This window comes from Dermacentor albipictus, chromosome 6, assembly GCF_038994185.2.
Source record: "Dermacentor albipictus isolate Rhodes 1998 colony chromosome 6, USDA_Dalb.pri_finalv2, whole genome shotgun sequence".
In the NCBI taxonomy this organism is placed as follows: Eukaryota; Metazoa; Arthropoda; class Arachnida; order Ixodida; family Ixodidae; genus Dermacentor; species Dermacentor albipictus.
Genome location: NC_091826.1, coordinates 92,333,395 through 92,405,483, shown reverse-complemented (window position 1 = coordinate 92,405,483; position 72,089 = coordinate 92,333,395). Strand labels below are relative to the sequence as shown.

The window sequence follows — 72,089 nt, the reverse complement described above, 5'->3', positions numbered from 1 at the left end:
TGCGACGCCAAGAAGAACGCAGCCGCCATAGCGCATCTGCAGAAGATTGCTGACGCCATTGTGGACCTCAGCTCTTCACCTGATAAACCAAACGGTGCTCACGCAACGAAGGCCGCTAAGGCAGTCGTTGCAGTATTCCTGCTGAACTGGATAATTGGCTACCTTTATTAACAGTCTTGTGAGCGACACCATCCCACATTCATTGACCGCGGTCCCTTTTTATTCTTATCAGCCATTAAACCTTCTACATGAGAAACGTATTCGTGCCAGTACTTGCGATATTCGTGAACTGAAGTGACGCTACTGTTGGCTAAAAACCGAATACTAGCTTCTTACTCCCCTCAATTGATGATTATGATGATGATGCTTGTGTATATCCGCTCTTTTGAAACTCTGCGGGGACAAATAATCCCATAACCCGCTTCATTTACTCAGTTTCTTTTTGCGTCTGTCACAATCTAGCTTTCTGCCAATCTAGTCTATAGTTTTGTATATAAAAGCTATTTGACTATGTTGCACCATTACTTACGCTTGAAATGACTGTGGTTTTATCATGACGATGATGATTTATTGGCATCCTCTTTGAAGCAAGGGGGTGCGACCCACTGTCACCTAGGCTGCTTGAGTTATTCTGGTATTCTGTGCCTGCTGTTTATTATGGCAATTTGTATACGTCTCCTTAATCTTTCTCTTTCTCAAAACCTTTAAACCTACCTTGTACCGCTTTGCCCGTATCGATCGGATCGACCGGATCGACCGTATCGACTGGATCCGCATTTGTTATCTGTACCGCCCCCCTCACGCAATACTCCTTCTGGAGCCTGTGAGGTATATGAAATAAATAAATAAATAAATATGAATCTTGCCAGCTTCTTTCCCTAATACTCTAAACGTGTTTTGCTTATCTCGACTGGTGACCAATTGATGCTTCTGTCCACGTTAAACCCAAGCACTTCTGCAACATTCACGTTACCTACGAGTCTCACCGGCTGAACACCTCCGCACTCCATTAGGATGTGCTCAGTGGTCTCCCAATTTTAGCTGCAGCAGTAACATGCCTCATCTTCTTTGGAGTATTTGTTGTGGTATGTTTTGGCACTTAAGCAACCATCTCGGGCCTCAATAGTAAGGCACTACCGTACCGTACAAATTTTCCCTTCGATTTTTTTTTCATTCTTTGCATCCAATTGATTGTCCCTGTTTCTCTCGCGTTAGTTTCTTTCCTGATGACTCCTGGTTGCCTATTTGCGCTTTAAATTACCCTGTATAGATGTCAGGAAAGTTGACACCCAAGTATACTTAGGTGTCAACTTTCCTGACCTCTTCCTCCCTTCTGTGTCCATGTTTCTGAGGTACAGATATTTGTGCAACTTCACCGTCAAGAATGTAGACAGCACCATCACCCCTCGGCAAAAGTAGTCCCTATGCTTCATTATCTCCTGTGGCCCGTGGCGTAACGTATTGTCACGTGGTAGTGACGGTGAAGAAAGAAGCAGTACGGTGGAATACAAAACTAGCTTTTATTGGGCGAACCTGTGCCCACAAAACAGGCTACACTTATAGCACAACGAAAGCGGCGAACACAGTCGGCGATCGTCGAAAATCTGATCTGCGGGTCAAGCGGGTCGGCTATTATAGAGCAGTCGTCGAATGATCCGCACTAATCGTTCGGACCTGCGTGCCTTCCACAAAGTTCTACACCATTCGCGCCAGGTGATGAAATCAGATAACATAAGTCTCGGCGACAAGAGACAGCGGATAGAAGCATCGATAACTTTCCAGAAACTTCGTATACATGCAGGCGCGTCCCATGCTGTGCGATTACATTTCTTAGGCGGCGAAACGTGGTTGCCCGATAAAGATAAGTACACGTGTCAATATCCAGCAGTCGAGGGGCGCTGCTGTGGTAGAATTTCCGGATTAAACGAATAGCTTTGAGTAGAGGATCACTTGAGAACACGGGCGCAACCACGTAGAAATCATGTGTGATATTCGGTTTCACCTCGATAGAATAAATTGACTTTCCGTGGAAACTTAACCAAGTAATTAAATTTTTTTGCACGGATTTTACGTGCCAAACCCACCATCTGATTAGGTGGAACGCCGTAGTGGGGGACTCCGGAATAGTTCTCACCAACTGGGGTTCAATAACGTGCACCCAATGCACGGTACGGCAGCGCTTTCGCATATCGCACCCATGAGAATGCGGCCCCAGTGGCCGGGATTTGATGCAGGCACCTGGTACTCAGCCGTGCAATAGCAGACACTGAGCAACCACGGCTGATAGCAACAGAATTTCTGTAACCTTTCTAAGAAACCGCCATCGTCTTAAAAGAAGCACTGATTCATAGGTGCGTGTACGCACCAATGGCTGTTTACCGACTACCATTCTCACTACACGTAAGACAATGTGAGAGTTTATTAACCCCTTGTTGGAATAATCTATTCATCTCCGTGAAACGGTAGTAAGCGCAACGATAGCAGACACCTGGAGTAGCCTCGTGCGACATAGGCACTGTAAACCACGTGTTGCCCTGGTCTGGTCAAGGGGGCAGTATTTGCTGGTTCATTTTTTTCATAGTTGCCCCTGTCATCAAACTGGCAGCCCAGCGCGGGCTGTGCCACCAGCTTGCGAGTGTTGCTGAAATTGAGCGAGCTTGCTCTAAACGCGTATGCGAAGTAAGATTCCGGGCTATACGTCGACTCACTTGGTTTTTAGCCGAAACTGGAGCCTGCTAAAGCACTTTACATTAGGCGAGGCACATATAAGTTGCCCTATATTGTCCAGCATACATTTCTTGCCGTATTTGAACACTGTCAATCCTGGCTCAAATTTGTATCGAAGAAGCAGAAGGTATGGATTATGTATGCCTTCACTGTTTTCTTTATGTGAGGCCGATGGGACTGGCGTGTAACTAGGAGAAAGTGGTGGTAAAATTGTAGTCAAAGCTGGCGGCCCGAAATGCCAAATACCTGTAACATATTCCTAATATCAAATATTCCACGAGAAATAAAATGAAACCTTCGGCGACCGTCCGCAGTGCGCAAATGTTCAAGTCGAATTTGGAATCGTTCAGGAGCGACATTTCACTTCATGACACCCCGGGAACAGTCTTACTTTAGGAAAACATTACAGTGTAGTAAATGACGCTCGTGGAATTGATGAGGTTACTGAGAAGAATGCAGAACCTAACCGACGCATTCACATGACATTTATACGCTACTAAAGAAGCCTGAAATTCTTGAAATACCAGCGGGCATGAACGAGAAGAACGGAGCTTAAACGAGAGGCCCGATATTTATTAATGATATCATGAGAAGCCAACAAACAAAGACACCGAGGAAAACATAGCAGAAATTACTTATACTTGCTAATCGAATGAAAAAAATGATAAATTAAGGGGCAACGAAAGTGGATGAAAAAAGAACTTGTCGCTGGTGGGGAACGACCCCACGTCTTCACATTACGCATGCGATGCTCTATATAACCAATTGAGGTGTACTGACCAGTCGCCTTCACCCAGGAAGATCACGTACTCATGACGCCCGCGGCAGAAAGAACGTTCCACATCCGCCGCCAAGGCTTGTGAGTGGTGGCGCTGGCTAAGACTCCCAAGGTTACTTCTAGTAGTAACACATAAATACCCCTGAAAGTGGATCGGGAAACCGCGCTGTGATAGCTCAGTTGGTTAGAGCGTCCCACGCGTAACGTGAAGACGTGGGATCGTTCGCCACCTGCGGCAAGTTGGTTTTTCATTAATTTTCATTGCCATTAATTTATCATTTCTTTAATTCTATCAGTAAGTATAAGTAAGTTACCCTATGTTTTCCTTGGTTTTTTTGTTTGTGGGCTTGTTATGACAAATTTAATGAAGATTGGGCTCCTCGGCTAGCCCCCTTTCTTCTCGTTCTTACCTAACCAGGGTAACGAATCCGGCAACATTGATGCCTTCAGGTAGCATGTGCAGGTTTATTGACCAGCTGCCTTCACACAGAAAGTAGTCCTGATGCCTTCAGCAGAAAGGATGTTCCACATCCGCCGCCAAGGTCTGTGAGTGGTGACGCTGGCTAACACTGCCAAGATTAATTATAGTAGCCGGCACGAAGGCACTTTGCAGAAATTACGCAAAAAAATAATAAACGTGTACACCGCTGAAGACATACCGTAGAGAGGTGTACCATGATCGTAGCTTAATTAATCGTACGCGAAAATAAATAGAATGATGGCTTATGTGTGTTTTGTTCCGTAGAAAAGTTATTTTCGTGAATATACACGTACGTACGCAGTCACCACCCATTGTTATTATTCTTTCTTGCATAATAATGAGAGCTGTGCGTGGGCGGTAATGGCACTGGTTTCCTAGGTACACTTGATTGTGGCACAAGATACATTTCGTGAAAAGGGACAGGAAAAGGAGGCAGTAAAGCGCCAAACTACCACCTCTTTAATAAAAGCCTCAAAAACGCATGGACAAAAAAAGAAAGACAGCTTCCGCTAGTGCGCCCACTTAATGTAGCAGCCATTTTATGTGACACCTTTTTATTCTACTTTGACAACGCACGACAATTTGGTTTTACTTCATCTTAGCCTAACTTTCTTAATGTCTTTAGATACATTGATGATTTTTTAGTTGTTACCTTTTGCCATGCCATGAAATGGTTGAGCAGTTTTCGACGTTTCTAGAGCAAACACAAAAGGACTTACTTTTACTAATGAACTTCCGAAGGACAGTTCATTGCAGTTTTTAGACTTTAACCTAACACTTTTGAGTGATCATGTTTTCTGTGAGTACCTCCCTCGAAGTAAAAAACAATTGTTACAGTATGACTCACCGCACTCTAAGATTGGGAAGCGTGGAATCGCCTTACTTTGAACTGGAACCGGCTCTGTGCAAGTCATGTGTGCATATGATGCAGGCGAGTTTTTCGCAATCAACTTGAGGGACTCTTAAGAGCAAGCTACCCTCAGTGTGTGTTAAATTCTGTGATTGAGTCCTTGCTGCACAAGCTGAAAGCTAATACTGCAAGTGTGAAAGCGCACTCGAAAAGAAAGGGTGCGTGTTAAGCCAGAGGTATTCCCTCATGCGCACCGTCTGAGCCATAATCTCGAGAAGGTGGCTACCAGATATGGCATTCCGGTTGTCTTTTCGACTCCCAATATGTTGCTAAATTGTAGCCCCGGATCACACGCGATGAACCGCGGGGCTTTCAGAAGCAGCACGCCAAACCTTACAGGGACTGTGTTGATGGCGTGGTCTACGAGATACCCCTACATTGCGGCAAGTCCTGCGTTGAACAAAGGGGTTGTTGTATTAATGACAGAATGAGGGAGCTTGCTAATAGTATTGGTAATCGTGATAATTCGCATCTTCCTGCGATCTGTAAAGCCTGTCGTTGTACGCCATGCTTTGAGCAAGTATTGTAACTTGGCAAAAGTAGATATAGAACTGCAAGGGAGTTGTTAGAAGCTTTTTATAATAAAAGGGTCTGATTGTATCCGCAATACATCTATCCTATTGTGTTCTGCGGAAATGTGCGTTCTTCACAACGTGTAATCATGAACATGTTGTTCTGTGTCATACCTTGGCTCTCTGCGCACGCGCGGAAGTTGTCTTTTTTTTTCTATATGTTTTTTGAGGTTTTCATTAAAACAGTTGGTAGTCTGGCACTTCACTATCCTCCTTTTGAGTCCCTTTTCGCGAAATTTATTTCATGCCGCAATCAAGTATGCCTAGGAAATCTAATACCAACTTACCCAAATAAGAAGTCTTTCCGGAATGCTATATACTGGTGCTCATCCTTGAGTGTATCACCTTCCATAATTTACCTTTATGCTCTTAGCACACTTGACATGTCACCACAATACTAATAACACATATATAGCATATTTTACGTTATTTACAGCCAATACGTTTAGACCACTACACAACCTTGTCGCAAATACTTTGTTATTGACTGCACCATCTCCACATCATACCATTTTTCGACGGTCTTTCCCGAACATTAGCCCTTCCGCCACAAAACCCCACACAACATCAACGGAAAAAGAACACTGTCTCAGAAATGTTTTTCCTCACGGAACATCTATGTGGCAAAATGGAATCGGTACTGGAATTTATGATCGGCAATTTTAATCTAAAGAAGACTTTACCGCACAATATAGTGTTCCCCTTGGTAATGTGGCGGTAGCATAAAACCACTGGTTCCGTACTCAAGCATAACTTTTAATCTTCATCGCCCACTGGTTTTGTGCCTACCGCAAAAGCGAATTTTGCTACAAGTGAATGTGTTCACTGAAGAGAATTTCATTCCTGTACTGACACTGCTTTCGATTCAGGCCACGGTTATACCAGCACATGCACTCTCGCACGCACGCTTATCGAGGTACTCGGAGATGGTGCTGCAATGAGAGTGCATGGCTTAATCAATCGCCACATCTCTCCTGCTCCCTGCGTCTTGCGAGAAAATAAACGGCTCTCCTCAGCGCTTGCCATGTATGTATGGAAGCTGCACCAATATAATGCAAAGGGCCACGCCTTGACGCGATCTGATGGAACTAGACTACAAGCGTGTGGAAGTGAAATATACCAAGGACGGGCGGATTTTGAGAAACGTGCTCCAACGGATGCGTAAGTGACATCTTCACGGCAAAATAATACCCCCACCATCAGTTTCTTGGCGCAGCCAACGAAATCGTTTGCAGGGCATTTTAGGGCGTTGCAGATCACATCACAGCATGGCGGTTCCTCTCCTGACTTGACATACAGGGGCTACTTAACTTCTCATGACATTCGTGCTTGCGCTAGGTAAGATACATTTCGTTAGGGCACCGTAGTTACGCGATAGGGCACTGACAACTATGCTAAAATCTTCCTCGCTGAACGGCCGCATCAGTACGAATAAGCCGCACCGCATACCTGCCAACCTGCGAACTGAAAAATTCGTAAAATTCTGCGCACACAGCCAGAAAGAGGTGAGGAGAAAGAGAGAGGGGGCTAGTTGTAGAAAGTTTTTATTTTTCCCTAAAGCTTCCTCTGAAGACACGCCTTTTGAGGAACACAGACGCACTTCAATGCCAATGATTTACCTTTACGCGCTGCGCGCAGGCTTCATGAACCTTGCAACTACACAGAATGACAAGCAATAGCTCGCTTTCAGGTCAAGGTTGCCTTTTCGGCACAATTGCTGCTGCCAATTTTGCCTGCCTAAGGAACTTATATGTGTAAGCTTGCTCTACTCAAGGACCCAGTGCTTGGCACTCTTTGGCCGCGCTTGGCATTTGCGCTATCATGCACCACATATCATGATCATCTAGGACCCAGTGGCGTACGTCCTCTCACCATCAGAAGACTTCCAAAGAAAAGTTCGCAGAGCGGTCAAATATTTTTGCGAACAGAGCGTAAATTTTCCGTAAGCTTACTCAATATTCCTAAACTCGTAAAAGGAGGCAAATTTGTAAACTCTACAATGAATGCGGCAGGGCTCGCAGGTTTGCGCGACGGTGCCTCATAGCTTGGTGACGTCTTGCTCGGAAATTCGCAGCAGGATTTCACCTTCTGCTTCAACCGCCTGATATTTCCAACACTACTAAAAGCAAGCGCACATCTTCAGTGGCCCCTTATTTGGTGCCGTTCACCGGCCAATTCACAGTCCTTTAGTCAGAGAAATAGACAGGACTGAAGTGAACGATCTTGTAGTGGAGATTTCTGCTTACGCGTACAGAAGTGTTCGTACTACTAAATGCGCATACGCGCATAATTTTGTAAATGTGCGGAATATTGGAGGTAGCAGTGCAAGAGAACGCAACACGCAAGAACGAGGGCATTTGTGCTCTGACAGGAGAGAAAGCGTTTTAATTTCTTTCTATCAAACGCTCCACCATTTATTTCTGAAGTATAATGAGCACCAAAATTCCTATGCATTTCAGTAATATGCGGAAACATAAGAGGAAACGAATTCCCGAATTTAACACCGAATGAACCAGTATTTCTCCTCCCCGCCTTATACCAGGTTTGTGTGCTCACCCTTCCGACATTAGTGGATGAGGTGCCCATCGCTGCTTGAGCCTTTGCCCGGTGTTCTTTCATGCTGGTAGACACTGCCTCCTCCCGCGGAAAAGCTTTGTGGTCATAAAAAAAGCTAATCAGAAAGGGTCTAGTACCCATAGAACATGAGATTTAAGGCCTGCAGGCCGATCATATAATGATAGAAATTATTCCTAACAGAACGCAAAAGAATAGCATCTTTATACTTAACATATACAGTAGCCCATCCAAAAGACAGCAGCGTTTTCTCTCCCTGCTCAAAAAGGCAGCCGAACTCGCCGGCCTGAACCCGCTAATAGTGGGTGGGGAATTCAACGCGCCGTGCCATCCCGGGCGATATGGCCAAACCACAACCAAGGGCAAACAGTTATGGCAGGACTCGCAAGACTTGGAATACACGCTCATCACGGATTCCAACGCCCCAACGCGTATGGGCAATTCGGTTGCAAGAGATACCACACCGGACTTAACAATGATCAGAAACATCGAGAGGGTTACCTGGAGAAACACCCTAGAAGACCTAGGTAGCGACCACATGATCATCGAGATCACGATCCCCCGAGCGGGAACCACCCTACCAGTCAAAAGCTTCAAATGGACGCGCTGGGACAAGTTCCGCAAGCACCGGGATATCAGGCAAGACGACGAGCCAATCGGTGACATTGACAGATGGATCGTGGACCTGACCAGAGATGTCGGAGAAGCTACGCAAATCATCACTCCCGATTTCCTGACGGAGAAGATGGACAGTCGCCTGGCCCACCTCTGGGAAGCCAAGAAATCCATATAAACTCGATGGTAAGGCCAGCGATTCAATCGAAAGCTGAGAAAAAAATAGCCGACTTAAACAAACAAATCGAACAGCACTGCAAAACCTTGAGCAAGCAACAGTGGGACGAAGTCTGCAATGCCGCGGATGGCCAACTCCGCAACGGAAGTACGTGGCGACTGCTGAGGCACCTACTGGGTGAAACCCAATGCAAATCCAAGCAAAGAGCCAACGTGCAGAGACTTCAGCACAAAGAAAAAGGGGCGGTGAGCGAGAAGCAAATCGTCATGAAACTGCGACAAGTACCTCCCGCAACGACCGATGGTCGAGCACGGCCAGTGCACTGGCAGTCCTATTCCCAAGTTAGATGAAGACTTCAGTGAGGCGGAAATCAGAACGGCACTCTAAGGACTCAACAGCAAGTCAGCCCCAGGACCGGACAGGGCTAACAACAAAAAGCTCAAAAACCTGGGCGACAAATCCGTCACCAAACTCACGGCCTATATGAACGAGTGCTGGAGAGAAAGCCGCATCCCGGAGCAGTGGAAGAGGTCCAAGGCTATCCTTATACCCCAGCACAGAAAGCCGTCGAGTTTGGAGAACCTACGCCCAATCTCTCTCACGTCGTGCGTGGGTAAGGTCTTGGAACACGCCTTCCTGAACCGTATCAACAGCCATCTAGAAGAGACGGAAGCCTACCCCCACACCATGATAGGCTTCCGATCCTGCCTGTCCACGCAGGAAGTCATGTTACAACTAAAGAACCTGATCCTTGACGACAAGACAAGAAACACCAGAGCCATCCTAGGACTAGACCTGGAAAAAGCATTGGACAACGTCGCTCACGAGTCGATCCTTAAAAAAGTGTGTAATCTGAACCTGGGGGAAAGGGCGTACAACTACGTAAGGGACTTTCTGAACGATCGCAAAGCCACCCTGACGGTTGGCGACCTCGAGTCCGAAGAACGAACCCAGGGAAGTGCAGGTACCCCCCAGGGCTCAGTTGTATCTCCGCTCCTTTTCAACGTAGTCATGCTGGGTCTCCCCAGCAAGCTACGGGAAATCGAAGGAATCCACCACGCTATATACGCAGACGATATAACGATTTGGGCAGACCGCGGCAGTGACGGGCAAATTGAACACGCACTAGAAACGGCCATTCACAAAGTGGAAGAGTATCTCCAAGGAACGAGCCTAAAATGCTCCCCGAGCAAGTCCAAACTACTTCTTTACCGGCCCACGCGCAGAGGCATGCCACCAAAGAGCTACACAGGACCCCGGGAGTACGAGTAAATCGGCCTATACACCCAAGGCGAAAACGCAATCTCCAAAGTAAACAAGATCAAAATCCTCGGAATGATCATTGAGGCCAACGGAACTAACGGCGAAACCGTGACGAAGATCGAAGGCAAAGTCACCAGCGCCACGAGTCTCATAAAGAGAATAACCAATAGAAACGCGGGCATGAAGGAAAAAAATTTCATTTGACTGATCCACTCATTCGTTGTCACCAACGTCGCCTATGTAGCCGCCTACCACAACTGGTACGTCGCGGAAAAGAACAAGATCCACATGCTCATAAGGAAAACGTACAAGATAGCCCTGCGCCTCCGGGAATCGACGAGCACCGAGCTCCTGGCTCAGCTGGGCATATACAACACCCTAGAAGAAATAGCCGAAGCACAACGCATCTCGCAGGCTGAACGCCTGTCGACCACCCCGATGGGAAGTTCCATTATAAACACGCTCGGCATAACGTACCACAACCAGCACGGCCAGAAAATGCAAATCGCCAACAAAATCAAAGAGACCATTACTGTGGCAACCATTCCAAGAAATGTGCACCCCGATTACAACCGAGGTAGAAGAAAGGCAAGAGCCGAGGCTCTGCTCAGTTCATTCGTCAGGGAGAGAAACGGGTGCTTTGTCGACGCAGCCGAATATGCGAATGGCCAACAATACACCGCCGTAGTCATAGACGCAGAGTAAAAAATCAGAACCACATGCAGTGTATGCACCAAACACTCGGAAATAGCGGAGGAAGTAGCGATTGCGCTGGCCCTCACAGAACAGGAATGCGAAGTCGTACTAAGTGACTCACATACGGCAGTAAAGAATTATGCCAAAGGTCGAATTTCCAAGGAAGCCCTGTCCATTCTGGCCAAAGCGGGCAGATCCAAAACCGCGAGCTCGAGGATCATATGGTTCCCCGCGCACATCACCACGGAAGGCGACGCGCTCCCGAACCTAAACGAGACGGCGCACCAGACGGTGCGAGACATGACCCGCCGCGCCGAACAGGGCAACGCCTCTCGCACGACAGTGAACGCTTCTCGAGCAGAACCGGACAGGCTCAGCAGATACAACGACATACCCAGTGCATATTTGAACGCCAGAAGGATATACCCACCCCCGAGTACCAAATTGAACAGGAGGCAGGCCGTCGCCTGGTGACAACTCCAGACGAACACCTTCCCCAATCCATTCCGTCTGAAACGTATCTTCCCAGATAAGCATCAGGACGACACGTGTAAATTGTGCCAGGAAGGACCAGCAATACTCAAACACATGCTGTGGGAGTGCAATGTAGTTATAGGAGGGATGGCAGTTACTCCGGAGACACTGTCGGTGATGTGGGCCGCCGCTCTGTGCAGCTCAGACCTCGGAATCCAGATGTGGGCAGTCCAGCAAGCCCGTGAGGCGGCGTTGAGGTAGGGCCTTGACGTTCTCCCGTGGTGGACCTGAGCCCGGGTTGCGTTAAACCTTGCCGGACGTACAAGAAAGTTGTATCCATCCATCCATAAACAAAGCTAATTTGAATGTTTATAGTATATTTATGTACCTACTTCCTCTTTATAATATTGGAATGCAAAAAGCACCCACGCTTATATTTGACTTCAGTAAGGTGGGTGATTTATCAGAAGGAAACAATCTTGTGTCATCAGCAGAAAAAAGTAGCACATAAAGATAACCATTTGGGGAGGCACTTAATATGTGCGAGGAAGAAAATGGGCTTCTTTTTGAACGAATGCCTTTTTTTTAAAGAGGGTGAAATTGGGGTACTTAAAATTTGAAGGTATAGACTGATTTTGTAGCTTCTTGGCCAAGGCTTGCTGTCTATTTGTATCTATGCTTTATTCGTCTTCAATGTAGGTAGAGTGGAACTGCTCAACATTGCTCCCAGTAGGGCAATATTAGACGATACTAGTGCCTGTATTGCCTTTATCTAGTGCCTTTATCTAAATTCCCTCAAGAATATAGCTGTTTCATTTATTTTGTCGTCGTACTCACGCGATGCTAGGGCAACACGCTTGTAACCAAAGTCTGCATGGCCCACCTAGAAGTACGAAGCAATGTTCGCAGGTTTTGGCATTTTTTGACAACTTCCACCATTCCGAACCTCCTGAATTGTCTCATAACTTAGCAGTCCGCCTTACCTCCAGACATACCAGCAACCAGAGGCCAGTGTACTCACCACATGTTCGCGATTGTTTCAACATCATTCAGAGAGTAGTTAAGCCGTTCTACTTTACTGGGGAGAAATTTTCAGTTATAGTAGTCCTGTATGAGTAGGTTGACACCTGGCTAGGACTGGACTTGTAGTACAGGCGCATCAGTAAGCAGGAATTGTTCTCGCAGTTTATTCGAAGCATGTCTTTGTTGAAGCATGGGAAGGTCATTGAAAGTAAGCCTTACTAAAAGACGATATGGGAAACCTGCCAGTGTGCATCTCCAAATACGCTCTCTGACATGACCGAGATGGAAACGCTCGGGATGGAATCGTAATTGAACTATCGAAACGCAGATCAGTGACATCATTCCTGCCATCGCCTGAGGTTTCAAAACGCTGGTATCCACTTTAACTGGATTACTAGCAGGAGTGCGGCCACCTTCTTTAAAAAGTATATTACGGGAAAGCCTCCTTATAAACTTTTGCATATCCTCTAAACCACGTTTAATTTGTGCTTTCTATGAGCGTGATCCTCACTTTCCTGTAAACCTTTAAAGGAAACGTGGATATTCCCGAATCCAGAAATCCTCAATTGTTTGCGTACTGTAACCATATGGTTCGCGTCGCCAAGCTAAAACGCTAGTTGGAGAGGGCGAAGTCCGTCCAGCCAAGCGGGCACGTTTTGTTGAGGGACAACTTAAAAGAACTTATGGATGCAGAAAGATCGTGCTGTGTTGTGATAGTTGATGGACACGGCAGTTTTTCAAGACGCGTTGTGAGACAATACAGTGCTGCAAAGCCTACGATGAGCGTAGTGGCTGCAGCTTCGTTAGTACGAGGCGAGAACTGGTGGCATTTTTTGATGCTCGCTTGCAGCCTCCATGCGAGTTGTCTTCGACTCAGTTGTGCTTAGCTGCCTTCGAGCGAGTTCTCCGCGAATAAGCTCCACGTTAAAAACCTGGAGCGTACGCTCGTCCAGGTCCTTTCATACAATATGCGCCATAATTGCAACATTAGTCAAGGCTTAAGGGCAAAACGGCTCACCGCCAATGTGACTTGAGCCATTCCAAGCAGCATGAACACTATCACGTCGAGAGGGTCACAGTCGACTGCCCCAGATGTCATTGCGGGGTTTCAACGGGGCTCTAGGCTTAAGAATAATGAAGAAAAGGTTTTATGGAATAGACATGCTTGATATTTGCAGAGAACCGGCTTCGCACAAAAGCTTCCACGCGCCGTTAAAGTCGACTGCCCCGTCGCGCGCGGGCTTTCCACCTGGATTTAGCAAGAAAATATGTCGCCGCCCGAGAAAAATATGGTTTCTTAAAGAGAAAATTTGGCCAGTTTGTATGCATTCATAATGGTAACAGCGGGAACAAAATGACGACGGAGTAAAAGGACACAGGACGAGCACAGTACTGTGTCTTTTTACTCCGTCATCGTTTTGTTAGCGCTGTGTTCATTATGAAAAATATGGTTGTCGGAGATTAGCGTTCTTTAACTTGCACCCAGTGCAAGGTACTCAAATTGCTTTGTTATTCGACCCCATCGACATTCGAATCCGCGAGTCTGTAGTTAGCAGCGTGATGCCAAAGCCGCTAGGCCACCACATCGCGGAATAGTAACGGTGCCTGTATGCATCAAACACGACACCAGTATTCCTCCAATGGGCCAGTTTGTGTCCATATCGTGTTGTTGCTTTGTTGATGAAGTAGAACATTATATCGGGAATGCGAGTGTATCACTAGTAATATGACTTTGTTCGTACACACTGTCGTAAGCGATCAGTGTTTGTGAACCTTTATATTAAACATTTCCAACTTCCGTGTTCTGACGCCAAAGACCATTTAATAGGACCATGTTCATTCGACAACACGCCTCTAATGGCTGGTTGTGGCAGGGATATATTTTCCATTCATTCTGCCTTTTAAGTGTAGTAGCGGTTATGACCTGTAAAACTTGGCAATAATCAACGTGTAGTTCAGTTAAGCCAAGACTCGCTCAAAAAACGTATACAAGAAAGTCAAGGACAAAAGAAATGTTTTTATTGAAATGCAAGTAACGAAGCATCACGTGATGTTTCGGGGTATTCTTTGGCACAAGGCAAAATGCAGCTCTAGTGTATCGCCGCATGTCTCGTCCAAAGTATTCGTTCAATAAAAACTACCGCTCATTCACGAATACTTTGAGCAAATTGCACACATTGCAATGTTGCAGAATTTTTTGTCGCTTAAAAATTGTGTTTTCACTCCTTGAGCGGCATGATTAACCGAAGTGGTCTTCCGAGATACCGATATTGAAACAATCAATGATGTTGCGAGTAAGGAACCACGCACCGCTTCGGAGTTTGGAGGCTGTTTGGCAGCTAGGCATGCCAGTTTGACCGGAATTTCGCTGCATGCGGGTTATGGTCATTTTCCGCTTTATAATTCCAGTGGTTACTGTATGTGTGGACGAGATACCATTCAGAGGTATTGTTATCGCGCACGTAGCCTTTCTTAAAGTCCGTCCATGCACTCAAAGAGAATGTGAATTGCATAGACCACAGATTTACAGCAAATGAAATTTTAGAAAGAATGCAAAGAGCCTGTTCAATGGCATCTATAGCAAATCGCTCGCGTGGCATAACTTCTAGCTTTTTGTACTTAAAAAATATCAGCAAACAACGGCAGAGCGGCTGGAAAGCCACAAAAACAAAAGCAGACAAAACAAAGAAAACCCAATTTCTGCGGTTCATGCTGCTTTGGATATTCAGTGCATTTAATAACTCCAAAACATTGTACGACATAACAGAACTATAGGTGATGATGATGTTAGATCTTAATAGAAGAATGTATTCACTCCTAACATTAAATAGGTCAAGCTCTATGAATTGGGCGTTGTATACAGTCGTCAAACGATGACAAGGGGTGACTCGAGGAACCTAATGACAGCGATGTTGCAGCGCCACTGGTAGAGTTTACGTCCGGTATATCGCTAAACCATGGCGTCTGTGGCATGGCATCGTGTGGTAAAGAAACATTGCTGGAATGGGCACACTGCTGAGGGGTGTATTCAATGTTTTATTGTTTTTTTTTTGTAAATGGCAGTAATGCTAAGTTTGACAGCACGCAACCGCGCATACCAGTGCTGGGACAACATCGAACTGACTTGCTAGGCTGGTTATTTTAAAAACGAGAGGCTTTGGAGGTCACGTCACAAGCTCCCGTCGCCGCGGCAGCTTGGGCAACAGTAATCTTTGCCGGGGAACGTATCCGGGGAGCATTACATGTTCCGCGTTGTTATTGGGAGCGCCTTATTATCAATTATGTGGTTCGGATGATTGTATTGTACTTGTTTTCCATTGGAACGTACGCTGCTTTGTGTGTCGTATGTGGAATTTCAAAGAATGTATACACAGTTCGCTTCGCATTGCTCACTGCTTGAATCTCTTGCCTTACGGGGCACGAGCCACGGCTCCTGGCTCTGTACTGCCGACAGGATCGGCCCACATTTTTTCTCACGGACCCAAACACGAAAAATGCCGACGAACTAGAGGCTAACACCTTCGCTCTTAGGGAGGACCGTATTGATAGGGCGACATCGACAATAATTACGCGAGTTTGTTTGTACGTCTTGCCATGTCCGTCGACTTTTTACGAATGCTAATATTAAAGATTTAGAAGGCTCGTTTTTGACACCAAGGACCATTTGAGGAGGCCGCTTCGAAAGAAACACGACCTAACTTTTAAGTGCTCTTCGTGGTAGTGATACTTATTACATTAATTCCGGCCTATTTATAGTTTCGATGTTTATTGAAGAACCTGCAAAAGCTAGCATTTAATAACACAGCCGAATTGAGCGAACATGCAGCCGAAGAAATCATACGCGCAACAAACAGAAATACAGGCTGCTTTATTTAAATACAAATAAAATAGACTCGCATCGGAGGTTTTGTGGCATTGCTTGATGCGACATAATATATTGCACGAGTATTCAACCCTATGTGGTGTGCTATGCCCAAATAAACCTCAGTAGAAATTCCTGTAAAACAAAATGTACCCCCACACACCTTTTGCATTGTTTTTAGATGACTGTCTACATCAGACAGTAGCACTTTCTGGCATCGTAAGTATTTTCTCATATACATCAATCCAATCAGGATAAGAGGGACGAGCGGCTCCTTGAGGGGCTCCAGCCTGGACCACGTAGAGCCTACTGAGAACTGCCGGACTAAATGATACCATCTCAATAGATCGCCGTGTAAGAGAAAAGAGAAGTATTTTGAGTTCCACGTCACTCCCCGCTTCGCGGACTTTGGAGCGGTTATCGCAGTTAGGTTTGCTAATGAGCGGCACCTTACAGTCGGCGAGATCCGCTTAAGTACAGAGCATTCGGTGTTTCGCGTGCTAACCCTTGGACTAGTTCCTCACGTGGGAACTTTTTTTTTTCACTTCGCTGCTGATATCATATGCGTATTCGCCATCGTAGCCCGTTTCCTTCGCAAACCAAAAGAAACTCTGCTTTAGCGCACGTCTGCTATATTTCTTTAAAATAAAGAATTCATTCAATCACATCTTTCTTTGGAAAACAGACATTTTAAGTTTTAACTGTCCTTCTACATAAACAAAAAAAATGCAACAAAGGCACTAAATTCGAGGTCTACAGAAATAAGTTTAGATAAACGGAAGCAACAACTAAGTTCTTGCCTTTGTTCAATTACGTAATTACGGCGTGGCACACTAGGCACTTACCCATCCAGAAATATCTTTGTTAATATGTGGCCTACCCATCCCTCTCTCCACCCCTCAACCTCTTTGTACACAGCAAAGTGGGTGCCTCCCCTCCATCCCCTAAAGAAGTTTCCGGCTACTCCACTGTTGTAGTTGTGGTTTTGGAGTTGCAGCGAATTTTTATCCCACCGGAACATCTCGCAAAATCAGTTTTCAGAAGTGCTTGAAGTAATGGGAAATTGGGGTAAATAATAATAATAAACTCTCCGATTATTCTTGGAAAACATAATACATTCATCAGGCCTTACAAAGCCACATTGGGCTTGAATGGCAGAACGTGACAGGCTCTATACAAACTGTTACAATATCAATGGTGCAAAAAAAACCTAAGATGAAGGAAAAGAAATACCAAAAGCGAATAAATGTGTACATATAGACGGATACGCACATAATACACATCTGCACTGCATGTACATATATGCACACATACATGTTTTAGAAGTACATCTATCGCGTACAATTATCACCGCGCCACATGATTACTTTGCATGGAACAATAAAAAAATTGGTGCATGGTTATAAACAACAAAACGAGTTAAAGAACTGGAAATGTTCCAATGAAACATTTGCAGAAACAAGGGGCGGAATAACGTAAAACTATTCCAATTCTGCTATCAGCCCTCCGCGATTGGTCAAAAGCATTTTTGGACCTCCCCAACTTCACCTGTCTGTCACGCGACGTCACGAAAACGGCGACAGCCCCCCATCTGGCATGACGTGTCCACACTGATTATGCATGATTTCACCGAATAAAAGAAAAATAGTTACTTATGATTCGATGCGTTTTCGCCATTAGCCCTCGGCCATCGGTCAAAAGTTTTCGGGCTGCACCCACTTCACCTGCCTTTTACGTGACGTCACAAAGCCGCTAGAGCTCACCGCGCCAAAGGGACGTGTACACGATAAAGATGCATCAATATGCTGAACAAAACTGAATTTTCTTCTGAATAGCCGCAGGCTGCTCCGTTCCGAAAGGAATAAAAGAAGGCTGTCGCCCATCCCTCAGACACTGGCTACTCGCACCCGTCGGAGAGCATGGGTTCATTTGCGTACAACAAAACTTTTCGCGTGGCTGTGTAGCATTTTCGAGCGCTTTGGGCACGTTTATGACCTCGGTCTGCCAACTCTTCTTTGCTGAGGATCCGTTTTAGCGCCATTCTTAAGCTTCTGTTGCATGCCGCCGCGATTGTCGACGAGCCACCACAAGCTAAGTAAGGGAAAGCGGACCAATCGCAGACGCCGGCACCATCTCTTTCATGCGGTTGTCGATTTTCAGTGCAGTGGCTCGGCCCTATCGAATCCCTCTCCACTTGAGCGTGCGGCTGGCCTCTTGTGAGCAAATTAGATAATCCAAGTCGCTCAGTGCAGGCAATGTTATTCATTTATCAAGCAAAGAAAGGTAACCTCCTATGAACTAGGAGAGCGTTTGATTTGTCTTTTCAGACAACCTTGCGGGTGACCGCGTGATGCTTGCCTTGACGGTTTCGCAAATTTGACATCAGGAGATTATAATAAAGATACATTGGAATAGCTTTACGTTATAGGGACCAAGTTTTCTGATCAAGTTTTTAACCAAAGCCACTCTATAGGCCTAATGCTGATGAAAGTAAGTGAGATCTATTTTTTTATGCGGTATGGCGACTCAATTCCGCACCTATCAGTGCTTTCTTGAGCTTATATTTGGTGTGGACTGCAGTATGTTACAAGGTAAATAATCAAACAACGCCGGAACATAGCAGTCGGGCATTCTTTTGCGGTATTTTGTTGCGCATCGAGGTATTTCATAACGCACTTTTGGTCTAAGGCAACGGGGAGTTACATGAGGTACTTTAAAGCAAATGTCCCATAAATTTCTCAGGGCAATTGTATGCAGCCAAACCGAAGGAATATCAGGCATTTATAGTACCTTGAAATATGTCGGTGTTGCCCTCAAGACAAGTCATTACCTACAACTTTTAAAATGTAGTGCATTAGTGAGTTAATTCTTTTTTTGGGAACGAAGAGCGCAATGACCGTAGGCAGTAACCCAACTTTGCCTCTAGATCCTTTCTTATAGAGTGGTATAATGATTCCCGTTTTCATTCTGAGTGAAATAACGCCACGTGACAAGATGTGGTTAATAATTGCTATCAATACGGCTTTCATGTAGCTATAGTTTTTTCGAAGCTCAGTGACGGAGATGCCATTGGTACCTACCGACTTAATGAGTTTAAGACTAAAAAGAATTGTTTTTAGGCCACAATCAGTCAGAAGCTGTTGATAAGCCGAGTACAGGTTACTTGTTTTTAATGTACATGAAACCAGATGTGATTTGGGGAAACCTGATATTCTAGAAATGAAATCATTATAATCATTTGCTATAAACTGGTCATCAGATAAACATTGAGAAAGAAAGTAGTTATCGTTACGTAGTTTATCACCAGCACCTCTGAAGTCATTTATTATGAGCAGATTTCACGGCTATCAAACCGGGAATCCCTAAAATTGTTGCGAGCGTGGTTACGTTTAGTGCGGCGAATAGCTTCATTAACTTTGTTTCTGCAAAGTTTAAGTTTTAAACGAATTGTGTTGTAATTAGAAGCTTGACGACACAGACTCCAACGCACATCTTTTTCCTTTATAGCAGCAAGGATTTCTGCTGACAGCCAACCATCCCTAGCGCTGCACTTTTAAAGTCATCGAAAAGAGGAACGAATTTTCCATAAATTTCACACGGCGGCATGGCTGATAGAAAACTGTGCCAATCATATTGTTGATCTAGCCTATCAGACAACCTTCGATCAGTTAATGCAATTTCTGTCATGAGGCAGCTACGAGGCAGCTACTACAAACAGTTCAAAGGAACTCCTATGGGGGCCTCAATTTCCGTTGCCATGGCTAACTTGACTATGGAGAGCATCGAGGAGAGAGCTTTAAATACTTTTTTCCCGAAACCAAAAGTCTTCCTCAGGTACGTGGATGATTGTTTTTGCATCGTGAAGACGAGCCAAGTCGAAAACTTGCAGAAACACTTAAACTCCATAGACCCGGATATACAGTTCACATATGAGCGCGAACAGAACGGATCACTCCCATTCTTAGATGTACAAGTTACACGAAAAGACGGCATTCTAAAATTTTCAGTCTACCGAAAACCAACCCACACAGGCCGCTATCTTCATTTCCAATCCGACCATCCGGCAAACCACAAGGCGTCTGTTGTAAATTCTTTATTCAAACGAGCCGAAACTCATTCCTCATCGGAATCGGATCTAAAGAAAGAAAAGAGAACGGTTCTCAACGAACTTAAGAGGAATGGCTACACAGATGACTTCATTCGAAAGACAACCAGACAACAAAAAAGAAGAAACAAAATGCGGGACCTTCAGCCGTTTACTTCTCCCCAACCCCAGAAGCGAGTGTCCATCCCGTACATCAGAGGTACCAGCGAAGCGCTCAGCCGAATATTAAAAAAAGAAGGCCTCAAAGTGGCGCACAAACCAATAAACACTTTCAATATCCTCCTCCCTAAACCAAAAGATCGTCCACCAAAAGAAAAAGCTCAAGGCGTCGTCTACAAAATCAGTTGTGCTGACTGTCCGGCGTCGTACATCGGGGAAACCAAAAATCTAAAAGAAAGGATCAGACAACACGAGAACGACGTCAGGACATTCAACCGTATTCGCAGCGCCGTCGCGGAACACTCTGAAGTCGCCGACCACAAAATTGCTTTCAAGGAAACTGAAATCCTTCAAACAGAAACGAACTGGCGAAAGAGACTACTACTGGAGTCATGGCACATTCAGAATACGGAGAATAACATAAACCGTGTGAAGGGCAACCTACCCTCGGTCTATGTCCATGGCCTTGGCGACATGACGAAAAGAAGAAAAGGACGCACAGCCAGATAGACTCCCGCTCGTTTCACCAACACAGAACGTCGGCACGACCCTGTAACCTCCCCCCCCCCCCCGCGGCCCATCAAGGGCACCCTCGTGAGCACTCCACCCAGCACCGGTCATCGCAGCTCCTTGGAAGCGGTCAACAACACAAACCCCCCTTTCCTTTTGTTCCCCCCCACCTTTCCGTCTGTGGAGTGTCTCCCCACCTCCCGTGTTCCCCCCCCCCCTCCTTTCTTCAAAAAAGACGCTTTAAAAGAGGCACACCGCCACCCCCCGAAGAACAACCCCCTGAAGAAGGAGCCGAATGGGCTCCGAAACGTCGGGCTAATAAAATTCAGTTATTTGGTTGGAGTCAGTCTCAAGTTCTAAGGTGCTAGAAGCAATGGCGACAGATGACTGTGCTAGAGAAGTGCAACCGAAGTAGTCCAGTTGATGCAGTTGATCCAGTTGATGCAAGAAACCGTAGGGTTCTCAAGCAAAAATTCTTCGCGCGTAGCACTATGTATCGTTCTTTTTAGGCCCAATTTTAAAACAGTGTCAAGGTAATCACCCACAAGTGCCCTTGTAGGACAGAGAATGTATATTTATTTTGCCTAACAGGCACACATCTTCATCATGTTCATTCAAACACCGCGCATAAACACGCGGTTCTTTCTGAAATACATTGCCTACTAGAATGCACTGGGCTAGACGGCATATATGCCAGATAGGGTGATCAGGAGGAGAAGCAAGGGACCGAGGGGCAGCCTTACGGCAGCACCGCTTTGCAATGCTGGTGTTAGGGTAGGGTTGCCGTCAGTATCATTAACCTTGATTGTCGTAGTCCAAGCAGATGATACGGCCTGGAGCATGGACGCACTGTTATCCCAAAAGAGTTCCGTCAAGGCCAGTCCGTACGAATTGATAATGTGGTCCTTGGCGTAGTGGTGTTCTCCCTTCGAGCAGGATGACAGAACGTCACGGAGGCAGCGACGCAGGGTCGATGCAGCCCTGCAGTTATAAAGGAAAGCAATAGGCACGCCATCGTGTCGTGAGGAGCCTTGGACTTTGTAAACGACGTTATTGAAGTTGGGAAAGCAATGGCGAAAACTGCTATCTCAGATGAAAGGTGCCAATTATTAGAGGCAGTATAGACATGTCGTTAGCGGCATAAGCTCGACCCAGCGTTCAATACGAAAACAATGACATACAGTTAAGTAATTTAAATATGTTCTCCATGGCGGCAGGTTCAAGAAATTAGCCGCTAGCCAACGCTGCGTTCGCTGAATGTGATGCCACAATTGTAAACCACGGCACCACCGAACTTAGTGCAATTGGATTCGATGACCATCGAAGCCTGCTGCTGCTATCGTGGGAAGCGACGTCCTTTGCAGGTTCCCGGCTGCAGAATGCTCGCAGTTGAATTGTTCTTGGCTTCTTCGGTACCGCCCTACGCACCCTTGCGGATGCATGCAAATATAGTATCGTACAGTACTGCAAGAAAATGCAGTGGAATGACCATCAAAACATTTATTTAGGTTTACACCATTTGCTCACCTGCTAATTGTTCAAGATGCGCTTACGCCCACCAAATGTGACCAGAAAAAAGCATTTGGCGCATTTTAGAAGCATATACGTCATTCAATTCACGAATGCATCGCAACTAAAGATCAACCGCTTCATTGTACTATCGAAATCATAGAGGCTTTTGGAATTTGCATTCAAGGCCACAACTACAATCAAAGACTACATTTTAAGCCTAGATGAATCGAAGGACATGCCGTTATCCTGCGGAACAAGATGTAGCCTGTTCGTTTCTCGGTCATGGGAACCGCAGTGCAACCAAGTCAAATACGAAAACGTTTGTACACTTTGAGTAATTTACAAGGCAAGTAATCCCAAGTGATGAAAGAATATCCCAGAACGCCTCGCTGCGCCGTCTCCGAAGATGTATTATTACGCTGAGACGTTAAACCTGAAAAAATATTTCCATTTTGAAAAAGTTCTACTGGCGCAGAGAGGAGGAATGTGTTTAGTTTTGAAAGCGTGGTGTATCTTTGGTTTTAAAGACGTATGCGATAACGGAGCCTTGGGATAAATAGAATGACAAAAAAAACATTTCGGGAACAAGTCATTTCACAATGACTACAGATATTAAGGCGAGTAACATTCGCGCAAGGTAGCAACCCATTGCATTGCTGAAGACACCTTTGTTTAGAAAATTCAGTGCTCATTCAGACATTTCCATTCGTTCGCCTGTATGTGACATGCACTATCTCTCAAATCAGCCCATGTCGCTGAAACTCGGTCACCAGGGTCGGCCGTTACCATGACCGCAAGATTACGACTGTATGACGACGACGCAATAAAAACGACGAAACCAAAAATAAGGAATCACGTGGATGGACCAAAGAAGGCGGTGTAACAGCAATGGCATGGCAACAATGGGATGATTCTGAAATGATGGCCATAGTATAACAACGGCAGTGTGACGGCGATGTTATGAGGGCTATAAGATGATGACGATGGAATGATGCCAATTGCATGACGACGGTGGTATCCCGACGATGGATGACAAAGAAAGCATTACTACCACTGTAAGACACGACTCAGTGGCGGCGATAGTATAATGATGGAGGCATAATCACGATAGAATCATAGCCACATCATTACGAAGGAGTGATAAGGAAGCAATTACATCATTGGAATGATCTAGGCTGTATGACAACGGCAGCATGACGAGACTGGCGTGCCGTTTCTGAAAATTTATTTATTTACCTGGTTATTCCTTCATTTACACTAGCACGGAACCACTGCTCCAACTGGGGCAACACAACATGGCAACCAAAAAGTGAGGCAAAGTGAAACGGCCAAATTAGTTGGCGCTCACTCATAAGGGGTGGCACCGACATCTGACTAGAAGCGGGAATACATCCCCTCTTCATGCCAGCAGAGAAGTCGCAACTATGCACAAATGCCAAGAGGGCAAAACAGTTGATCCAATCGCAAGAAACATGCACCCGACCCACAACGAAGGGCAGAGAAAAGCGACAGTGAAGGCTATTCTCAACAACATCAAACGTTACGAAACGCAAGTCCTCTTCATTGACGCGGCCAAATATTGGAATCGAGGCTCCTACGCCATCTCCGTGGTGGACGCCCGTGGCTCACTCGTCAACGCAGCCACGGTGGTTACCAACCTCACTCATGAAGTAGAAGAAATGGCCATCACGGTGGCCTTTCGAAGCTGCAAAGGAGCCTCCGTCATTTACTAGGACTCAAAAACAGCCATCACCCGCTCGTGTCATACCACGAAATTACTTCAAGCCATAGGTTAGGACGAAGAATTTTTCCTCCTCCTCACCCAAAGCTCAAAAATCACAGGCCGATACTTTCAGACAGTTGCAGACTAGAACATACAGCACACCAACAACACTAAGCAGGATGAATATAGACCTTTCTACTGACTGCCCACATTGCGGCCACGTATACAACTTCGAACACATGCTTTGGATGTGCCCTGACAACGCGGACACTGACTTTCCTGACCAGTCCTCCTGGGACTCAGCGCTCAGGAGCACAGAGCTCATCGCTCAGCTCAAGGCTATCAAGAGGGCCCGGGCCATCGCCGGAGGACTCTGTCTACCGGCCCGAGCGGAGCCGCCGGATTGATTTAATTCTTTCTCCTCAGGACCTAAATGAAGCTCGCACAATCTCACTCAGGGCAAAACAGACACACACAGACACGCATACACGCAAATTGCTTATTCAAAGCTTATCTTTAGACATAACATGGCTATATTATGCAATATTAAAAGTGGAATTGAAAAATGTTAGTTTATTTTATGCCTTGAGATGGAATTAAAAAGGCTGTATATTTCAAGAGAAACATTTCATTGAGTGAAAAACTTCATCAATGTTGCCTTGGCGCCGAAGTGAACATATACATATTAAAATAGTGAGAATAAATTTATAACTTGATACGTTTACTTGGAAGCCGTGTTCCAGAAGACTAATACGCTGTATACTTGTAGTGAAAGGGTTTCGTTGAGCTACCAGCTTGTCAGGTCTACCCGTCTATCAATTCTCCCTTTTTGCAATCTTCCTTCGCTCCATCAGACGGCTGTAAGGTGTTTTAATGAGATAACACTGATGTTTCATATGGCCAGGTTTAACACTGAATCAACCAAGTTCAATTTCAGTTTCGCACAGGAGACAAAACTGTGCGGCTTGCATTGTTAAAGTGGCAGACAGAACAAAGAGCAGTAAAACTCTAGCATTGACAGGCTCACGTACATATCCCTCGAAGCCTTTTGCCAAATCAGGCAATTTATGCAATTCATGGCACTTTCTTTCAATGCAGCGAATTTTTCAGCAGCTTGTCTGGGGACATGGCTCTCGTGACGTCATTGTTTAGGTGGTCGTTTAGGAGGAATCCCTTGTTTTTATATGTCTGTTGTCGCACAGCTAAAACTTTGTTAAAGATGCACCACTACTTCACTGGGTGGAGTGCAGGTGATGCTGTGGGTTGTGACTTTACTACCGCCAGGTTAGTTTAGATGAATTGTATTTTAGTTGCAAATCAGAATACAATACATAGCTGAAAAAGCAACGTGGGCCACTGGCAACTGTGAACATAACCTGACGGATAAGACTCATCTGGCACCCCATTAGAAAGCTTTCAGCATAGCGTTGGCGAGACATTGTAAAATATATATCTTTCACAATGTACTTTTGTAGGAGAAAACAACAATACCAATGTCACGTCTTTTTACTCTGAGACATAATAGCAAAAAAATGTGAAATCGAAAATTGTTATTTTCGGTTTCCTCAAGCTTGGTGTAGCCTACAAATTAGCCTGTTACTTTTGTACCCAACAATGTAGAAGCGTCCTTGTCATAGGGAGACCTATGCATAAAGTTGCATAAAAGATAAAAAAGAGATGCCTATTTTAAAGCAAATCGGTATTGAAAACGTGATTGCAGCTCAAATTTTTTTTTAAATAAAGATTTCTTTTCGAAAGTTATTTACATTTCTTGGGTACCAAAAAAAGAAATAACTGCACAAAATGTGAAGGCAACATTACGCATTATTCTTGCCTTCGCATTGTTCCTTTAAAGGAACAAACGGTAAATTTCGTGTCAATCCACTCGTCTTTTTTTCTTCCTGCTCTCTTACAATTTAGGACAGACAAAAAACCTCAACGCTCTTTTTTAGCCAGGGTCAAACAGTACGTTTCACGGAAACCTTTCACTGTCAGTGTATTGGACACTTTACCTATCATACGGGAGCGTTCAGAGGAGCATTCGTGACCTGCATTGATTGCTCAATTTTAATTAGCACCTTTTCACCTCGACAAACTATTCGTCCTGCCTCCCCACTAACAAATTTCCTAATTTCGCCCTTGCAACAGAAAATACGGAAAAAAATCTACTTTCCGCAATTTGAGCATACTGGTGCTTTGTTTGCCGTAGCACCTCACTGAAGTAATTTCAGATGCGAGCATTCAGGTTTTCGTTACATATGGTTTGTACTATCGATGGTGGCAGCATTTTAAAAATAAATGTAACCAAGACTTGCATCATTGCCTAGCTGTCAAAAAGAGTGATCTTGATTTCAGCCGACTTACTTGAAGTTATTGTGAGCATTCTCAACCGTAGGTTCCAAGGCAAGACTAATACGGCAACTTCGTAGCACAGCAGATGAGTCGATGCAGGAGTTCAGTACGCCCAGTCCTGTAGGAGATTAAAATGAACGCATTGGTCGAATTACGTCCAGCATGCAGTCATACACTTATCGAAGCATAAACTGAATTGAGTTTTCATAACATAATAAAATGTTACCACAAAGAATATTAGAAACAAAAGCTCAGCTTCTTCCCAAAAATGGTATGTTTTTCTTTTGGATAATTACTTCACCTAAATATATCTCTTTCAGTTGCTACATATACAACATGGGCACGCCATGATAATTTCTTATAATTCCGATTCATAAATAAAATGCACACTTAGAATTTACGTAACATGTTTAATGAATATGGTCATGATTGGGCCGCTTGTGACTTGTAAAGTGTTACGCCTGGACTCTGGCTAAAATACAAACAAAAAAGTAACTTGAAAAGGTTAATGTCCGGGTCTTTTTGGGTAATATACAAAACTGAAAAATTGCTGCTATCGAGAAATTATGCGGCGCGCGAAATGTCTTGTTCCATTTGTGAAGTATCATTCATAGTTTCATGATGGATTCCACAGTAGGGGACAGCAAGAAACATTCACAGCAATTTTAAAATAATAATGTGTTGTTCCGCTGTTTCGGTAAAGCTGACTGAGCCAGAAAGTCCGTAAAAGATAAATTTCAACTATGCGAATTTATTTTTTGCCTGGAAAGATATTTGTGCACAAGAGAAGCGATGTGGCACTCCGTAATAGTGTACAGTGTTCCTTGGGGTGGGATTAGGGCAAGGAATCCGCCAACCCCATCGACTGGTACGGCCGGTCCTAAGAATGAGGGGAAAAGGGTTAGTGACTTCGTTACGCGGCTCCAGTTACGAAAGCCCACTCCATGCAGGAGCAAGTTAAATGTCCGAGTTGACATCAGAACCCTCTGTCCCACTCTCAAAAAATATTCGCTTTTAATACCGCTGTCTTCACTAGGCGAGTAAACTAGGGTAATATGAAGACTGTCCAGCAGCCAACCACAATCGTCAGACCCATTGCGATACCGTGCCCATGCTCGCAACACTCCGCTGTAACCCCGTATCCGATGCCCGATGGTTTGTAATATGTGGCAAGGAAGCAACCTGTGAATACAAGGTGGCCGTCGTTGTTTCGAATTATTGCAGGGGGGCCACCTTTCATTCTTAGTTCAGGCTGTCAGGTAATGGTGGGATTCGTGGCCTTTTGTGGACCCGTTACAAGAGTCGGTGTCCATGCTGCGCAGACTTCGGGATCGGCGCGGATGTATGGGTGGTGGTTTTCCTCGTGGCAAACGTCTAATTCGCTGCGACTCCGAGGTAGCCCTCGTTGTTTGGTGGCCTTAAATGTCCCCCCCCTATCATATTTAACTCAGGCTGCCAGGCAAAGGTGGGGTGCTGGCTTTTTTTGGGGTGACCCGTAAAGAGTCAGTGTCCACGCTGCGTTGACGTCTGTATATGCGCTGATGGATGGGTGGGTGTTTGCCTTGGGCCGAATGTTTAATTAACGTCTTTGCGGTGTTAGACCGTAACAAACACCTCCGCGCCAAGAGACTACCTGAGGGTGACCAGATGTCAGGTTGCCCAAAGGGTCTATGTTCGGTAGCGGCATTGTGGATCGTTGTAGTAGTGATGGCTGATGTGACACGGCAGCTCGCGCGCCCAACCCTCGCTTCATTGTGTCCAGCTTTGTGAATATACAGAAACACAAACACACACACTCGTCTGCGTGCCCGAGCGACACGCCTATCGGACGGTGTGATCCCGGCATCGCTTCACAGCGTTTTACCCCTCTCTTTGTCTCTCTCCTTTCTAGTCATGATCAGCTCTCGACAAGACAGAAGTAAGTTGCCTAAATCAGCAACATCACTAGCGATGCGGGCAAAACACGTTCCTAAACAAAATTTACTCTGAGTTCTTTGCTTAAATTCCCCCGCTCAAACAATCTGCATTCTTATTCTTGCTCTCTTCTATACTTGACCTCGAAGTTGTATTCCTGCAAGAAGACTCTATCTCAGTAGTCTCCCGTTTTTTTCCTGACGTTTGTCCCAGCCATGCAATAGGGATATGGTAGCTCTGGACCGTGAATGTAGAGCCTTGAATATAGCATCCTGGTTTTTCAATGGCCCCTATTATACACAGACATTGACGCCTCTTCTCGCGGTGTCAATTTTTGACTGATGTACAGCATGGGATGCTCTTCTCTGCGTTCATTTAGTTGGGCCTCATGGTCCCGCTGCATCATCCTCTTGCGCTATCGCCTTTGTTTCAGCTCACACTTAGCGCTCCGCGCTTGCTTTCATTCTTCACGGCACTCTTTCGCTTGGTTACGCCGACATCGAAGCACAATGCCAACGATCGTCGCAGGAGGCACCTCAAACCTGCGCTCTAAAATATCCGCCTTCATTCCACCTTGTGAAAGTGGATGTGCAGCAAAGCTGTTGCGGATGTTAGACAAGCACGACCGATGTTAGACAAGCGCTGCTAATACAAGCAAAATACGGCACGCGCACACGGACATGTGAGGAAGTGCTGCATAAATTTTCGCCCTCCTAGGTCCTCCGCGAACCAAATGGTGTTATGGAACTGATTAAATTTATCAAAGTAAATACCGTCAAAAAATTCGTAAAGTACGACTTATATATAAGCTACAGACATGATAGCTTTGGGTTTTAACTATCGGCGTTGGCGCGTGAAGATATTGCCTGACGACTTAATCCGATCACGTTTGCACGTAAAATGCGACGTAACGCGATGGCGTATTTGTCTAGTGATGTCACCTGAAGCCGTCGTGTCATGTCTCTTGTATAAGCAACACCCTGTGCCCTTGCCGTTTCATTTTTTCCTTCTCTTCGGAATGGGTTTGCATTTTCGTGTCAGCGCCGCGCACGCGCACTCAACAATCCCTGCCAGTTCGGGAATACCAGCTTCGCTGTAAAGAACCTTGGCACTAGTGAAGTTACAAGCAATGAAAAAAAATAAATTATGAGGTTTTAGGTGCCAAAACCACTTTTTTTATTGTGGGGCACGCCGCCGTGGAGGACTCCGGAAATTTCGACCAGCTGGAGCTCTTTAAGGTGCTCCTAAATATAAGTACGCGGATGTTTAGGCATTTCGCTCCCCAACCAAATTCGATCCTGTGACGTCGGGCTCTGCATCCCAACACCATAGCCAGTGAGAAACTACGGCGTGCTCTTAAAGCAATATTTTCCTTTGTAGTGAAACACACGGGCTTGTCGAACTGCGCTTTTGTGTAGCCTACTTCGAGGACATCGTTGCCAGTGAGGAGGGCGCTATTTCACTGTCATGCTGTGTTATTATTTGTTAGCATAAAGTAGCACAACAGTTTTGCCGTAGGCTTTTTTCTTCCATATTATCGTTCGCCTAGTGTAGCCTAAGTGTTTCATGTTACGCGTTACTTTCCTTTTCTTTAAGTTCCGTTAAAGGGCACCAGCACCTGAGCTGGGATGTAACCTGCGGATTGCTTGGAGCACGAATCTATTACTTCTATTATGTCGTTGATGTCACGCGGGGGAATATCATGGGAACTTGCCAGTTTGAGCGAGACAAAATTTGAGATATGCTTATCATTTCAATAACGAGAACTGTTATTGATGCGAAAGCATGAAATGGCCGATTGAGCAAAAAAAAGGAGGCAGTGTCTGTAACAGCGAAAGGGCACCTATATTCCCAGAGGTTGCGACGCCACGCTACGAGCGAGGCTCGACGGAGCAGTGCGGTCGAAACGGTGTAGTGTGAAGGGAGAGTGCGTTGCCGTGACTCCACGTCCCCGGTGGCATTTTTACCATTGCTAGTAGGTACAGCGGGGCGTGGCGCTTTTGACGGCGCTCGACGTTTCTGCGCAGGCGCGAGTAAGAGCGGGCGTGAGAAAGCAATCTGGAGGATTTTGCTCCTTGAATATAAGCCTCAGCCTAGGCACTACGGAAGAGGTTTCTTAGAGCGGGTTGTATTCGTTTGTCCCCTAGATATGTCGGCATTGCAGAGTGTGGTCGAGTTGGTTTATACGCTCCGCCGCTGGCTGCCCGCGCGGTGAGGCAGTGGGCGTGGACGCCGCTTTGTGATAGCTGTGTCTGAACGGACACTGTTCTGACTGGTGCTGTATAAGTCGCGGGTCGTTTTTTTTTTGTCGCGACGATAGATCGGATTTTTTACAAGCACTGCTCCAGGAAGGGCACATGTAACCGTCAAACGGAGGCCTCAGGAGAGCACCTGAGGTTATATTAAAGCAGGTGGCGCAGGATCACCGGGGCACCCAAGTGGTAGCGGGGGTATCAATTCTGGAAGCAGGGCGGCCCGTGGGTTCGGGCCGCAGAGGCCGAAGCGTGCCAGGTGGTGTTCGCATAAAAAATTTGCTGTCCGCGATAGCGGGCAGCCGATCTTATACTCCCCTAGCACGCGCAGGCCTCTGCGAGCCCCAACCCACGGACCAGTCCGGCTTCTAGCTTTGGTGTCCCCGTTGCCGCTTTGGTGTCCTACAGGCGCCGCCAATAATGCAAAATAATGACACCTTGTTTGCATTAGCAAAAACATGATCGAATAAATATAATTGCGTCGACCCGCCAAATTGCGATGCTAAGTTCAGCACTACCGCGCCCCGCCATTTCTGTCGGCACGCCTAGGGACAAGCGCATACAACGCGCGCCAAGAAACTCCTCCGTAGTACCTAAGCAGAGTCGTATTTTCAAGGAGCAAAACTGCCTACATTTCCTCTCTCGCACCCAGTCTTACAAGCGCATGCGCGCAAACGTCCGTCGTCTCCGCAAGTGCCATGTCCCGTTGTACGTACGAACAACTAATTGGAAATACGCTCCCCGTCACCCCTCAATGGAGCAGATGCGGTGACGCGACGGCGCAGGGTGAGACGGATTGTCAACTACATTTGCGTATTGTGTTGTGAATATCCGCAATGCTTCCCATTGAAGTAACTCACTTCAGTAGACGGAGTTGCCCTTCGTGTCGCAGCTATTGTTGTCAAGCCTTCACATGAAACTTAGTTTCATTTGTAGTATACTAGCGTTCGAAGTAAGAAAACGCTTGCCCACTGCTTAAACAGTGCTCTTACCTTCACATTTGGCCCGATCCATAAGGTCTTTTTGCACTATGCGGTAACCGTTCTCAGGTACTGCGAAGTGCCTTCGAACCTCTTCGCTGCATCCGGCATACAAGGGCGCGCAGTGTGACACAGGCGGCAACGCTTTCTTCCTGAAAGAAAATTTGACACTCAGGAATATTTGCTGTTACACGTTGGCGTTTTAGTTGAAACTCAATGAGTCTTTAGTATTAGTTTTTACAATACTTGTTTTTATTCGAACAAATAAGTAAGAAGTGTTGCTAGCGAAGTTCGAATTTTCTACCGCAGAGAAGACAGGAGGTAGAAAAGTTATCAGTGTGATTATACAAAAGAAGTTTAGTGGCATCGAGGGCTGACATAGCCTTTAAGAAAATATGGGTGAGCACAGAAAGTCCTCAAGCTGAAAAGTTCATCAAGCGTACCTAGATGAATTATAGGAAGCACCATATCTAAAGCTGCATTTAGCCTCGTCACTATCATCAAAATGAACATCAGCAGCCAATTTTTATGTCCACTGGACAGGACCAAGGCGTTTTTCAGCGGTCTCAAGTTACCCTTGCCTTCCGCTTGGTGATTTTAACTTGTGCCTGTGTGTTTTCCAATTTCATTGCCCCAACAATTTTTTGGCTATCCTCGACTGCCCTTCCTAAGTTTTCGTACCCATTCTGTAAGTCTAATGGCCCACCTGTCTACCTTAACCTATCTTATCTTATCTACCTTAACCTGTCTACCTTAACCTATCTTATCTTAACTTATCTACCTTAACCATTACACGGCCTTCGCTGTACTTTATATTAATATTGACACGTGCACTTGTTCATCTTCATCGGGTACTCGCCTTTCACCCTAGAACAAATGTTATCGCTCCACACAGGGTGTGGCTGTATGTATCGGGAATTTCGGGAATGTTATCGATGGGTCTCTCCGCTGTCTGTTGTCACCGAACTTTGTGTAATCTGTTTACATGCATGCGCGACGCGAATTGTGTAGAGTACTTCCTGGAAGACACGCGGGCACCAGAGATTCCTCTGAAACCGTCGATGAATCATGTATGAACTCGAACACGCCAGATCCGCTGATCAGATTTTAGCATTCTTAGGATATCCCAGATGATTAACATTCTTAGGATATCTCGCGCGTTTTCTGGTGTGCATGGACCTAACTTTTATGGCAACTTGGGTTACTGGGTAGCTCAACGTCAACTGAGCAAGGCGCTTGGCTGCTTTCTTGAGGGAAGCAGGCTGGAAACAAACCGCCGGACATGTTTTATTGGGATTAGCATTCATTGCGCACACCACCTGTATCAACCGTTCATGCTAGCTCCAATTACTAATTTGTTAGCTACGAACAGACAGTACATTTTACATAATGAAAAGTTGAACAGAACCGTCATAGCAGTCCAGTTCTGTGTTTTGAATAACAAAATAAGCGTGTAAGAAGAAATAACTGGCGCCAAATGTTTGCCCAGATTTTCGGATTAAACACACGGCTCCGCAAAGCGCGGCTGTTTACGCAACCAACCTGCGACGTAGCAGAGCGGAATAGAGCGCCACCATACCACACGATAAAGTGATCTATCTCGCATCTGTTGCTGAAGTGACCATGCATTAAATTATCGGTAGCACAAACCGAGATTCGGAGACAGCTCGTGGAAAAACCGAAATGCGACTGCAGTTTAATTTTCCGCTGCACTTTGACATCTCACAGGAGTTGGGCGGGGTGCCGCGTTTGGCGGTGCAGCAGTGATAATCACGTCAGTTATGCAATTATTACACGTCAGTTAGCTCAGCTTGCATGGCCAGTTATAAGATCTGGAAAAAAATTGTAAGTAGGCGTTTATGACAATTCCGCCCGACCCAACACTATAAACTTGTGCCATAAATTGTGCAACAAAGTTAATTGTTGTGCTCAGTTCAATTAGTGAATTGATTACAATGTTCTTTTTGCACGTGGTTTCCGTCTGGACAGATAATTCTTCTGTTGTTGCATATTCATAGCACATTTGTGGGTTTAATAAACTAAGACGCCTGAAGCAATGACATTAATAATAATTCTTTAGGATGGTAGCACAAGTGCTCACTCAGCACTGCTGGCTATATCAACAATGACGAACATGGGGCAGATAACTTAGCTATCGTATTTCGTGTTGACGGCGCCATTACGGCTTCTACCGAGCTATACGTAGCCATGAAAGGCACCGCACTCAGCCCCACGAAAGATGCACGCCGTGAGTGCCCTCCAGAAGCAGCCAGAGATTGAAACTCGTGGTTAGCAAACGCAAGCAGTCTAGTGGTTACCACTTTCGTGCACAAAAGCAATGGTACGTCAAACTGGCGATGCTTAAACAGGAAGATACAGCAACCCACGAGCATTAAAAACTCAAATCCGTATCTCAGTTAATGTCGGGTTAAGGCACTCTTGCAGCCAAGTTACCTATGCACATTGAAGCGCTCGAATTAGGTATATGCGTGCTTTCGATGAGCCCGGAAAAAAATAGATCTTCCACCAACTCAATATTTAGAGAAAATGACCATCGTTGTGGCATGCTCTGACAAGTTTGGAGTGACGGGGTTATTTACCGGTTAAATGAATATTGCCAAAGCGTTGTTTTTGTCAACATGCGGCGGCTCTCTATAAAGATCTGATATGGTTTGCCCGCTTTGTGTGTAGAGCCAAAAGTGACAACGACTTATTATTTAGCGAGGTCAGCAGCATTTTCTCGGTTACGTTTCAGATATATTAATATGCGTAGGGAAAATAACACCTCAAAAGGAAATTGTTTATACCATTCAAGTTTTTCCCATTGTTCCTGAGCTCTTCAAGCGCATTTTATGAATCGAGCAAGCAGATTGCCAGGCATGGACACTTCGGCTGAAATTATTGATAAAAAAAGGTAACAGCTAGGCTAGGTAGTGGGACGAACAAATAGCTACTCTGCATACCCCGCATGAACTTATGAAAAATGGAAAAGCTTTCACTTGTCACCAATACTAAATTAACAGGCTGCATATCATGACGCCATCACTTTCATCTTCTTCAAATGTTTGCGTAACAATATGCAGGTTTGTATTCTGCATACTAAGCATGGCGTTGTCGACTCCTTTTCTTGATGTTTTTAGTTACGGTTATAAGAGAGTACATTGTTTTTTTCTCGTTTGTTATATGTATGACATTTATTTTATTGCTAAATTTCAATAAAGTTCTTTGTCTGCCTGCCTGTCTGTCTCTGTGTCAATAAAATTTCGAGTTTCTTTGTTCTACGCAATACCTTGGCGTTAACTTATTTGCTTCTTGTCCAAGCTGCAACTTGTATCTCTTTTCTACGCGATCTGTGCTTTCCACTGTATCCCATGTAGACGACACGGATCAAGACTGGTCTCTTTAAGGCGTTTCGTCCACGTCCCTAAACATTGCATGATGTTTTATTAAGGTGCGGTAATTCGCTATTACGCAGGTCATTACGGTCACACTTGCTTTAGATATGCGTACCACTTCCTTTTAGGCTTGTTTAACGTGTATATATGGGCATACTTTTCGAACTGAAGACGATTTGTAAGTTACGCCTTCTTTCGCCTCTTTTCATGCCTGATTTGTGGCTTATACAGAGCTTATTATTGCGCCTCTCTCTCTTCAATAAGTCAAAAAAAGCTTGTTTTTGTGCTTTAGAAAAAGATATATACAATTTATGGCTGCTATGTTCTTCATATACTTGCACTTGAACAGCGCCTCCAATTGTAAGCCCGGAGGTTTCATGGTGTCATAGCTGTGAACGGTGTTTACTTACATGTCACATAGCTTCTTCAGGTGCGCTGTCTCGGCTGCGAGCTTGAAAACTATGTTCCTTGCGACGTACTTAACTGCTGTATCCCAATAGCAGGAGGTTGCTTCGAGAACGTCGCACATTTGGTCTTCACAGTTTCCTTCAATGAAAACAAATGCCGTGTGAGCTTTCTGACCAGACGAACAAAAGATTTCGCACCTCCCTTGGAATGGAGGAATCGCTGTAAGTGAAGCTTAGTTGAGCCGGCCAGATATATCAGCGCATGACGATAATAAATTAAAAGATCATTTCGGCGACGAACTCATCCCGTAACGGTCATCAGCCATCATGACGCACGTTGCAGTGCTAGGGTAAATTTTACTCAATGGCGCTGTTGTAAAGCGATTAGATTTGGTGATACGATCCCCTAAGGGACATTTCGCGTGGCTCAGCGCCGGACGCACGAAAGTAGACTGCCGAAAGCATTCCTGCACTTGGCAAATATATTAAGCTTTGCACAGTGCCGGAAACACTGTCAGCTGTTTATTACAACGCGCTTAGTGCAGAGTCACGCAAAGCTTCGCGAAAATGATCATCTCACCACCTACGCCGATTCCTTCTAAACACTCCATTTGGAGGAGGTTCTTGCACGAGCCCTGGTAACCACCTCCTCAACGTGCTACAATGACGAATGCCGCAAACTAACCGTTGCTTGATAAACATTTTGACGGCGTGGGTGAGTCTCCTGAACAAACCATCTTGACCTACCCGCAATGCCGGCGTTCGCTTGAGCTGGAATAGCCCTTCGCCTGATGCGATGGGCATCGAGCAGAAACCGTGGATGAAAACAAGTATCTATGCTACTCCTCTCGCGACGCGCTACTTATATGCACATTCCAATACCACTCTTCTCACACGAACCTCCTCAAACAAAATGCTACACGCATCGACGCGCTCATTCGGAAAGCTGCCGAAATAGAATCAGAACTCTATCAAGACAAGCACACAATTGCTTGGCCACATGGAGTGTCAGAGCATTATCACCACAAGAATTATCAAGCACGAACGCCAGCGAAGACCCTTCAAGTTCAAATCACTGTCAGGGTAGTCCCATAAATTTACTTTAAACTTTCAACCATGCCCTGCACTCGTATCTGTCACATTACCAATGCTCTGGCAAACTATAGTGCACTCATGGAAGACACACCACTCCCGGAACACATGCGCCTTTATATATATATATATATATATATATTGTAATGAAGAAGAAGAGCACAAGAACAAGGCCAGCCGGATTGCCAGTGCTTGGCCCGAGTGTGAGCCGTTGGGGCAACCAGCTATTCCTGCTCTGCGTCACCTGCCTCCTCGGTTACGAAGAGACGTTACCCTCGGAACTGTTCAGGGCACCAATTACAATTGGTGGAAGGTGCGGGGTACTGAAGAATATGTACACCCTGGAACTCCGGTCTCGGACTCTGCCTCCCGTCATGCCTGACACTCCCCAGCCGATGTCGCCGCCACCCCCAGTTGCCAGCTCTGGCGCTGTTTCGCAACGCCATCCAGCGGTTTTCAGCGGTACGGATGAACAGGACGTCAATGACTGGTTGGCTACGTACGAACGGATGAGCTTGCACAATCGATGGGATGATACCGCCAAGTTAAATGCCGTCATATTCTACCTTGCGGGAGTGGCTCACCTGTGGTTTAAAAATCACGTAGCCTACTTTCAGTCCTGGTCCGCGTTCAAGGCCAGTTTCACTGAAGTTTTCGGTCGCCCCGCCGTCCACAAGTTGCGCGCCGAGCAGCGGTTACGAGAGCGAGCGCAACAACCCGGTGAAACAATCACCTGTTACATCGAATAGGTTCTCGACCTGTGAAAACATGTGGATGCTTCCATGCCCGAAAATAAGAAATTGAAGCACATATTGAAGGGCATCGCCGATGACATTTTTTTCAAATGTTGATCGCCAAGAGTCCGCGCACCGTAGCAGAGCTCATAAACTTGTGCCAAAGCTACGATGAGTTGAGAAGGCAGCGCGATTTGACCAGGCGCCCCTCAGTGGCTGACGAGGCCCTCTCTTCCATGACAGCTTTCTCTGATCGTTCCTCCTTGCTCACACAAATCCAAGCTTTCGTGCGGGAGGAAGTTGCACGTCAGCTTTCTGTGCAACCCTTTGCTGAGCTACAGCAGCCGCTGCCGCAACAGCTCGCTCCTACGCTCCAGCGGGTTATTGAAGATCAAGTTGCTGAGGCTATACCAATGCAGCATCAGCAGTACCCTGGCGCCGCGCCATCTACTTACGCATCCGCCGCCACGCAGTTCCCTCGTCAACCACTCGTTGCTCTATATACATCCTCGGTCGCCACCACCCGTTCATAGTCCCGTTCCTCGACCTGCTCCTGCCTTTACTAATCTTTGGCGCACGCAAGACAACAGGCCCATATGGTATGCCTGTGGTATTCCCGGCCACGTTGCACGACTCTGCCGCCACCGCATGCTGCACTCTGATGAGTTTGTGCAGTCGCCTCCCTACGCCGACGTGCAACCTTTTCAAGACACTTATTTTAATCGGCAGTCTAACAGGCCAGCAACAGAGCGCCCGGTCCTTACACGTCGTTCGCCTTCCCCGCGTCGCCGCTCGTTATCCCCCATGCGTCGGCGCCCTTCACCCACGCAAGAGGAAAACTAAGCGCCGCAGTTCAGGAGGCAAGAACTGCGTCGCCATCGATCTGTACAAGTCCTCCATTAACTTCTTCGAACGTTGTCGACCTTACTGTGGACGGCCTCCCCACCGTTGCGCTAATTGATACTGGAGCGCCTTACGAAAAGTTACGACGCCACTTTCTGGGTTTTTTCTTCGCACAGCAAGCACCCAGCCAGTGCAGCCTTCAGCAGCATGCACAGCTAGAGTTGTTATTCAGGGCGTTCTCTATATTGTGGTGTTTGTGGTTCTTCAGTCCTGCTCTCACGACGTGATACTTGGGTGGGACTTTATTTCGCGAAATAACGCCGTCATCAATTGTGCACGTGCTGAAGTCGAATTATCGCCTCTGTGTGACGTACCCCTCGTCTGCGCCACATCTCTTCCCGCTAAGCTAGTCCTTCGGGAAGACATCGCCATACCGCCGTACTCGTCTTCCGTTGTTCCCATCTTCTGTGGCGCTGTCTCATAAGGCACTCTCCACTTCACTCCTTCGGAACTCTTCATAACCCGCAAAGATGTTCCCCACCCTTTCGCCACGCTTGACATTTCAGCCGGTCTCAGCGCCATCGTTGTCTGCAATCCGCTTCCTACAGCCCTGACGGCTCTTTGCGGTGAAGCACTTGGCCATGTTCAGCCTCTTGATAACATGTGTATAACCGACGTGCCGGATGCTTCGTATACAGAGCTCACTGACTTCTGTGCACTTTCCACTTCTGCTCCGCCATCACCTGACTTATTCACACCTTTCATTGTCGATGACCTTACTTCCGAGCAGCGCTCCCAGCTTCTTCACCTGCTTGCCCAGTTCCGTTCTTCTTTTGGTGTCGCTCAGCCTACTCTGGGTCGCACGTCAACCGTCAGCCACCACATCGACACTGGCTCCAACGCGCCATTGCGGCAGCACCCGTACCGTGTATCCGCCAAGGAACGTCAGGTGATCAGTGAGCACGTGGACGACATGCTTCAGCGCGGCGTCATTCGACCTTTCAATAGCCCGTGGGCATCACCGTTGGTTCTCGTCACAAAAAAAGATGGTTCTATTTGGTTCTGCGTCGATTATCGCCGTCTTAATAACATAACGCGAAAAGACGTCTACCCTCTACCACGCATTGACGTCGCTCTGGACAGCTTGCAAGGCGCTCAATTCTTCTCTTCGTTGGGTTTACGCTCGCGCTACTGGCAAGTCCTGATGTCAGCAGTTCATCGTTCTAAAACTGCATTCATTACGCCGGATGGTTTATACGAAATAAATGTGATGCCATTTGGCCTATGCAATGCGCCTGCTACCTTTGTACGAATGATGGACAATATCTTGCGCAGCCTAAAATGGAGCACGTGTTTGTGCTATCTCGACGACATCGTTGTGTTCGCCCCTGATTTCAGCACGCATCTTCTTCGCCTTAGGCAAGTGTTGAAGCCCTTGACCAACGTAGGCCTGCAACTGAACCTGAAAAAGTGCCAGTTCGCCGCGCGCAAGCTCATGATTCTGGGTCACGTCGTATCACAGGACGGCATTTGCCCCGACCGATCCAAACTTCGCGCCGTGGCAGAATTTCCGAAACCTAAGACACTCAAAGAACTCCGCGCCTTCATCGGCCTCTGTTCTTACTTCAGACGCTTTGTTCGTAATTTTGCCTCGATAATATCCCCTTTGACACAACTCTTAAGTCGCGCCTACGACCTATCCTCCTGGTCTCCTGCATGCGACACTGCGTTCGTGACCTTACGCCGTCTCCTGACGTCTCCGCCTATACAGCGACACTACGACCCCACGGCCCCAACTGAAGTGCATACCGATGCCAGTGGTATTGGCCTTGGCGCTGTCCTTGCGCAGCGCAAGCCTGGCTACTCCGAGTACGTCGTTGCTTACGCCAGTCGTGCGCTGACCAAAGCGGAACGCAATTACAGCGTCACAGGAAAATAATGCCTGGCCATCGTTTGGGCACTCGGGAAGTTTCGCCCTTATTTATACGGCAGGCCTTTCCATGTCGTTACTGACCACCACGCCCTCTGTGTCAGTGTTTGTTCGCTTCTTACGATATCACTAATAAAAATCGAGCCCCTCGGTTAACCCCCCTTTATTCTAGTTTATATATATATATATATATATATATATATATATATATATATATATATATATATATATATATATATATATATATATATATATATATACAGTGGCCTCTCGTTAAACGGAACCTCAAGGGACCGGGAAAATATGTTCCGTTTATCAGGAGTTTCGTTTAGAGAGAGAAGGTTCAGGATTTCGTAATCCGTTCCAGACTGCTTGGTTCCGACGAGGCAGGCGTGCGCGCAATTGGCAGTCTCCACTGAAGCGGATCTCAGATGCAAAATCTAGGTACTAAAGAGGACGGTACGCTATGGGCACATACTTTATTGCACAAAAGTGGTAAGCAATGAACTTCTTTTCAGAGCACTACTAAAATTTAAAAAAAAATCTCAATAGTCCACTAATTCCGTGGAAATCAGTCGGAACTGCGATTTATTGGCTTGTGAAAAAGGACTTTATGTTTGCTTGTTTGAGCTCTCGCAACTGTTTTCTTTGAATGGCACCACTCATACTAGACAGGCATACTAGAACAGTGATGCGTACCGCGATGGGGCTCTGCGTGAACGTCAAGTTGCGGTTTCGAGGCTATTTTCGGTTCCGTTTATACGGTGGTCCGAAAATTCGAGTTCCGATTAACGGGATTTTTTTTACATTGCCTTAACACAAAACCAACCAACTGCGATGCGTTTGTTCCGTTTAAGCGTTGATTCCGTTTAACCGATTTCCGTTTATCGAGATTCTACTGTATATATATATATATATATATATATATATATATATATATATATATATATATACATATATATATATATATAGGATAGGGTGGAAAATAAATGGCACATATACGGCTACTGCGGCGGTAGTATATGCTACATATACTGCAGGCGCTATTAAGACAACGGCAATGGAATAGTAGGTAACGTATGTGGTAGATAACGCACTTGTAATGATACGTCACATGGTCTGAAAGATTGATAGGACAAGAGCGGTGCTACAAACCGTAGTATCAGTCATGCATCTGCCAGTAGCACTTGTCACTACATCCACCCACCATATTTACTAACCCAATGTCCGCATGCAGGAAACTCCTACGCGACGACTTACTTAAACATATCACAAAGAAATGAAAGAAATCACACGTACAGATTGTCTGGATTTCCGGCCATGAGACAACATTGTGGAGTCTATGATATAACCAGCTTGCCTGCGATACGATACTCAAGGCTTCCAACATGCTCAGACCAAATATACTAGCCTCCCCAAACCCATCCCCATAATTGCAGCCATACGGGGACGAGCACAGAATATATGCTAGGGTATAGTATACGTTATGTACACCTGTCTTTCATAGCTACACCAGTACATCACAAGGTAGCAGGGCAGATTTGTCCGACATGAACACTGTGCTCACTCCAGCAAGAAAGCACCTCCTCCGAGGTCTACCCACTTAAAATTCCCTTCTCAGTAGGCACTGTGGTGTCTACCGCAACACACCATACATGCTACGGCAATGCCACAAAATACTACCCGATTCACACACGCCCTTATACCTCCCCTTGATCTCTTGCGCCAAGTGGCTGGCCGTCACAACCATCCTTCTCATTCTATGGTTTCTTGCACACTTGGTGGATCGAGCGCTGAAGCACGCCTCAAGTGACGCCCTGAACTGAAGGCACGGCATCGAAACATTCTTTAAGTGCAACAAAATGCTTTTTCTCTATTTCCCTCTTTAATTTTGTACGCACAACCATTTCAATGAGGCCGGAGTACAGTCGGCACAAGGTCGTGATGAAGAATCAATCAGAGGAGCAGAAATAACTCGAACCCCTAGAGGCTGATTCCCACGTTATCATTGGGCTATGTAGAGAAGAGAAGAAGCTACAATGAGCTCTCTTATTGGGGCAGAGGGTATTTTAGACGTTGGTAGTCCGGTCTTGAAAGAAGAAATTGGTTTGCAAACGCGAACATCCTTATTTCTTGCTGCCGGTGGTGCTTATATGTGTTGAAGGCACTGGCGTGAACGTAATGTGAGTGGACGTGGAAGGACGCGTAGATTTCGTGTTTAAAGCCTGTTTAAAGGACACAGAACTCGACAGGACAACCTTGATTCAGATCAGTTTAATTCCAAGATCTGAAGACCACACGGGTGTGGCACCTAAGCTTTGCATTATCTGCTCATTTTAGCATTCTGCTATGTGAAGATAGCGCTACCACGTTATGATCAAGAAGTATGCGAATGAAAGAGCTCACCACGGTCAAATACAAACGCCGCAAGCAGTACAAATCCAGCTGCAAGCTTGGTAAAAGTTGTCGCTACCATCCTGGGCAGTTGCTGTATTGCTGGTATTTGCTATTGTCTCTGAGCGTTATATAAGGAGAAATGTCCGGTTCAGTGGTCAGTGCCTACTTTGGTCAGTTCGTTATTGTCATCACACATCTAATTAGTCGTACTATCTGGCTCTACCAGGGCACACCTACAACTACATATTAAAAAGATTGTTTATCTATATCCAAATTGCATTTTCTTCAGTTCTTTATGAGGAGCAATTATACTTTGCCACGGAGGCAAGCGTTTGGGGTCCGTTGCCTCCAACGCGCTGACAAATTCTCATTTACGCTGCACGGTCTGCCATGTATGGGTTCTGTAAGCGATTATTAGACACCTGATACGCAGGCCAAAACTCATAACTGAAGATATTTACGTAGCGTTATCTACGCATCCGCTTTGTTCGTCAGATTGCAACTAATATTGTTCTCTTGCAGAAGTTCATTCACACTGGCATAGATTAGGTCCTCCTCTATGTTCGGAAAGACAAAAATTTCGACAAACAGTGTGGTGTTTTTTTTGTATTCATATAATGCATTGTTTGTGAGCACCAAGCGAAGGCAATCGTAAAATTCAAGACGTCGTCAAGACATTTAAGCCACCCAGGTGCACGCCAAGCGTAGAAAGAAAGTTTAAATGTGACCTGTGCTCCTCTTATTTTTGCTTTGTGAGGCGCGAAACCACGGAAGTTCCAAGTCTACTTGAATTTGCCAGAAGATGTTTCTTTTTTCAATAATTTTTTTGTAGTTCAAAAAACTGTATAGTTTTGCCGTTTCCTTCCTGTTATTGCATCAATTGAGAGTGTGAGCTGATAAAAAAATCAAATTACGGTTACGAGTGCCTCACGCGAATATCTAAGCGTTAGCTGTGGAGTGGGCTCCCGATCTCGAATTCGTCGAATAGCTTGTGGGGCTGAATGACCTGAAGGTCCTTGATCCTTCACTACATTTCAGTGTAAAGGGTGAGTTATTGCGTTATCACCTAAACTAATACGCTTCTCCTTATGCCCGAGTGCTCACCGGCTTTCTAAGCCTACACTGGCGCAGCCGAAGATGGTATGACGATGACGTTATGACGACAACTTAACGAAAATTCTGAAATGAGGGCGATGCTATAACAACGACGGCCTAATGATGATGGCATGATGCCAATGGGATAACAACCCAAACTGCATGATCACAATAGCGAGTGACGACTGTGTGAAATAGACGGCATGACCAGAATGGGATGAAGCTTGAATGACGACTTTATGAAGACGATAGCTTCGCGACGGCAGTATGAGAAGGAAAGCATGGCAGTGACTATGACGCAAACTGTATGATGGGAATGGCATGACAACGGAGACATAATCACGACTGAATGGCTACAGCAAGGGATGGAATAACGAAAACATAATGAAGCCGATGCAACCACGACGTACAAGTGCGGTATTGTTGCCTGACGCCTGCCATGATGCGCGGAGGACAATATTATCGATTGGTGTTCCAGGGGACAAGGGAACCACGCTCTGCGTCGCCGTGACTGAACTGTATTCTCTTATTGGTGGAACCACCCACCACTATGGCGTGTCGCGCAACTATCATCATGCTGATTCATTTCGTTTGGCACATACTATTTAGCTTGAAAAGACCGTCCACCTAACCTGATTGTCTTCTTCGATCTCTTCATACACCACAAGCGTTCTATCATTAATGTAATTTTCAACTCACTCGGTCCTTTTTCTCTTTTCGTTTTCGCAAAGTGTGTGTCTATCGCTGTGGTTTCCAAATACGCCCAACGGTATGCTACCATTCAAGCATTTCTGGCGACCTGAGAAACAGAAATCGCAGGCTTTCTTCAACACGGCGATGACGTTCAATATGGCTGTCCTCGACTACTTTTCGCGGACTTCGCTTACCGCTTTCTCTTCAGTGTCATCTCTTACAGTACTCGCTCATGCTAAACACAATGCCAACACGCAACGAACTTAATGAAGCATCAATTACAAGCTAGTTGACATGCTGTTTATGTGCATTCCTTCTTGTTATCGGGATAGGAGCGCTACCCTGTCTTTGGTGACATTATCGGTCTACAACCTCGCTCAACAAGAGCGCTCGTTATTCATAATTTTTTTTTGCTTTGTCAATAGGAGCATACTGTATTTCATCTGAATATACTTTCGGCTTTAGGTGCGACTTTGCACGCCCGCTTATTTTATTACGCTGACGGCGACCGTTTTCGTCAGGCCGCCACCTAATTCTCAGCTTCGCCATCGCCAGAGATCAAAGAAAGGCATTTTCACAAGCAAGCCACGTGATTCGAGCCCCTGTATCCACAGCGTTCTATATCTGGGACCTAGGCACGCTAACCACTACGCTACCGCCTTGCCTCGCCACCTTCGATTTATCGGCCTTCGCACTTCTTGTTTTCGTTACTGACGCAGCCAGAATGGACGCAAAAACGATAAAAAAGGGGAAGATTGCGTGAGCCGCTAGGTAATAGACGACTAACTCTGGCAGGCTACTCTCCTCGGAGCACATGTAGACTTGCAGCTGCGTGCAGATCATCGCCTTAGCTTTGTGGTAAATTTTCTTTCACCGAGTCTTTGGGATTAAAACTGAAACGCTGGACAAAAATGAGACATGCCCGTGTATTCAGGCGTAAGTCTTTAGTGGCTCATGAGCGTCCGGACGCAGTCCGTGGTGGACGCAGGAAAGCGGTGATCGCCGGCGAGGGGAGCAAGGAGAGGAGGCGCCATGCCAGTAGCGCTGTGCGAGTGGGCGTGTGGGAGAGCGCGGACATGGGCGCGAAGGGGCGCGCACATCGACGATAAACCTTGCAGCCATATGGATGTGATAGCATCCCATGCTCGCGGCCGTGCACTCTAAGAACAGTTTACACCCTTTGGCTTGCCCCTTCTGCCACATAAAAATAATCGTCATCTTCCTTGATGCGTTTCCTTTCTTTATCGCTGCAAGCCCGGAACTTTCCAGTGACGAATGGCACGTGCGTTATCAGAAGAGGCACTCCAAAGGGTGTAAACTGTTCTATGCTGATAACGCGCGTGCCGTTCGTTACTGGAAAGTTCTGGGCTCGCAGCGATAAAGAAAGGAAACGCATCAAGGCAGATGACGATTATTTTTGTGTGGCAGAAGGGGCAAGCCAAAGGGTGTAAACTGTTCTTAGAGTGTGGCGGCGTCCGTTCGCAACACGGTTCAGGCAACAGCAACAGAGGCAGTCATAGAAAGGCTTTCGCCTATCGCAGTTAACCTCAGCAAAGTGCCGATAGATTTGTTTCTTGGTTCTAGGTTTCAATGAAAAACCCTCATTCCTAACTTTAAAGCAGCGACAGCTTCTTCATCAGCGACTTGAACACTCATATAAACAAAAAGTGATTTTTTAAAGAAATGGCATAAGTAAACTATATTTCCAGGTCATGTCGCTGCCAATACGAGCTGGCACTACGTATCGACGAAAGGGCATCACACTGCCTATGCACGCGGCAGGTTACTGAATAATGAAAACATAAAATGTGACTGTTTTTCAGTTCTTGCACCTTAATAAACACAATGCACCCGCCACCATGACACAATTTTTAATACAACAGCGATGCACAATGGCAGATTGATCTTTATCATATACTTCTTAACTACTTCTTAAACGGGTTTAATATTAGTTTTCGTCGCGGAAGCGCAAGGGCAGGGAGCGCCGCGCGTACACCACGGCCACAAATATGCTGGAGCCGTGCTCTTTTTCTTCTAGCAACATGGCCACCGGCGGCTTCACGCACTCCCATAGGCAATGGCTGGGACTGGCACTCCAGAAGTTTTAGTATATAACCTCCTTGTATAGAAACGACAGCATCGTTGCTAATAGATTGTTGGCTTGAATATGTTTGGCATGAGGCCCAAGATGGCACCCTCTCTTCTAACGCGCTCTTATGTTTGCGTTCGCGTCTTTGAGTGCCCAGGAACAAAGGACCAGCGTAGACACTACTGCGCATGTTCTACCGCGCATGCGCACTGCCGTCTACGCTAGCCCACTGGGCACGCTTCTCTGCTCGCTCGCTGAGCTATAACTCTCTTTTGTCTTGAAGGGACGCGCACCGTAACATACTACAAAGGTGCTTGCGTTGAGCGTATTGACACGTGTACTTATCTTTATCGGGCGACCACGTTTCGCCGCTTGACAACTGTAATCGCACAGCGAGGGACGCGCCTGAATGTATCCGATGTTTCTGGAAAGTTATCGATGCTTCTACCCGGCTGTCTGTTGTCGCCGAACCTTGTGTTATCTGATTTCATCGCGTAACGCGAATGGTGTAGAACTTTGTGGAAGGCACACGGGTCCGAACGATTAATCTGGAACTTTCGACGACTGCTCTATAAAAGCCGACGCGCTTGACCCGCTGATCAGATTTTTCGACGATCGCCGACTGTGTTCGCCGCTATCGTTGTGCTTTAAGTGTAGCCTGTTTTGTGGGCACAGGTTCGCCCAATAAAAGCTAGTTTTGTCTTTCACAGTACTGCTACTGTGTTCTCTCTTCACCGTCACTACCACGTGACATCTGGTGGAGGTGCTAGTGCGTTCATGTACCGAACGCCCCCGCAAAGCCGCGATCCAAGCCCGAAGCCCGAGGACCAAACTAACATCGCCGAAGACCAGCGTGCTAGCCGCAGACTGCAAGGACTGCCCCCAGAGCACGGACTTCTACCTGAGTCGACAAAGAAGATCGTGGTCAAAACAACTCCAATGGCTGCCCCAGCGTCCCCCGTTATCCTACAACAACCTCGGGACCCACCGACCTTCCATGGAGCAGCGACTGAAGACCCAGAATCCTGGCTGGAGACCTACGAACGAATCGCGACTTTTAACAACTGGGACTCCGACGACAAGCTGCGGCACGTGTACTTTGCCTTAGAAGATGCCGCCAGAACGTGGTTTGAGAACCGGGAGTCGACCTTGACGACATGGGACCTCTTCCGTACCGGCTTCCTGTGCACCTTTACGAGCGTCGTGCGCAAGGAAAGGGCCGAAGCCATGCTCGACGCCCGAGTGCAGCTACCTAACGAGAATGTTGCCATCTTCACGGAAGAAATGAAACGTCTGTTCCGCCATGCCGACCCGGATATGCCCGAGGAGAAGAAAGTCCGCCTTCTCATGCGTGGTGTGAAGGAAGAACTTTTCGGCGAAATGATACGAAGCCCACCGAAGACCGTAGAAGAGTTCCTTCGCGAGGCCGCCAGCATCGAGAAGACACTCGAAATGCGGAACCGGCAATTCAACCGCCGTACAAGCTCTACCCACTACGGAGGAATTCAATCACTGGCCGCCGACGACCTACGCGAGACTATCCGAGCTGTCGTGCGGGAGGAGCTACAAAAGCTGTTCCCATCATCACAGCCTCAAGTGGCTTCGATTGCCGACGCCATGCGTGAGGAACTCCAACAACAACTTGGAGTAACCCCTGAATCGCCGCAGCGTGAGCCGCAAGCGATGATCTACGCCGCTGTCGCACGCCGTCAAGGACCCCCTCCGCGACCGCGCCAGGGCCCTGTCACGCCACAGTTTCGTCGTCCGCCGCCGCCGCCGCCAGCACGACCACCCGTCGCCCAGCGCACCTACGCGAGGAAGACGGACATCTGGCGTGCTCCTGACCACCGCCCGCTCTGCTACCACTGCGGAGAAGCGGGTCACGTCTACCGACGATGTCCGTACCGGGAGATGGGACTGCGAGGTTTCGCCGTCAACGCGCCGCGTCCACAGCTTGGCGAGCGCCCACGTGACATCGCCGATTACCTCGCCGCTACTCAGTGGAGCCCTCGACGGCCGTCCCGTTCGCCATCACCAGGCCGCTACCTGTCGCCGCAGCGCCGACCATACACTGGCCCAGCCCGGGGCCGGTCAGCGAGCCCATATCCGGAAAACTAAAAGCAGCAACCGATGGAGGTGCGGTTGCTGTTCGTCGAACTGACGAAGATCCTCCACCGCCGACGAAGACGACGACGAAACGATCTCGACGACATAACAACGACACGCCGCCGTCCCGACGAAGTCAGGAAGGCAAGACTACACCGACGAACGACGACTTGACGACGCGACGTTCCAACTTCAGTTCAACACGACGCAGCCGTGATCCGACGCCACGACCTAACTGCAACGCCAGACAAAGAACCACCGACCTCGACGTGCTTCTCGACGGCCACGCAGTCACTGCCTTAGTCGACACAGGGGCTGATTACTCCGTCATGAGTGGACACATCGCCGCCCAGTTGAAGAAAGTTAAGACTACGTGGGAAGGCCCTCAAATTCGAACCGCTGGAGGACACCTCATCACGCCGTCTGGAGTCTGCACTGCCAGAATTACCATTCATGACCGGACTTACCCTGCCACCTTCGTTATCCTCCAACAGTGTTCTCGAGACGTCATTCTCGGTATGGACTTCCTGAACCAACACGGCGCAGTCATCGACCTGAAGTCGAAGTCAATAACGCTGTCGGAAGATAAAGCGATACCGCCAGAGAGCCCTCGTAGTCACCACGCCTTGTCACGTGGTATGTCACGTGGTGATGTCACGTGGTAGTGACGGTGAAGAGAGAACACAGTAGCAGTACTGTGAAAGACAAAACTAGCTTTTATTGGGCGAACCTGTGCCCACAAAACAGGTTACACTTAAAGCACAACGATAGCGGCGAACACAGTCGGCGATCGTCGAAAAATCTGATCAGCGGGTCAAGCGCGTCGGCTTTTATAGAGCAGTCGTCGAATGTTCCAGATTAATCGTTCGGACCCGTGTGCCTTCCACAAAGGTCTACACCATTCGCGTTACGCGATAAAATCAGATAACACAAGGTTCGGCGACAACAGACAGCCGGGTAGAAGCATCGATAACTTTCCAGAAACATCGGATACATTCAGGCGCGTCCCTCGCTGTGCGATTACAGTTGTCAAGCGGCGAAACGTGGTCGCCCGATAAAGATAAGTACACGTGTCAGTATGTAAGGCGAGAAACGCTGTTCTAAACTGTCTGTTCTCTAACCTGCGCAGTAAACTGATGTTTATAGTATTTCCGCAAACTCAAGGATCACGATTACAGCAACCGTAACCACAAGAGTCACAATATGGTCGTAAGTTGTCGCGACAGCGCGGCTGTAGTTCACAGAGCATGTCACTAAGGGATACGGGGCGAGGTATGGCCGGTGAATAATTGCCGAGAAGGGTATTTGGCAAACGTTAATTACCAAGAACGTCGGTTGCTTATACTACCGCAAAGGACGCATGCTTGGCCGTGACACCAATCATTTGCTCGCTACATCACACATCTACGCTGAAATTAACCTGGTTCCAGAAATTCCCGCTTACATTCTCTCGACCCTTAACTGCGGCTTCGGCTGCCACCTGGGCTCTATCTTTTTTTCTCTTTTTGTACCTGGTTCCTTTCCCAATGTACGGAGATATGCTTCCACCGATGTTCGGTTCTACTTCTTTTTCAATGAATTCATTCACTCATTCGTTAACTCCTAAATTGCTGCAGAAGATAGCGTCTCTTCATCTCCATAGTCATCCTCCCTCACCTCAAATCTGCTTTGCAAAACAATGCTGCTATGTTGCATGTGGCTGGGCGTCGCATATGCAGTTTTCTAGGAATGTCCTGTAGCGCGCATGTAATTTTCGGTGGCTCACGAGACAGTATAAGGCACCTTCTCTGCCACTTCCTCACTCAACGCCCTGCTCCGTGAGCAACTATTACCCGGTTCGAAGGCAGACTACTATCGGAGAAAAATATCCTGGGAACTCGATTCACAAGGCCACAAAAAGACCAACTGTGCTTCTTGAAAGTGCGTGCACTGTGTGTACTGCAGGGTTCACTCTCGCTACATTTTCACTCTTTTTTCCTTATCTCTCGGCTTATATTTTATCATATAAAGTCAAATGAATCTTTATTTTCCAGTAAAAGAAACAGAAACTGGATGGTCATTTTGGGCTTAAAGCTACGAGAGTAGCTCGACGGGGCCCAAAAGACCTTACATGGCAACATCACCTTGGCACACGATTAATACGTAGCATTAGGGTTGTTAAGGTGGAAAAAAAAGTGTAAGCGTGTGAAGTTTGGCAAGCTGGTCGTGGGAGAGGTAGAGAGGAGATGGGACCGCTTAGAAAAGTGCATATATATATTGCACATTACCATCATCATCAGAGCACATCACTTCACCTTGTCAAATTGGCCACACGGAGAACGCATCGTCTATTACACCGATTTCTTCCTTAACTCCATCAAACTGCCCTTCAGTGCTTTCCACTAACCAGTGCACCGATTCTTATTGCCATGGTATCATCAATCATCTTAGCGGTGTTTCATCTCCACCCAATGCCAGGCTACCGAAACAGCTCGAACTGTTCACGCTCGAAGACGACGTGCTCTATCGGTACATTTTTCACCCGGAAAGCCATCAATGGTTTCTCGCTTCACACGACCAGCCTATGTCAGGCCACTTGGGTTGCCACAAAACGCACGAGCGCATACGCAGCCGATTCTTTCGGCCAGGTCTTTCCACGAGCATAGCTAAATATGTTGCCTCGTGCACGCTTTGCCAACCCCGTAAGCGACCTACTACTGCTCCGGTCGGGACGCTACGACCACTTCCTTGTCCAGCAGAACCCTTCTCTGTCGTCGGCATTGACCTTTTCGGGCCACTCCCACCTACTCCAGTCGGCAACAGATGAATCGTCACTGCTGTTGACCACTTGACCTGGTATGCTGAAACAGCCTCAATACGTTCAGGAGCTGCCTCAGAATTACCGGCCTTTTTCTTGCAGGCTATCTACTTACGTCACGGGGCGCCTCACGTTCTTTTGAGCGTCCGAGGCAAGGCATTTCTTTCATGCACTATTAATCAAGTTTTGCAAGCGTCCAACACCGTTCACAAGACAACGTCTAGCTACCACCCTATAACCAACGGCCTAACAGAGGGATTTCATCGCACACTGTGCGACATGCTATCCAAGTATATTCAACCTGATCATCGTAACTGCGGTACCATTCTCCGTTTCTAACATTTGCATACAACACGTCTGTTTAACGAACCACCGGATACTCTACGTTTTTCTTAGTATACGACCGGCACTAACCTCATCACTCGACGTTTCTTTCTCCTCTGGCCCCGTCAACACTTCACGATTTATTTGCGACCAGTTTGTGTCTCGTCTTGCCCAATGTCGTCGTCGCACCTGTATGAACACTGAAGCCAGCCAAGACGATCGCAAACATCTGTACGATGCCTCTCACCACGTCGTTTCCTACCACCCTGGTGACGATGTGCTCCTATGGGCACCTGCACAAACACCCGGCTTATGGGAGAAGCTTGAGTCTCGATATAATGGCGCCTACAAAGTCATAGAGCAGACCTCGCCAGTGAACTATCGCGTTACACCTGTTGATGCCCCAACTGACCGACGCTACCACGGAACAGAGATCGGGCACGTTTCCCGCCTGAGGCCCTTTCATCTCCGTTCCACTGTCTAATGTGTGGCCAGGCTGGCCGCTTCCATCCACGGGGAAATTAGTGTAAGCATTTATGCGGACTTCATCTTCATCGATACAAAGTCCTCATCAACCGTCGGCTCGTGTTCGTTTTTGCATCGGCGCCCTTTTTACCCCCTCGAATAACGCGTCGTCTCGACCGTGGTATTCCAACATACGTTTGTATATATATATATATATATATATATATATATATATATATATATATATATATATATATATTTATTTATTTATTTCTATATATAGGAGGTTTGGACGTACGTGACCGGGGTTGGAGAAATATGGGAGAGGCCTTTGCCCTGCAGTGGGCGTAACCAGGCTGATGATATATATATATATATATATATATATATATATATATATATATATATATATATGCATGGTGGTATGCTCCAGACCCCACCGTCGGTTACACTTCACTCCTAGAAGAGACACGACGTGTGTCGAGTGAGGTACTGAACAACGCTGCAAATTAGTAAACGTGGCACAAATCATGGGTCCGGGACCTCACAAAGGTGCGACGTAATGGTTACCGCATTTCTCTCGCATTTACCGCTAAATTACCATTAATTCTTTCCCTCCCCTTGTGTACGGTAGCCAATCGGGCACGTCTATAGTTAAACTCCTTGCCTTTCGCACTTCCATTACCTGCCCTTTTCTTAAGTATGTTGCACTTTTTTTGTCGGTGGCCTGCCTCATCTCTCACAAGACAAACTACAAAATCAAAGAAACCTAGCTGTGCTAGTCGAGGGCAGCTTTTTTCGAATTCCTAATTCATCGATTTCAATGATACATTTCCTATCCAAGCCTAAATGACAGCGATACAGGCGAGGTGAGTTACGGTAGCTTGTGGGTTTGGACCAACGACGCTACTCACGCAAGACATTTGCCTTTTGCGTGGTTGTGAACCATAGTGAAAGGCAGGAGGGTAACACGCCTTCGCGAAATGAAAAATTCGGAATGCCCCTATGTTCGAAGGTTGGACGTACGTCAAAGAACCACAATATGAAACACCTTCAAGTGGGTAACAGCTTGCAAAGGGGGAACTCAAGTGAAATGTTTTCAAGTGGATAGGATTTTAATTATCCTAAGGTTATTTTTAGTGAAACTTCCTTTCTTGCCATCAGGTGAAAGCAGACTAATAAGCATTTATATTTTTTATGTTCTTGAGACCTTCTGTGAGTGTCCAAGTTGCTGTCATTTACAACTTCCTAGAGAAAAAAGTCAGTTGTGAATAATAAATTATTTTCGTCACATCTCGCCTGAAGTCGCGGTTGTTTTCCTCTTTAAACATGTCGGACCACCTGGCCCAAAGTTCACCCCTCTTGAATAAATTATTTGTATAAATGAGTAAATGCACACGCCACAAAAATCGTTGTCCATTTCTTAGTATTTACTCAATGTAGATGTAGCGCGTCTTACTGTCAAGTTGTAGTGATGGGAAGAACAAGGCAGTTCCAAAAAAGTGAGTCACGAATATAACTCATTATACGGCGAGCTTGCACTGGTAAAGAAAATAACAATCAAAGCACAACAATGGCTGTTCGCAAAATAGTTCTTCCTCTGAATCTGATCTACGAATCAAGGCATCGGTTCATCAGACTCGAATGGTCGTACATTGCAGCTCAATCGCGGGCGCTGAAATGTGATCGAAAATGTATACGCCAGTAGTCGCTTAACGCGGGCAATCTGATTAGATAACTCTCTTTCGCTATTGAACCCGTCACTACATTCTGGATACTTGAAATGCATGCAGGCGCGTCTTGAGCTAGGGGATAACGTTGGAACACTGGTGAGACGCTAAAGAATATTCACTCGTAAAAAAAATAATAATGCACTGTTGCTTCAAATATTAGCTGATATATAATGCGCCTGGTAAAAGGTGGCCCCAAAACTGCACAGCGGCGCAGACATACCAAAAGTTCCCGGGCTGAACACTCTCAGATTACTAGTAGTTATTCAACCACTATTTCGCGTGCCAATGTAGCCCTGTAGTCCAGGGGCAGGAACATCACGGGCACTGTGTCGGAGCTCATACTTCACGTGGTTTACATATGTCAGCAATAACTGTCACAAACTCACGGTATATACTTGTTTTAGGTCTTAACATTAGACAGCCCAAAATATATGCTGCAAACTCTCATCCTAATACATTAGTACACTCTAAAAATTTTAACACCCTTAAGGGTGTAAATGACTTGTTCCATGGGTGACACCCTTTTTGGGTGTATTGCTACACCGCAAGCAACGGGATGCAAATTAACACCCCACAAAAGAAGGGGTGTTAATATGACGTCACCTCGCCTATGGGTGTAAAACCAAACAACACCCTTTCTATATGGGGTGTAACGCAGACACCACCCTTTCAATATGGGTGTAGCAGGGACAACAGCCTTCCAAAAGGGTGTTATCCCTGCAAGTATTTTAGCGTTCACTACAGCCATGTAGTTGATGGCCAGACTAGCTGTTGTGAATGCTGCCTAGCCTTAGCTATGGTACTACCTTGTTCAGTATGAGCCAGAATCTCTGAGGCGTCCTCATATTGCGCTTCTGGTCCGTCATTTGGTACCATAACGTGCGTCCCTTTCAGGCAAACAACTTAAGGTTTCGCCATTGCAGCAAGGCACACAGGCCATGCTTTTCGTAATCTTCCTCTGCAGTGATAGTACACTGCCGGCAGGATGCAGAGCGCAATAACAATGCGCGCTGCACTAAGGACACAGGATCTCCCGCACCTTGGTGCACCAGTACTTATAACCCCGTGGAAACAGCACACAGCCAAAAGCATGGTTACATGCATTTCAGAAATAATTAAAAACCTCCACTTTTCTTGGTCAAAAGTTTTCGCAACCCCAGCTCGACCAGGAGGGAAAGACACCACAGCTCGTTGTTGTAGCTCATACTGAATGCAATTGAGCGCAAGCAATGCATGGATTGGCGACGGTAACAAGTGCAGTACTACAGAAGCATACGTTTGCCTGTCAAGCAGTTTTTTGCCGTTTTAAGCACACATTTTATACCTCTATTCATTAAAGTTGTCATTTATCTCCACGGGATGTTTCTACTAGTACTTTCACACATGACTTAAAGGTAGCACTGAAAGCCAAAGAACAAAGTGCTTCCACGCCGATTAATGTTTCAGCATTTACGAACAAAACAGCATGTGTAGCTGTGCATGCTGTTCAATATATAAGCATGCACAATTTCCTGAAATATATGTATGCTCCATTTACTGCCAGTGACCTGCTTATACCCAATAATTTAGTTTATTTTTCACCATGTGCTTGCATTGAATATACCACAGGCATTGTAAGTTAAGCTACCAGAATAACAATCAGCTAGTCTAAGGTTACCTAATTGAACAAAATCATTGTAAAATTTGTGACGAAATGTCAGAAGAAAAGTATTTATTTCATTAAAGAGAAATGGTTACATAATAATGTTTGCACATTTTAAATGTAAAAAGGAAAATAGGGAGTAAAACCATACCAATACAAAGACATAAGCACCAAATAATGGGCACAGGCTTGCTCAATTAAATTTTAAGCAGAATAGTTTTTTTAAGTAGCCTGACTACGAACTATTTATTACATGTTTTCATTCGAAAAGCACTGCATCTTATTATAAAGCACAAAAATAACCGGTCACATAAGTAAGAACAAGTCTGAGTGTGTCTTTAACACAAGGATAGAAAGTTGTGCGAGTTAGTACAGTAACATGATCTTGGATTGTAGCGCGAAGTGACACGGACACAGACTAGAAGCAGACAGGATGAGCGCTAACTCTCAACTAAATTTTTATTGAAAAGAAGAATATATATATATATATATATATATATATAGGTGACTGCAAAAAACCGCAGCACATCTAAATGAATATTGAATACATAGCAGTAAGATGAAGACGACAAACAAAAGCCATCAGCCCTCAACTGCGTGGCAAATCACAAATCTGAGTGCAAGCTATTCTCTTATCAAGTATACCTGTAGGCATTGCGACCAATGTGCTTCCAAGATGTATGAGGCATTAGTCATTGCAGAGCTGTAAGGACATGACAATCCTAGGATGATTATGTTCTTGAGGCTTTTTCCACACTTTCCATCTTTTGAAACGTGTATACTCTAGTCATGAAAATAAAAATTCTACAACTGGCGTGTGATAAGTTTTGCGTCTTATTTCCTAGCAGCTCATTGAAACGAGCCACGATGACAAATTCAAATGCCGTTACCTCATCAGACATTCAAATTTCTTAAACACAAACAAAACCAGATAGGCATTAGAGTGAGCATGATCTAAATACATTACTCTGGTTTAAAGTTATTGCACCACTTTGTGCCAGGTAAAAATGTTAGAAACATCAAAAATCTTAAGATTCTACGGCCAACCGTGAAAACTAAATAAAACAATCATTAAGCTTTCTTAAACGGGTACAGGAGCTTTACAACTGGCCGTCTTGGTGATGGACACGCAGATAGATGAGCAGCCATTCCACTGAGACGAGAATGTTGAGGGCTTCGCATGGAAGTCTGCGAGACACTGCAGAGTAGTTCTTGGTCCACATGAAGGAGGTTGCTTGCATGCACATCTGGGCCACCATACTGAATGCATGGTGTTACCGGAACCTTTTCCCCCTTCATTGTGGTAAAAAAGCATGGTTAAGTTTATACGATATTTAATATGCAAAAAAGAGGTGAGGCATGCAGACAGGACACTAGAGTAGAGAAGTGAACATGAACACGAAAAACATGAAAAATTTCATTAAATTGTTTTATTAGATGAAATTTTTATACTGTGTGTCATTCATTATGAGGGTTCAAAACCGCAACATATTTAATATATAAGCAGGTAGAATTATCAGCTTGGTCAGTTTGCACAAGCTCGTTTGAGGCAAGAAATCGAGTTACACAAACACAACCTCAATATTCTTGATTGAAAAAGGAACACCTCAGATGACATGCAGTCCAGTGAGTGGGAATTGCACAGTTCAAGAAAAACAAATTAAAACTCACAGACTGAAAGCGAATTAATTGATAGATTTTAGTAGCACAAGGGCATCTTTGGCCAATGAGCGCCAAGTCTATACTGCAAAAGATAAACTTAGTGCATCTTTACAAAGCAAATATATAAAGATGACTAATGCCTCTCTGCAGTACAGTTGCTTTGCTCTATCGTGAAATTATTTTAATGCATGCACACGTACATACACACGCTACACCCAAGTCTAACAGCTGCAGAATTAAAATTGGGCAGCAACAAAGTCGCAACATTTACCCATTGATCCCAAGCTGTACTAGTGATTGGAGGCAGTACCAATATCGCCAATGACGAGTCGCACCCTTTCTGCCCGATGTTACGCTGCTCTTATTGTCAAAGATGAGTTACAACCGGCATTGAGGGAAAGCTGCCCGCAAGAGCAGCTCCTCTTTTTGTGTTATTTCTAACCAGAGACCAATGAAGTAATATATTTTTAGAATGAGAATGACACCGAAAAATTGAGTACGTAAAAAATTCGGTACATTTTTCCGGAATTAACTTGGGGGTTAACGGCTAAAGAGGCAATCCAGAAACTAGAACAAGTTTTGATATGTTTGCTACCAGTGAATGCTAGAAAATATGTTGGCATTCTGTAGTTTTGTCCAACAATGCAAAAGGGATTCTTAATAACTGAGGAAATAAATGGAAAAGTATCATGAAGTATATTTCGTGAATGTAATGCAGATTCACTCAACTTCTGTTACTATATAATCTCCACTTGAATAACCTGCACTTTCTGAACTAGTTAAGGAGGTGCTGCATTTCATTACTCATTCCACCAGTTCAACGTGGCAGCAACTGCATGTTGTGATTTGTTTTACTTAGTGCAGGCTTTGTACAGGGCGAGTTCACAGCATTCACTGCACTTGGCCGAAAGGTAGTGCATGTTTACGCAGCAGGTGTGGTGCCGCTTCTGCACGAGCAAGGTGCAGAAATAAGAGTTTCATACAATAATTACTAGAGGGAACTCCGACGTTAGTGTCCACAGGAGATCAAACAGGAACGGCTGTACCAGCATGGAAATTATGGGAAGTATATGGATTTGCCTAAACTTCGTCTGTTTGGCTTCAAACGGCTTTGTGACTTTGTAAACTAGTCATTTTCAACAATATACTGTGTAATAAATAAATAAACATTAAAATCATCCGACGACAGGATTCAAACACAGGAACTCTAGAACAGAAGTCTGATTGAAACCATTAAACCACGGAGGCATGTAACGACAAGAGAGTGCAACGCCCTGATTAATTCATTGCGGGCATACCAGCGCCTTAAGACGCTTGGTGCCTTTCGATTTGACCACCTGGACAAGCTCAATCGTTGCAATTAATAGCAATTGCGCGTGTTGGCGCCGTCTTCTGCACTTCGAAGAGCATAGACTGCGCTGAAATTTACGACAATAAGATTTATATAGCGTACAATATAAGAAGCCACAAGAACGTCTGAATTCACAAGCACGAATATCAGACAAATCCATGTGCTTCCCATGATTCCCATGGTGGTGCGACCCCAGCACCAGAGTTCCCTCTAGTAATTACTGTAAGAAACTATGGCAGAAACAGGAGTAATAAACTAAGTTTTGCTGTCCCATAAATCTTACTGGTAATTAATTCCAAGTTTTAGTGCAGTCACATGTCTAGTAGGCAATTGTGGTATTTTGCATAAACATTGCAAAGCCAACTGTGATGAATGTTCACTATGGTAAATTGTTTATGATCGAGTAGCATAGACTACTGAAGCAAGCTCTGGAAGGCAAGTCAAGTAATTTTCTTATTAGCAGCCTTTAAACAGCATTCGAGCATATGACACATGCACCTCAGATATGTAGATAATATTTCCTTGACTCAGCAAGAAGCGATGCTTCATGTTCCACGAGGCTACTTCTATCAAAGCAGTATTGGTGCTCTCTAAAAACAATGCCAATGCAGATGATCCAAATATTTTTCAGGGGCAACAGTTATGCCTGAAATCATGCTAGATTAGTTTTTTTAAACACATGCTCAGACCATGTTAGAAGTGCTTCTTAAAATCCGCCTATTTATTAAATTAGTCATATATCTGTACACAAAGGCTACTAATTAGGTCCCATGCTATATCATCATCTTGACAAAAACTTCACTTAGTAATACACATGCTGTGATAAGATTTGAGACCACACTGAGATGTTGAACAAGGTGAATTCATTATTTTTAAAATGAAGCTCCTGTTCTTCGAAACGAGAAGAAAGGATACTGAGGGTCAAAATTTTTCTGAATCACAGCTGGAAGATGCCAGGGAAGGCACGTGGAAACTTATTTGTAATTTTCTATTTAAATGTAGAAATGATAAAGGGAAATGAAAATGGTAAAAAAAAACAACCAGGCATGGGGAGAGAACGAACCTACAGCCTTTGCATTAGGCATGCGTTGCACTAACCACTGTGCCACCGAGGCAGCATTCAACCATCCACAATGGCCCCTCAGATTGTCGACACTCGAACACGGCCGTAGTACCACAGTGGTTAGTATATCACATGCGTAATGCGAAGGTTATGGGTCCGTTCCCCACCCACAGGTGAATATCTTTTAATCCACTTTCACTTACCTAGAATTTATCGTTTCTATACTTCATATAAAAAACTTAAAACATGTTCCTGTATGCTTTCCTTGGCCTCATTACCTGCTGGCTTCTTCCAGTTCTGTTACTTCCAACATATATACATATTCTAATCTGGTAAGTAAACAGTTTTGCATGATGCTGGAATGCAATATAAAACATTATTGCAGGGTCGTGTTATGTAGAATGCCTTACATTGCCCAGGCAAGGTGTATTAATGTCAATCTGAAAAAAAAAATTCCCACTCAAGGCAGAAATGCTGTGTAGTGTTGTGTGGAACAGGGTTTACCGAAAACATCTTGTTCAGAAATAAAGCCACCAAACAAGGAGGAAATACGAAAACTAGATGAAAATTTGTGCAGTTGCATGTTAAAAATTTAGCACAGCAACAGATGACATAATGAAGGAAGTGCGAAGATGGTCTATTTTGGACACATGAGGCAATATACTCTAAAGATGCATATGAGCTTACACGTGGAGAAATATCGTTTATGTAGCAGCTAAACTACGAACAGGCCTAGAGCACACTGATACAAGGTGTCGAGCATGTAAATCTTATCATGCCCTTAAGTCAAAGAAACATGGCTGTTTCTCATGATTCGCTACACATGGCTGGCTCACACAACTTAGCCACTTTTATATATGCCTTGTAATTACCAGGTGGTCTGTATGACATGCGCAAACTTTAAATATGTACAAGTGCCACGTAGCTGGACCGTACCAAGGTAATGTCGTTTGTCATCGTTTTGAGGAAGTGAAACCAATTCTTGCATTTTTCCTAATTAGGTAATTAGTTATTAACAATTATTTAACTGCTCAAATATTTTATTCAAAGCAAAAGTGTCAGTGCGAAAATTGTAGAGCATCCTGAAAAATTCCCAATCCAGCTTTCTACTGCTCAGTAGGTGCAACAAATTTTTCTTTTCAAGCTTGAAAGAAGCCAGTGAACACATGCAAGAAGTGCCATGCAACTAACCGCTCGTGCACCTGAACACCATTTGGCTCCTCCTTTCATGCTTGAAAAAAAACTTTTTGAAAAGAATATTTTAGAAATTGATTAACTATTATTGACTATGTTTTAGGCAAAATGCATGAAATAGTGTGACTGCCACTTCCATTTTCGGCGACATGAATTGACTCCATTTGCATGTCCAAATCCAGCTATACCTGGTGCGTGTTTTGAGCTGGTTCTGTAATTTAGGCTGGTTTTGACTAATTGAAGCTTCACACCTTAATAATGGAGTCAGCCTAAAAAGAAATTGGTACACAAACAGTCGCTGTCAGTACTCCATACAACTTAGTGCAAAGTGCTTGTGAGCCAAGAAGTTGGTAGTTCTAAGCAGTATTTCTCATTTTGACCTGGTGTTATAGCCCACTTACTATGATGCCATGCTGCTCAGCCATGCTGGTCCCAGCTTCAATCTAGGCCATGGCAGCTGCCCTCCAATGAGGGTAAAATGCAATACCGCTTATGCCCTTAGATTCAGGTGTACATTAAAGAAACCAGGTTCCCAAAACTTTAGGTTTTGGAATGTAAAAGCCCATAATTTCATTTTAATATCTAAAGGTGCTTTATTAGGAGCAGGGGCATCATTTTGGGCTTTTACTTTACTGCACCAAGAAGCTCCAAGTAAATAAAAACAATTTCTTAGACAATGTACATATCTTGCAAAATTACAAACACTTCTCTGCATGCACCTCCGTTGCTGTTATATTTAGATCCGTATGCCAAGGCGGGTTATGATGTTAGAACATGTTTCAATTTTTTTTTTACCGCTTTAAAGTTGTTGGTTATTTTGCATCTCACTGTGTGTCGAACGCACATTTCAGTGCATCAATTTCTCCAGAAAGTGCACTCCTCTTTATTTATTTGTGCATGCAAAAAGGGTTCAGAAGAACTGCTTTCTGAAGGTCTGTATAACAAGCAAAAAACAATTCTATGTAGGCTGCACAAAGAGAAAGGATTGGTTTGTAAATTTGTTATTTAGTTCTTAAAAAAAGAGGCAGCTGTCAGTATTCTGTTCCAAAGTAAAAATTACCCTTACCTGGCTCTGCTTCATTTTCCGATGTTGATGGTCCATTCGGGGGCACTCTACTGATAGGCTGCACTTTGGCGATGTCGGGTGTGCTGTCACCAGGCCCAAGGTCGATCGACATCCTCACCAAAAGTCGAGTCCAAACGCTATGAAAGAAATATCTCATCATTTTGCTATCAGTTTTGTCATCTTGCGTGTTTCACACACGGCCGTCAGTGAAATATTTCGTCACTTGGATACTGAAAGAAATTCAAGCATTTTCTGGCAGCCAAGCTGATGATGATGATGTGTGGTGTTTTATGGCGCAAGGGCCAGGTTTGGCCAAAGAGCGCCATGACAAGTGGTAATGTTGACGATGTATTATGGAAGATGTGACTTGGCTGTAAACTGGCCTGAAAATTGTCGCTGTAAAGTGCGTAAAATCTACGTGCTCTAAAATTATGGCGATGACTAATGACGAATACTATTAACATTAAAATCCATCGTGGAAGAATGATGCAACATAGAAAATATATAGGATGGGAAAATTACTTGGAGCACTGCTGCCTCTCCGGAGTCCTTGAAACACAAGGGCCTAGAGGCATGTGCTATACGAAAGAGCTATCACAGCGGCATCCTCTGAAGAGAGGGCGGCAGCCAAGCTGAATACACAGTAAATGGAGAACATTAAAGAGCAAATGCAGTTGTCACATTAGATTGATCAAGTACAGCAGAAATGGAAATAAATCAGTGATACTGTGTCTGTTGCTTTGAATGCAAGAAACGTAAAAACAGGAACCTGCAGCCACGCCACTTTCAATTTCCCGCGTTTGCTACACCTCACAAGTTTGGCATCGTCCGGTACTCGGGGATAGTAACCGCTTAAAATCAAGATGAACGAGCGTCGGCATAAATTAACAGGATACTTAACCGGGCAATATAGGCGCATAAAAACTCACGTAGCGAAGCTACTGTCAATTACCCGATGACGCATCTGCGGGCGCTGCGGTTTGGGCGAACAATTAAAAAAGGAATGAGAGTTTCACTTGTTTCACGCCTACTAAGCTAACACAGAATTTGAGTTTCTTACTAAACTATACTGGATATTTACGCTCCGAATAAAACGCTGGAAATTTTGTTACCTCATATTGCATACGCATATGAGTGAGGAAATTGCTTTTATTGTGTTCTACCCAGACGTCACGCAGCAGCTACCACTCTCATGCAACAAAAGCATGAAAGTGGTACTCGTGACACCGAAAACAAACATATACAGCACCAACGTTACGCCCCTTGGAGTTGGAACTGAGCACGATCAAGCCAGTTAGTTTTCTAGCTTTCATAACGCCATGAACACGACCAAACATCGAGCGAAAAAACTCTCTGCTCTCGAAAATTATTATCGCTTCCATTTATATACCTATCGCTGCCACGAGCAAAAGTCAATGGGCTAGCTGTCCACAAACCACAGATTAGACTGACAGCAACATATTACGGTAACGTAAAACAATTTCCACGCTGACTTAGCAGCCGCGGTGTGCTCTAAGTGCCAAAGTTCTCGTTTGCCGCTCGAAATTCACACCATGATCACGGGCACTGCATCTTTCACATGAAATATTGCACGCTTTGCTCCGGAGCTCAATAGGACGGCGAAACGCATTTGCACGTACCTGAAATCCGCATGCCGGAAACCCGTCGACGCTTCCGAGAACGGGGCGCACAGCCATACACCCGTACGGCGGCTTGACTTGGACGTGAGGCACTTCTATCAAACATTTCACATGCGACATGTTTCACACCGATTGCACGAGCACCAGAAAATGACGCAGGTTGCATTGCGACGCAGAGCAGACGTCCAGCCACCGATGAGCTGTGTGCGCGGATTGCAGAGAACAAAACCATACAAAACGTTAGGCGCGAGAAGATGGCGGCTCTCGTTGCAGAGACGACGCCACGGAGGAAGGAAACTAAGGAGAAGCCCTACCCCCTCCGCGCGCTAGGAGAAAAGTGTGGCGGAAATGACGTATAGGTTCTCATTTTTTTGCTGCTTTTTAATTTTTTTTGTCGCATGGTCACGCCTTTTGGGCCACAATGGCGGCGTTGTTCTGATTTTTTGAGCGCTCACACGTGTTGCTCTGGTAGGCTTCGTGCCGTGGCAAAGGCGCTGTGTGGGCGGGTTTGCGTTAGTCACCGTGTCTTGTTGCGCTGTGTTACCTGCACCGTGCTCTGCCGGATGTTGCGCGAGCGCGCGCGCTCCGCGCGCGAAACCACGCGCAGCGCGGCGTGGTTTCGCGAAAGATGTAAACAAGAGAGGAGGGTGGCACAAAAGGCGGAGCATCGCCATGAGCAACGCCAACTTCCGGCTTCACTTTTGCTTCACAAAGGGTGACGTCAGGGCCTCTCCTTAGTTTCCTTCCTCCGTGGACGACGCGGACGAAGCAATGACGCGCGAATGAATGTTGCCAACCGTTGATTCCGCGTTATGCCGGCGGTGGTGGCTTTAGTGGCGTGTGTTGCGGCTGTCTAATTTTTTATTTCTTTTACCCAAACAGTATAGCTAAGATCAGTTCTTTGTTTGAATTTTGAGTTGTGTCGTTTGGCATTATCTTTGTCTTTTTATGCTATTAAGCGGCCAATTATGGCCTCTCAGGTTCGCGCGCGCCAGCTTCGCGCGCAAATCTCAGAGGCCATAAGACAACTCGTTAGAAAAGGCCGTTATTGTCGTTGTTAACGCTTCATCATCCTTTCTTCAACTGATATAGAAAGGTAGTGTCCCTTTTCCCGGGGTTGGGAGGGGGCGATCAAGACGGCATCGCTCAGCGGGGGGCGGGGGAGTAGGTTGGTGTTGGTTCTTATCGCGAAATTCGCGAACCCTGCGATTTTTTTTATAACGTAAGCATTTCTACCCCAACAAGAAAAACCATCCGTCCGTCAGTCCGTACCGCACGATATCCTTCAAAATAGAACCCGCAGCAGCGAGTGAATTCACCTTCGTGCTAGCTTCGCTTCAACGCGACCGAAGCGGCGAGAACACTGCGCTCACGAAGCTTTCAGCTTACGCCGCACTATGCGCTTTCCGCAGATCACTTTCAAGATAGGTGTGCGCGCGTCTGTTTTCAAAGCGAAGTAAACGGTGAGAACACAGCGCGTGAAGTTTTCAGCAGTGGGCACACTCTGTCCACAATGCAGTTCGCTTTCAAGATACGGTTCGCGCGGCCGTGCCACAAGCAGCCGCCGCCGGAGAACGATTGATAATGGTTCGTCGCGGATGAGGAGGGCTAAAGAGCGATAACGGCTCAAAACGAACGGAACGTCACCAGCGCGGCCCCGCCACCTGCAGTACTTTGCTTGCGCTGCCGACCAGAGCAGCCCGTGTCGCCGCAGCGCTGTCGCTCATACTTGTCGGATCAAGTCTCATAACATTGATAACGACATGGGCTGCGTGTAGATGAGGAAGAGTCACAATGCTTACGCACACTTAGACAAATCCGAGAGGAGTTCCTGTGTGATTTTTTTACCGGAAATGTACAGTCAGCGGTAGGACCCAGAGTTGACAATGCCTGTAAGAGGGGTGCCAAGCTTTTTTTCTTTTGTGAGAGTCTTGCCCAGCTCCCAAAGATCTGCTCAAGCTAAGACTTTCTGATGGCTGTGTTTTTTTTATTGTCGCATGCCTTCGAACCGCCACGAATCTTACAGTGTAATGGCATTAATGCAGTATTCACGTCCAAAGGGAAATCCAGCCGTTAATTGGGCTGCCTAAGTTTTGCGGCCCGGCGGCAGCTGCCCTCCCGTCCCCCGTTTCCGTTGACAAGTTAGGGGGAGGGGTCTAGAGCAATCTTACAACCCCCTCGCCACAGTGGCGTAACCAGAAAATTTTTTCGCGTGAGGGGGGGGGGGGGGGTCCCAATTGCCCGTGGAGGGTGAAGGAGCGGAGCCATTGCCATAGAAGCAAAAATTTTACTGTCAGTGAGCGTTACAAGTGCACGGTGTGCCCCACTTGGCTACGCCGCTACTAGCCCCCCCCCCCCCCCGCCATCGACGCAAATCGAGCTATCAGAACGTGCATGACACGCATGCATGACATAACATGAAAGACATGCCGCGAAGCTAGCATGGATGTTGTCACATCCTCATCATCAGCTTATTTTGACGTCCATCGCAGGACGAAAGCTTCTCCAGCGATCTCCAATACCCCTGTCTTGTGCCAACTGGTTCCACGTGTTTTCAAGTTTCCCGAATCCATCACGTCCACATTATTCTCTGCCGTCCTCGACTGTGCTTTCCTTCCCTTAGCACCCATTTTGCAACTCCAATAGACCAGCAGTTCTCTCCCTTACGCATTGCAATGTCTGCCCAGCACGACTTCTTCCTCATAATGTCAACCAGTATATCAGCTATTCCCGTTCGCTCTCTAATCCACATCGCTGTCTTCCAGTCTATTATCATCATGCCTAATAATTTTCATTCCATCGTTCGTTGCGCGGTCCTCAACGTTTTCCCAAGCTTCTTTGGTAACTTCCAAGTTTCGGCCCCATACGTTAGTAACGATAGAAAGCAATGGTTAGCAGTAAGCTCCCTGGTCATGATTTAGTAATGCCTGCCGTAAGCCCTCCAGCTAATGTTTTATATTTGTTAATTTCCTTGATCAGAGGCCCCTAAGAGTAATTAACCTCAATAAACGTATTTCTGAGCAGGTTCTAGAGGCTGACTGCCGACCATGACATTCGTTTTCTCGCCAGGCTGCGGAACATTACTTTTCTCTTCTGCATACTAACTCTCAATCAGACTTACACTTTCTTCGACAAGTTCCTCAAACGTTTGTTGCAAATAGTCTGCAGCGTTGCTGAGTATGCCAATGTCATCTACAAACCATAAGTTGGTGAACTATTTACCGTTAGCCCTCACTCCTAACCATTCCCAGTCTAACTGGTTGCACACCTTTAAGTATTCAGTGATAGCATTGTAAATATTTTGCCATTGATCATATGAAGCCTTTAGCAGATATCTGGCTATGCAAAGTCTGCGCGTTAGTGTCATCCGTTCGATATCAACATTCGTGGGAAACTTCATTTTTGACCACTGTTCGGAGCCAGTGCGCTGCTGCCTAGGTGCCCCGATCTAATCATTCCAGCTACCTGATTCAAGCGCAGGTAGCGCGCGTTTCATGTACAGCCAATATCAAGGCCTTAACTGGCAATGTTCATTCATCATATACTGTAAGCTTGTTCACTTACTCCCTTATAATTAGGGTGTAAATTAGAAAGACTGGGGTGTTCCAAGGGTGTTTTCTTGTTGAACACCCTTTTCCGTTAAAAAAGGGTGTTTCAAGGGTGTTTATAAGGGTGAAAAGATGATTACACCCGCATTACACCCATAAGGGTGTGAAAATTTTTAGAGTGTACTTTTCACTGTAACGTACATGTCCGCGCTGCTTCATCTGTTGCATAGTAATGAAGAATATATCCAATGCTTTCCCCCATGCAGCTGTTTGAACGCGAAAGCGTTAAGTGCCCCGGGACTCAGAAAAATCTAGTTTTGGTGGCGGCGGCCTTGTCAGTGAGCAAACGCTTTCGTACATAGTTCGGCATATGTATATACTATGCCGTGCTAGATCGACAGCGTATACATGTTATGCTAAATCTTCTAAAACAAAAAAATTGAGCTGTGTTCTCCGATTCAATACCGGCATTACAGTGCATGCAGTCATTTCTCCGACGCGGTTGTCATGAACTGCTGGAATACGATATCGTGAAATTTTGCCATCACGTCCAACAAAAAGGTCACGAAGTTGTCTTTAAATGGGTACCTGGCCATTGTGCAATCAGTGGCAATGATTCCGCCGATGGCGCTGCTCGCACATCACATCAAGAAGAGCACAGCGTTCCAATTTTGTTATCGAGGTCAGACGCCGTAAGGAAGCTTCGACACCTGGCACGCAGTCTCTCACTGACCGAGTGGACCTCGCCAAACTTATGACTTACACGACTGCATCGATGAAACCCCTCACTGCAACTCCGACCTCCATTCGGATTTCCTTGACGTGAAGCTATGCTTTTCTGTCGCCTTTGGTTAGGAGTTACCTTCACAAGGCATACTCTACGTTAATTGGAGTAACCGACAGCGCGGCATGAGAGGTCTACGGCACCGAAGAAAATGTAGACCACCTGCTGTGCCACTGTCCACGATATGCCCCAGAAAGGCAAGAACTTGCTAACGCTCTCCAAAAACTGGACAATTGGCCGCTTTCCGTCCAGGTGCTGGTGGAACACCGCCCCCATCGCTCGTCGGCTCATAAAGCGGTGAAGGCAATTTTGTACTTCTTGAGGAGTATGGGCTTGTGTGAACGTCTGTGAGTAATAGTGCAATTACTAGTAGACCACACACATTAGCGAACTCACCGCTAATTTCCTTCTGTCCTTCCCTCTTCTTTCTCTCTGTCATTTTTGTGTTCTCCTTTCCGATTCCCCGGGGGTAGGCTAGCCAACCGTACATTATCCTGTTTAACCTTCCTGCCTTCTGCTTCTCTTTTTCCTTCCTTCCTTTCTTCTAAAACTGAAATATTAAAAGTGCGAAACAACGTTATAAACCTGAAAATGATGTAATTTTCTTGGCGTGGCTGTGAACTGCCTCCGAGATCGGCCCGCGAAAGTGGCCGCGTTTCTACCAGAACGCTCGCCTTCGTGTATAGCGTTCACCGCCAGCGCTTCCTGGTAAACATTACAGTTACATAAGCTGCAGTTGCCGGAAAGCGTGAGTAGCTGTAGGGGATCTTTGAATGCTATCGCGTTCCACCCTTAAAGGCAAAGCTTAGCTGTACCCCGAGTTTTTATTCCTAATGACACTGCAGGAAATCGAACCTGATGCCAGCAACGCTCAGAAATGTAATCGGGAGCGCACACAATGTTCTCGCGCACCTTCTGTGATGTACCGTAGCGCTGAGGTGCTTTTTGTATGAGGTAGAAAAATCCATTGTACAGGCAGCAGTGCACGGCTGGTGACGTGCGTTTAAGCTCATGAACTTGATTTGCGCCAAGAAAACCTCTCCATGCTTTCACAATTGATTCATAGGAAGCCTACGGCGCCACCAATGCATGTGCCGGCTGTTTTTAACTGCAACAAATAGAAATAACAAGCAATATAAAACTTGGTGCGATCATTTTATCATTCGAGTGTTCATATTGCTAACCTCTACATACGGATAAATTGAGACTTTGTGCGCGTAATTAATGAAGCTAGATCGTTATATTTTCCAGTATTGATCTTAAATGGCTAAAGAAAATGAGTAGTTTGGAGCCCGTCCTGGAGATTTTCTAGCCGATCGAAGACACTTTGATTAAACATGCTTCTGTAAGAGCTATGGGAACAGATATTTTACAAATAAACGGTCTCGGAAAGCACAACTGACTCAGAAAGAGAAAGTCTGTAAAGTGAACCGGACCGCACGTAGCCTTTCGTGATGTGAAAAATATGGCTCCGTAAGCGTCCTCCTGGTGGCCAGTCCGCATTCGATATTTATTAACAGGAAGCTTTAGCTGAGGGCCAACTCGGACGCGGCCTATTCAAGTACATGTAAAACGTGAAGTTTTTCTGAGATAACCCCTGAACCGATTTGAAAGAAATGCGTTGGAAATGACGAGTGAAAAGTGTCTGTTGGAAGGGGAATTTCGATTTAGGGTCTCAATTCGGTTAAAAAGATTTTCAAGAATTTGAAAGCTTGAAAAAAACAGAAGCACGAATTTGTTAATTAAGAGCTCTGCATCAAGAACAGATATCGCGGTTCTGTAAACGGAATCCACTAGATCATTGAAAGCGAACAAATTTGATATGTGATTTGATATCTTACGTGAATTTCTTACGTGTGTACAACGGTTTCGCAAAAGGTGTATTTACATATTGGTAATTTTTTTTTGAAGATTCATGTGTAACATACAATTTTGTTCGCTTTATATTTACTATGAGATTCAATTCACACATTTGTTACATCGCTTCTCTTTACCGAGTTGTAGCGTTGTAACCTAATTGATAGTTTCGGTTTCAGAAAATTTTCGATTTTTCCCGCTTTTTAATAAAAAATTGATCACCTAAATCACAATTCATAACAAAGTCATTAGATTTTAACATTTTCTTATAAATGCAACAAACCTCGCCAAATTTGGTGTCGTGGTTGCCCAGAAAAACTCATTCTTCTTTTACATGTATTTAAATAGGAGCATCAGAGCTAAAGTTTTCTTTTAACGCTGCTTATTCGAAGGCAAGCAGTGCACAGTTTTAATATCAATATACCAGCGAACGGGTGCAGCGGAAACCTTGCTTGGTCAGAGAGGGGACGCCTGACGCAATGACGGTGCAGGTTTAGCGCGTCGCTGGCTGGAAGACAGCAAGCTGCCGCCGTGGGAAGGAAGATAACGAAGGTGAACAGCTAGGTAGCGGCTCACGGAGCCGTGCCGATGGTTACGGTGCCATGGTGACTGAATCTTGGGTGGCGATATTGACGGGTCAGGCGTATTTCTTTTAAACGCGACAGCGTTAAGGAGCTCGTGTCGCAGAAAAGCCGGTGTCGTCGGCGTCGTCGTCGGCGGCGTTGGCCGTGAGCGATAAATCCTAGCAGGCACTTCATGAATAAAAAAATGGCTGTGGCTTAGGTAAGGTTAAGCCCAGGATGCGAAGCATACTAGCCTTTATTTTAGTTGTTGAACCACTGTTTAGCCTGGTGAACTAACTGCTGTTGCTTGGCTATATTTGGTTCGGCTAGACGAAGAAACAACTCATGCATTACTGCTTCGCCTTCAAGAGTGCAACGCGACAGCGTTCCCGTCGACCCGCCAAGGGGTGTAAGACAATGGGTTACAGGGCAGCGACTACGCGCCCCGCATTGGACGCGGTGAGCGTCGAGCAAAGCAGCGTTCGGCGCGGCAACGAAATGTGCGCCTGAGCAAGAGACGCACGCCTTAGAAACAGCTCGTTTCTAAGGCAACACCGCATACAGTAGAGGCGCTTTTGTACCGCTTTGAAGCATCGTACTCGTGGCTCAGTGGTAGCGTCTCAGTCCCACCCTCCGGAGACCCTGGTTCGATTCCCACCCAGCCCGTCTTGCAAGAGTTGAGCCAAAGCCACTTCTCCTCTGTCGTGACGTCACGGTGTCACGTGGTTTCAAGGCGACACCGCCGCGCCTGAGGAGCTGGGTTGAGCTCTCGTAATATGCTTCGTATAAAACAACTTGCAACATGGGCTGGGTGGGAATCGAACTAGGGTCTCCGGAGTGTGAGACGAAGACTCTACCACTGAGCTACGAGTTCGATGCTTCAAAGCGGTACAAAAGCGTCTCTAGTGAATGCTGTGTTGCCTTAGAAACGCGCTGCTTCTAAGGCTCAGGCGCGCGTCGCTTGCTCAGGGCACATTTCGTTGCCGCGCCGAACGCGGCGCTGCTCGACGCTCACCGCGTCCGATGCGGGGCGCGTAGTCGCTGCGCCGTAGCCCACTCTCTTACACCCCTTGGCGGGTCGACGGGAACGCTGTCGCGTTCCACTCTTGAACGCGAAGCTTAAGCGTCCTCCAATTTTAACGCGATAGCGTTAAGGAGCTCGTGTCGCAGAAAAGCCGGTGTCGTCGGCGTTGGCGTCGGCGTCAGCGGCGTTGGCCGTGAGCGATAAATCCCAGCAGGCACTTCATGAATAAAAAACAACTTGCAAGATGGGCTGGGTGGGAATCGAACCAGGGTCTCCGGAGTGTGAGACGGAGGCGCTACCACTGAGCCACGAGCTCGATGCTTCAAAGCGCTACAAAAGCGCCTCTAGTGAACGCGGTGTTGCCTTAGAAACGAGCTCTTTCAGGCGTGCGTCGCTTGCACAGGCGCACATTTCGTTGCCGCGCCGAACGCTGCGTTGCTCGACGCTCACCGCGTACGATGCGGGGCGCGTAGTCACTGCGCAGTACCCTATTGAAAAAATATGTATGAGAATTTCACGAGAACTTCTGTACGCTATTATTGCTCCGTAGACTCAACGACGTCGTACATCACATGTGTACGAGTGGACATCGTCACTGAACGAGATCGTTCTCGAGTGGGTATATTAAACGAGAATATTCTCGCATAGCTATGCTTGACGAGATCGTTCTCGCACGGCGATGCGAAACGATATCGTTCTCGTTTGTGTAGACTACATGAAAATGTTCTCATTCAGCTATGCAAAATGACACCATTCTTGTTTAGCTGCATTCTACAAGTGTTCGCATTTGTGTTGAATGAGTTCTTTTGTTCATGCAATATTTTTGGTGAAGTTCCACACCACTGCCAACATTGCAGCGATTAATTTCGATCACGTGAGTCGGCCGATGTGCCAGCTCAGAGACAAAGAGGACACTTTTTAGGGCCCACAATTAA

At 45.9% G+C, this 72,089-nt stretch overlaps 2 protein-coding genes and 1 long non-coding RNA gene across 3 annotated transcripts in view; 1 reads left to right on the top strand and 2 right to left on the bottom strand.

Moving 5' to 3' along the window:
* Window positions 1-860, top strand: part of LOC139046976 (uncharacterized) — a 40,504-nt gene extending 39,644 nt beyond the window's left edge. The window contains exon 5 of the mRNA XM_070520893.1: window positions 1-860. This exon is cut by the window's left edge and continues 46 nt beyond it. Within this exon, the coding sequence (XP_070376994.1) occupies window positions 1-171 (171 nt within the window). The 3' untranslated portion in view covers window positions 172-860.
* A 20,744-nt stretch (window positions 861-21,604) lies between these two features.
* On the bottom strand, window positions 21,605-49,055 carry LOC139046975 (uncharacterized). Its single transcript, XM_070520892.1, has 5 exons — window positions 48,909-49,055; window positions 35,466-35,601; window positions 31,673-31,812; window positions 26,527-26,632; window positions 21,605-21,908 (listed from the first exon to the last, which is right to left on the bottom strand). The coding sequence occupies exons 2-5, from the start codon at window positions 35,582-35,584 to the stop codon at window positions 21,605-21,607; spliced, it is 669 nt and encodes a 222-aa protein (XP_070376993.1). The 5' UTR covers window positions 35,585-35,601; window positions 48,909-49,055.
* A 7,407-nt stretch (window positions 49,056-56,462) lies between these two features.
* On the bottom strand, window positions 56,463-63,511 carry LOC139046974 (uncharacterized). The gene is made up of 3 exons (XR_011507014.1): window positions 63,379-63,511; window positions 61,739-61,875; window positions 56,463-56,695 (listed from the first exon to the last, which is right to left on the bottom strand). It is a non-coding gene; the product is annotated as an uncharacterized lncRNA (long non-coding RNA).
* Window positions 63,512-72,089: the final 8,578 nt, after the last annotated feature.

Coding starts and splice junctions, on each gene's coding strand:
- LOC139046975 (XM_070520892.1), bottom strand. CDS start 35,584: ATGTGCGACGTTCTCGAAGCAACCTCCTGCTATTGGGATACAGCAGTT. Junction 26,633..31,672: donor GGATCGGGCCAAATGTGAAG/GTAAGAGCACTG, acceptor AATCTCCTACAG/GACTGGGCGTACTGAACTCC. Junction 21,909..26,526: donor AATGCTCACAATAACTTCAA/GTAAGTCGGCTG, acceptor TTATAACTGCAG/GGCTGCATCGACCCTGCGTC.